Source organism: Sinohyriopsis cumingii, chromosome 16 (genome assembly GCF_028554795.1).
Source record: "Sinohyriopsis cumingii isolate HCF-2022 chromosome 16, ASM2855479v2, whole genome shotgun sequence".
Classification (NCBI taxonomy): Eukaryota; Metazoa; Mollusca; class Bivalvia; order Unionida; family Unionidae; genus Sinohyriopsis; species Sinohyriopsis cumingii.
In genome coordinates, this window is record NC_142976.1 from 63228758 (window position 1) to 63300846 (window position 72089).

The 72089-nt window shown below is 35.1% G+C and overlaps 1 protein-coding gene across 1 annotated transcript; it reads left to right on the top strand.

Annotated features, from left to right (window-relative positions):
- The first annotated feature begins 4822 nt into the window (after positions 1-4822).
- Positions 4823-45528, top strand: LOC149780575 (centromere protein N-like). Its single transcript, XM_089937689.1, has 9 exons — positions 4823-5091; positions 9231-9279; positions 14864-14923; positions 16974-17047; positions 20977-21153; positions 27077-27178; positions 30482-30557; positions 32524-32660; positions 41735-45528. The coding sequence occupies exons 1-9, from the start codon at positions 4918-4920 to the stop codon at positions 41969-41971; spliced, it is 1086 nt and encodes a 361-aa protein (XP_089793815.1). The 5' UTR covers positions 4823-4917; the 3' UTR covers positions 41972-45528.
- The last annotated feature ends 26561 nt before the right edge of the window (positions 45529-72089 follow it).

Consider the following 72089-nt stretch of genomic DNA (forward strand, 5'->3'; position numbering starts at 1 on the left):
TACAAATGTTCATCTGCACGATGCATTGTTTTTTTCTCATTAAATGTTTTGCTAGTGTTGGTTATTTAATCAGTCTAATCTGTATTGTTTTATTGTATATACGTACTGTATGTGTAAGTGTTGACTTTTATACATGAATGTATGTTGAATGGTAGTATTAGTGCGATGTACAACAACGTTATTTATTGACAAACAGTATAAACAGCAGCTTTCAAATCGTCTACCCTTCGGCTAATCTTTGAAAACAGGATACAGCGAAATATCTCCTCAGATAAATCAAGGCTGTATGGATAAGGTGACAAAGTTTATATGTTGTTCTCCTTCACGAAATGTTTCACGACAGCGTATTTTTATGCCCCAGTGCGCTGCCATGGAATAGATGGATAGCTCGGGTATCAGTGCGCAGAAGGCGATTTCGGTAATGTTCCACAACATATGGCAACACTTGGAAGGCATACAAATGTCCAGTGACACTATCAGAGTCAGGTTCCAGTACCTGGACAACAGGAGCATTTGCATCAAAAACAGTATACGTATAAAACGCTATTGACAGACCGACTACGTGTGGTCCCTGCTCGTTTTCTCAGATCCAGACTTCATTATTTTCTCTTGAATCATGTTCAAAAGCATAAACCAATGCTTTATCACCTATAACGATCATATTCAAATGCCTCTAGTCACTCTTTTTGCATTTGGCGAGTATCTGACTGGCGATTTCAACCCGCATATGTTCTTTGATCATTTGTTGATAAATGCGGGGCCCATCTTGCACAAATCGTGTTGAACTTCAAATGATTCTTTGTATATTAAAAATAGCTGAAGAAATAATGTTCGTGAAAATTGGTATCTGTATCATGCGTCTTTTTTAATTATCCCCTATACATCAGCCATTGCTTCATGACCAGTCTAATATAACGTCTTTACATCTTCGCTTGCCTAGGTTCCGATAAGTTAATCATATCGACACCTTGGCGGATGTATCAGCTATTTCAGTGTTTCGTTCTAGCGATATCTATTGGATTTCTTGAGTTGCCTCTCTTAGTATGTAATGCCACCTAGCCAAGAAAGTGTACAGCGGTGAATTGTACATAGGCCGAAAAAGGTGGAGACAATTTACTTCAAAGGGATACTTTGTAAATTTAACATTGAAAGTATGACTACATACCAGAAAGAACCCATTACACATACCGACAGTGGAAAATTGCTTATTTATGTGTCAGTTCCAGTTGTGTGTTCCCCTTATTTAGATCATGTATGACCAATATTCAAATTTGAAGAGCTTGATTTTGATTGGATGCGGTGAATTGCCGCTGCATTAAATGAAATTCACAGACCCGAAGCACGGAACTATCTGATCGATCCGCCAAAATTTAGATATAGTTAACATATCGGAACCATGGCTAGCGAAGATGCGGTTTTCCAAAATATGGATCATATTCCAATGGTTCGCGACCATATTTAGAACGATGAAATCGCCTCAATATTGTAGGAGATGACCAAAAGTGCAAGTAGATTTAACTCTTACCAGTACGGTATCGATCTACGACCCCGTTTTTCTGGTACAACCGTACCCGCAAACATTGTTTTACTAATACAGCGTACCTGAGCATGCTTTCAATTGATGTCTTACCGGTATAGCGTACCTGATCGTACCGGCAATAGATGTCTTACTGGTTCAACGTTCCTGACCGTTCCGGCTTATTTCTACCACTGACACAAAATCGCATCCACCAATTATTTTTAAAGTCAGCTTTGAAATCAAGCGAAGAGTACACTAAGAGGATCTGGATTTAACCGCATGCTCTTTGCACAGAAGGAAAAATGTTCTCACTCTCTCACATTTTAACGTCACTACCATTTGCCCATATTACGTCTCACGCATATACCCGCGAGTGTCCGTTGTGCTGAACGTACATCAACAGATCATTTTATAGAACATTAAACACCTATCGATCGGCATTCCGCAAAATAAAATTCTCGCAAAGTATTCAGAACTTTTGAAATACCCCTTGTACATACGTGTATACATACATACATACATACATACATACATACATACATACGTAAATATTATGTATATATGCAACTGAATGAGTCTATGCGTTCATGTGTTCGAACATACATCCATACATCCATCAACTCATCCATACATATAGATAAACGGCCAAAAGTAATTTTGCAAATATGCAAAGACAACATACCGGTTTGAAGAGATAAACCAATCTGTACAAAGATACTAATTTACGTAAGCATCAGTCTATGTATGCACGCGACAGTATTGATAGAACAAAATTGATAATGGTATAAAGTAGTGGTTCCCAAACTTTTCCTGGCCACCGCCCCCTTGGTTATCCTCAGCGCCCCCTACCTTACCCCGTAAAAAGCATTATTTAGCATTAGCACCTCCCCCCTCGGTAATCCCACCGCCCCCAGGGGTCGGTACCGCCAACTTATGAAACCACTGGTATAAAGGAACCGAGACTTCAAGTTCAAGCATAAAAATAGTTTAGATATACGGAATCGAAAAAAAAAATTTAGCCTTTCCACCATCAGTGACATCGGACGTTTGCGCTGGACCAAACGGCGCGCACACTTAGGAAAAAATACCACAAACTCTGTGAAATGCCTCCCCCGGATTAAGGACGCAGACGGTCTCCCTTATTGCCCTTATCTTGCAAAAATGAAGCATATGTATGGTCTCCTGAAAGTACAGGTCTGTTTATTATTTCGAATCTATGGTCTTAAAATAAGTAACAGAACGAAGCAAAACCATCAAGTTTAGTAAAATCAACAAATAATTGAATTCTCTAAGTTAAACAATTAAAGTTTATGAGGAACTGACAATATTGTGAATTAAATCCCAAATAATCGTACAAGTTCTATCACAAGCCCAAAAATATAGAATATTCCGAATAGATTTAAAGTTTTGGATGTGGTGATGTACCAATAGCATTTAATGAACTGATGTGACAACAGTATTAATGTATCACAATGATATAATCCAGAATGTCCTTGAATGAATTTACAATAATCCCAAAATAATGTTTTTAAGCCAAAATGTCAATGAGCACCTTTGAAACTCCAATTAATAATTTAAATAACTAATTCCTCTCAAATTATAACTAAACATAACTGATAACTCTGACCATGGACAAAAGTTAGCTATCTAAACATTTGTTTACAAATGAGCATTAACGTAACTACAACCTATAATCCTGGATAAAAGTTAATCACACAATATAGATATACATGAAAATAACATAACCTCTAAAAGTAAAGCTAATGCATGGTCTACTCTAAGATGAAGCAGATGCATGGTCAAAATGAAGAACTGTGCTGCACATCTGCTGGTCACATTTGAAAATGAACAAAATGCTGAAATCCCAATCTTGTAGGCTCTCGCAACTCGTTTAGTGTACAAACGTTTGAGGAGATCTTATCCCTTATCACATAATGTTTACAAATACAAGTAAAGATTTGTTGTGCAGACTCTATTAACCTCATTTGAGACATTTACAAATGAATAGTATAATTTCAGTGGATCTGCTTTCAAAAAATGTTATATCAGTTACAAACCTTGTTCTGTTCATGACTTGATCCTAGATATGTTAAACATTGATACCAACTTTTCAAGAGTCGCTACTCACCTTTCTAAACGCTGTATAAGATTTTCCTTCCTGGGTAGTCTCGTTTCTTTACTCGATACTCGCATTTTAAACTCGATACTCGATTTGTGAGCTCGATACTTACTCGTTTGTTTTATGTAAAAAATGCTCGATGCTTTCTTTATAGATTCGATACTCGCCTTTCCAAACTTAACACTAGCTTTACTTTATTAGATACTAGCTTCTCTTTACCTCATATTCGCTTTATTCAGCTCAATATTTGCTTGTAATAACGCAAGGCAAGCTTTTCTGTAATAGACACTCGCTTTTCTTTACTCGACATTCACTGTAACTTTTTCTTGATGAAATTAGTGTTTGTGATAACAACATATCCTTTTGGAACAAATTAACAAAAGAGCCCTTGTTTTTTATAACTTTAATCTCCCAGCTGAAATTGCCACGTAAAAATACACCGTTCAACACTTTCTTTTTTTTGGTGTGTCTTAGTGTAACAATTTAATTACTTAACTTCAACTGGAATACAATTATTACAATGAAAGGGACAGCAGATAAAATTTAAACATGAAATTATAAAATAATATCACCATTTTATTCATACCGGAAATTGTTTTTATTATCATTCTTCTATCGATGATTATTTCGTAATGATAAAAAAAAAAAAAAAAAAAAAAAAACTCACAACGAAGGAATAATTATTCTACTTCAAATAATAAATTATTACTTTACAATCTTTTGTTTTTAATATCAGAGATAATTCATTTTAAGAGTTTAACTTGCATTTATAACAACAAGCCACTTGGCCTTCGGTGCTTACAGTGTTGTCTAAGTATGTTGCCGACATTATTTTCCCTCTTTTATTGATTTATATTTTGATCTGAAAATCAGTGGTAGTTTGGGCACTTTATTAAATCTATAGACATGCACAGTAAATGTGCTATATCTATCCCTGTTAAACGCACGTTATGTTTTACAGTGTTATTTTTTAATAAGACTCGGTTCTTTTCTTATGAGATGCAAAGAAATTAGTGACTAAATAATTTGAGAATTCGTGCAAGATAAGATTTCGTTCTTGCCTTAATTCGTAGAAAATCTGTCCAACTGTTTTCATGATCACTGATCGTACTTTCTCCGGGATATAATTCATATTGGATAATTACCTTTAACGCCGTTTACATCATCATTTATGCGTACACAGGAAAGGCGCCGAATTTGTATTAAACTTGTCAAGAACATAATTATTAATGTGAACTATTACGTCCATTTAACATTTTCTTCACCCCCTTTCATAAAAATGGAAGTGGACATTCTAAAGCGCTGCGTTGGCAAATGCAAAACTTCAGATATTTTCCCCGTTTTGAAAAAATGGAGTTTTTTGTCCTCGTCTGACATTTCTCATCTCGAATCATCAGAAACAACCAAAGGACCCAAACGAAATTTTGTACTATTCATAGCAGAGATTTGTTCGGTACTTACACCAGCTTAGTCTAAGGTTCTGTTTATATTGCAGTGATGGATAACATTTATTGAATATAAGTCATTTAATATTCGCTAGGAGCAGGGCGCAGTGTAATCCTACAATGTAAGACATGGCACATGTTTTGTTTAAGGGCTATGTCTTACTATCCAAATAACGGGCTTGTATAGCGTGTTCCGATGTCGTTGACGTTGGAACGAGTAGTCAAAGTTTCAGGGATATCTCGCACATTTGGCAGCATATATTGACACTCTTCCACTAATTTATGTGTAATTAATATACAGTGCTCTTTATCCTGGCGGAATGAAAATATGACACTAGCAGATGGACGCATTTACATGTTACGTTGACATACATTTGAAATTTGTTACAATGGGACGGTGGTCGAAGTATGTGGAAGTAGGTTCATGTGGTGGATATGTTTCTTGAATGTAACAAAACGTTGCTTTACAGTCCCAATAGGCATAATATAATTTTATTCATTTTATTAAAGAATAATATTTCAACTTAACCTGATTTCGGTATTCCTGGCTTTCGTCGCTTTCCAGCCAACGAAACTTGAAAACAGGTCCATTTCTTTTGTGAGAATTTTAATTTATTAGAGAAAAGACATCTGGGTAAGTAAAGTCTGACAAAAACATTATAACTCTACTTTGTAGGAAAGTGTCGTCATTGGTTGCCAGTTGTGTGTGATATTTCTGAAAATTGGACTTTCAGTATACTGTTAGTTGAAATCAAAACACGCTATACAGTGCCATTAGTTAGGCAGTAAGACCTATCACCCCCAAGGAAAAAAAATATTGGGTGATGTGTCTTACATTGTTGGACTATGGCGCAGTGATTTTATCTAAAGTACAAGTCACATGGGTCATGTAGGCATTCAGCACCGACTACTTCAGTACTAGTGGCATGTTTTAGAATTTGATTCTTCGTACATTTAAGTGGAAAGCATTCACTTCGTTTGGATTCGCATACATCCATATTTCCTAGAAGGTCATTATTGAGACACTCCAAGAGGTGCATACAGCAAAATCAATGTTAAAGTATGTACATGTTTTTGGATGAAATGAACCTAACTGTGTGATCCAGTACAATCCGGATTGAATGTTGCATGCTATGATGCCACAATGAAAGCTACACATATTGTTAAACACATTCGTACTTCACTAGATTGTGATGATTCCACCCGATGTACTTTTACTTTGACCCAAGTTTAGTACATAGCCACCATTGTAAAAGTCCATAGCGATAGATAATTTCGTCTGGAACTTTCTTGGTGACAGTTAAGGGGCAGAGCATTCATTAATCTGAATTGAATTGACTTCGGTTAAAGAAAATTAGTGTTAAATTTTAAAAGAACAATTTATATTTAGTTTAAAATGAGTAAATGTGCATACATGACCTATGTGACTTGTACTATGAAGTTAGTCATGTCTTTGAAAGTCAGAGAAGTTTTCACTTTACAAATTTTAGCCCCTTTCCCAATGGTCAGTCTCTTATTGATGCAGTATTCTAAAGATTTGTTCTACGACTGTTCTGGTAGCCTGGTGGTTACAGCATCCACCTCGGATGCAGGAGGTTGTGGGTTCGAACCCCGACTGAGTCGTACCAAAGACTTATAAAAATGGTACTAACAGCTGCCTCGCTAGGCTCTCAGCATTAAGAGGTTAGTGTTAGGACTGGTCGGCCTGGTGTCAGGATAATGTGACTGGGTGGGACATCATGCTACATGTCTGCGGCATGATGCCCCAGTGCTAGACATCACTATAAACTTCCACACTGCAGACATTGTAGCGATATGACTGCAAAATCGTTAAAGCTACGTTAAAAATCCAAAACACACACACACACACAGATTTGTTTTATCCACTTAGGCAGAAGAATTAGTGCTTAATTTTCAAGAATATCTCAAAAGTTTGCAACCCATATATGGACAGAATTGCATAGTTTAGAGGTCAGAAGTTGCAGTCCCTCTCCGTGCCCAGAAGCATATTGTACATAACTGAAGTGGCTAAATGTCCATTATAATAAGGAGACCTTGGCAGTTTTATTTATTTGGAATTCTTTGTAATTTTTTAAATACTTATGAAAATTTTCACGCAGAATTTTCTATAAGTTTCAACATGTCTTAATTTCAGTTTCACATGAACTACTTATTTGGCTACACTCCGAAATGAACACAAAAACGAAAGCTAACATTGTTCATTGATGACATGTTCATCTCTGGGTCTTTCTGCCTCTGGATTCAGTCATTGTAAATATCAGCACATTTTCCCTAGCACTCGGCAGCTAGTGAGTCATTGAACTTGCCACCCAGCTATTGTGTAATGTTCTTCTGATGTACTCTTATAATGACAGTATCAGAAAAACATTGCACAATAGCTGGGTGGCAAGTTCAGAGACTGACAAGCTGCTGAGTGCTAGTGAAAACGTGCTGAATTCTGTCATTGTAAATATCAGCACAGCTTGAATGATCAATTGATCAACACATTTTCCAACTCAGCAGGTGGGTGAAGCAAGAGCAGCAGGTCTTTGAATTTGCTGCCTAGCTATTATGTCTGTATGGAAGACTCATGTGCAAGTGTTTTTCTGCATCCCAGATAAATAAATTGCATCTAAATACACATAATTAAGCATTTCCAAGACCCCTGTTACAGTGTTATTGTTTTAGATGCGTACTTTGATGCCTTTCATTGTGACCAATTTTAAATCTGACACAGTCAAGCAGTTTTATGTTGTTAAAATTCATTGGCAGACATTTCATTTAGTTGAAGACCTAGATCAACAAGTTGTTTTCTGCCTTATTTTTTTAATTCTGATAAGACTGGTGGTGGAGACAACTGTATGGAACATCAGCTTTGTTATTGAGGCATATTATCAAGCTACTGCTACTAATTAATTTTTCGAGTCCAAGGCTCGTCTAGCATGGGTACTTGGGAAAGCCTGCCAGTAGCTTCTCGTGGGTCGGTGGTTCTTCCCTGGGTCCCTGGGTTTTATAGGGTTCTTCCTCCACCAGTTAAACTGGCCGCCATGTATAGCCTATCTTGTGCTGAAAGATGGCGTTAAACCCTAGAACAACAACTAATTAATTTTGTTTTGATTGACCACTGTATGCAGACACTGAGATTGGTTCTTTTTCTTTTGATTCATGGCGTTAAAAGCACATTCATACTCACTACACTCCAGCTGCACGTTATTACATTATATCTTCGGCATTTTGCTGTGTATATTTAATTTTCATTGTTTGTTATTTTTTTAAAATTTCATTATGTGCTATGGATGATTGTATTTAGGAAAATCTAGTTAATTTTCTTCCTGTCCTGAATCATTGAATTTGGTTTTGTAAATAACATGTTTATCTCAATCTGAAATTCCCCATTACATGCACGGTCTGCCTGTTGTTTACCACATTTTATATTATAATTTTAGTAACAGAAATTGTAATTATGACAGTTACTTAGAGTTTATCTTGTAAACATTTGGAACTTTCCAGAATTAAAGTTTCCATTTGGTAATAGTTATTTTTAGAAAATGCTAATTGTGACCTGAGGTCAAGTAGAAGACTATATAATCTTGATTATTTAGAAATTATTCATGATGTAAGATCTGAGCAAAATCAGTTGTATTATTGTTGTGCCCATTAATTAATTTTGGCTGGAATTTATTTATTCAAATTATTTAATTCATGTTATTCTTCTTTGGAAATACAAAGTGCTCAAAAATAACATTCATGGAAATAAACTTGGATTTATAGTGAAATTCAAATAAGGATATATTCTTGGATTGTATTATTGTGATTCAACAGAAGACTTGGCACATCACTATGACACAGGCCATCACAGGCACATCAACACTTACAGTGTTGGATTTATTTTGGAATACCACTAAAGTTTATCAGAATTTTAATCATCAGGACTTGTGTTGGAAATTCTAGGATTATCTGGGATTTAATTCCCAATATCTTATGTTCCTTTTACATTTTTCACTTTGTATTTTAGGGAAATAAATTATTTGTTGGAATTGACAGAACTTGTTGGTTGTGACTCTATTACATGTACTTAGTTAAAGACCACAGAGTCATAATACATTTATTATTGTTACTTCAAATTAATGTTTATTTATAATTTCAGAAGAGAGACAGTTTCAACATTGAGGTGGTTGGAGAGCTGGATTTGCTGTGTAAGACTTTAGTACTATTATTGTATTCACTTTCATAGAAAAGTACCCATGAAATTGAGCCTGTCCTGTCTATCACACTTTTGTTAACCACAACTATTCCCATTATTATTATTGAATATCAGCCATAAGTGATATGCAAAAATGTTGTTGTTGTTGGGTTTAACGCCATTTTTCAGCACACTATAGGCTATGCATGGCGGCCAGTATTAATGGTGGAGGAAGAACCCGGGAAGAAACACTGACCCACGAGACGCTACTGGCAAGCTTTCTCACTTACCCACATTGGCCAAATCCTAGACTCAAACCCACGCAGACAGAGGTGAGATGGCAGTGATCCGTAACGGAGAGCGCTTTAGACCACTCGGCCACTCGGGGCCCCGGATATGCAAGGTAGATATTGATGAGACTTTGGATGACTTTCATTGTCCATATTTTCTATGTCATCATTTAGCAGTTATAGCCCTTTATTGTTGGACCCCCCTCCCACTTAAGTTTCAGTATCGTAACTCCCTTAATGTATCACCACATGTCACTGAAACCCAAATAAATGCTGATGCCTATTGTCTTGAGTGAATTTTCTATTGGATTCGGATTAAAAGACAAATGTGGCTGCTGTTTTCCCTCTTTATTTTCAAACTCTCTATGGCCAAAATATTTTTTCATTGTCAAAGACAAACTATCCTTTCTTTTCGTGTAATATCATCAAACATGTGCACCACCGTGTCTGCCATTTTGATTCCCTGATAACAATGTTTTCCCCAGAAAATTATGAAGGCATGTCTCTTTTTGTGTGTAAGGATATCCTAATGCATCACATTCTCTTAGGCATGTCAGCTGCACAGGAACAAATTAATGAATTTTTCCCTCTTTTTTTCTTAAAAAAACAACATTGAAATCTTCTATTTTTTTATTCATTCATAAACAGTTTCATCAATAAACAGATGCTTAAACAAATGGATACATAAACAAGTGGAAACATGGAATGATTTTTAGTTTTCATAGGCTGAAATCAATCATTTGGTTATCTTTCAGTTTAAAAAGCCAATTGTTATATAATTTCAGATTTCTAAAAGTATTTCACGAATACTTGATTTAGATATTTGATGCCTAATTGTGTTCCGTTAGACACATATTTTATTTAAATGAAACATCTTTGAGCAACTCTTGCTTCCATCATCATCTTCATCACAAATATAATGCTTGGCCATACAAATTAAAATGGATTTATCAGCTGTCTTTGGCACAAGCATTTGCTTTCATGAAACGTATTTGTACATAAAAATCTGGCATAATACACAAGCTTTGAAGTTTTAATTCCATAAGTGATACTGTTTCCTAAAGCTTATTGTCTGGAAATACTCTTTTAAGATAGCACCCTTGGGGACACCATAAAAAAAAAATATTTGACAAAAAGTATAATCACAATGTTGTCTGTTTGTCAGATATAACTGCATTTCTCTTTGACAGTAATATGCATGATTGTTGTTAAGCTTCACTTTTCTATTTTCCTACATAAGCCAGGTTACTTCCAGCTTTATTTTGTCTCTTGTGCTATAGGGACACTTAATTTCAAGTATAATCTGTGTATCATTTTGATGAAGTAAATGTCCTTATCGACAATTAAATACAATTTTTATTTGAGTGTAAGTGATGTTGACAAAGGTTTGTTAGGAAACCAAAATGGTGGCGCAGGTTACTCACACACTGCTTGGTGGGTATTTGGATACACAATTGTGACAGCCATGAAAACCGCTCCAGTGGCCTAGTGGTTAGAGTGTCCGCCTCGGATGCGGGAGGTCATGGGTTTGATCCCCGTCCAAGTCATACCAAAGACTTACAAAAATGTTACTAACAGCTGCCTCACTTGGCACTCAGCATTAAGAGGTTAGTGTTAGGACTGGTCGGCCTGTTACAAGATAATGTGACTGGATGGGACATCATGCTACATGTCTGTGGCATGATGCCCCATTGTTAGACATCACTATAAACTGTCACACTGCAGACATCATAGCAATATGACTAAAAAAAAATTAAAGCTGCGTTAAAAATCCAAATCACACACACACACAGCCATGAAAACAATGGATAGGTTTAAATAAGGGGCAGTAACTCATGAGTACTTGTTCAGTTAAATGTAGACCTGTCAACTCATACGATTTTGCCATAAGTCTTATGAAAATTACCTTGAAAATATAAACTTGCGGCATACTAGCAAAAACTACTTAAAAATGATGGTTGCCAAAAAATCAGGATAATTGGTTCATCCATGTTTTATTTGGATCCGGGTTTCATCAAAGAATTAGTGAAATATAGTCAGGGAACCAGACTATCTTTACAGCAGCACCCCAGACGCTTTAAACTGCAGCTATTTGTTCATGAGAAGCATCTGCATGATCAAACTCTTGATTATAGAATTTTTTAAAATGGCATCCTGAAGTGATACATGTTTAAGACAAAAGGGAAAATAAGCTTCTAGAAAAGTGTTAATAATCAACACAGAAGAATAAAAATGAGTATTCAGATTCTTGTGAATAAAAGCTAGAAAGAACACAATTATGTTTATTGGACATCATGTGCCAATTTGAGTACGTCTCGTGGCAGCAGATATGATTGCTGTTGTCGTGTAAAATGGAAAAGAATTTCCAAGAATTGTGTCAGGTTGAGAGATAGCAACAAGCCATTGAGTTACATAGGGTTTGGAACTAGAGTTTGTGCAACTATACTAGTGGTAAATAAAGTCTGTGCGTACTTTACAAACTTTTCAGTTGAACATAGTGTTTAGCGTCAATGCATCAAACTTTTAATTGCGTTTTCCAGCTTTACAATAGCAGTTGTTGATATTTTGTTATACCTTGCTGAAAACTACTCAGTCTTATGGAATAAAATCAGCTGCCTTACTGAGACGGACTCCTTAGGGTTGGCAGGTCTGTAAAAGCAGGGACTATCGAAAACTAAATTCTTTGGAAGACATTTTTTCACAATCCAAATCACACAAGTTAACTTTTGATACAACTTGACATTTGTTGTGTATGGTTGATGGCTCAATTATTTCTTATATTTGTTAAAATTATAATTTAGACTGAATTGCATGATTGTAGTTATTTAATATAGGATTGTTGAAACTGCCTTTTAAATTACTTTGATGAAATCATTTGTTGACTTGATATGATCCCTGTTCAATCTTGTATTTTTGTCATGCATTGAATTCAATTCCACTCGGTTGTATTGGTTGATACTAATTGATTCTTTTCAAAGGTAAACAACAACCACTTATCAGAATTGAAAGTAATCAATATACAGCATGACATACTGGAAGTATATGCCCACAGAATCTTGATTAAATTAGAAACTAAGTGTAAAAGTGACCATTAAATGATCGATAAAGATTAAGTACTTATTATCTTAGATGGTGAAAAAGCTATAAGTAGCTACTTTACAATGATGTTTGTTGCCAGTATGAGTGGCTGAATACAGTGACGTTATAATAAAATTAGCATGGAATGAGCAAGGTGTCAGATTTTGAACCACACAAGTTAATCACTTTGTTTTGAATGGTAGAAGTGGGGAAGGTGTTATCAAAAGCTTTTCCTTTTTAAAGACAGAGGAAGTGCCTGTGATCAGCACAGTCAACTATTGAAATGATTTAGGTGTCGGCACTCATTGGGTAAACAAATGAATATTCAAATGCCAATTTGCTATTCAAATACTTGCAAAAATATATTCTGATTCAAATGTTATTTGTTTTTGGCTCTATGGCCTTCCAGTATTATCCAGTGCAAATGTGTTAGCATTGTGTTATTTACTTGGACTCTGGCAGTATTTTGGGCATTCAGAACTAATGTCTATCACTGGTCCAACTGCCACTGCGTATGATATATTCAAATCATCATAACTTTGGAGATTATTTTAACAATTTTTGTGAAAATTTTAGAATGCACTAAAAATTAACACTTATTCACACAGGGTAAATGTCAGCATATGATACTTTGATTTTATACATTGTGTTTTGGTGAGTAAGGGCTTAAGATATCTCTGCTCTGGATGAAGGTCATTTAGTTTTAGATTTGTACCAGATTTGAAATGCAGCTTGATAGTGATGAGATTGCTTCATCGTTTAACAGTATTTTAGCCGCAGATTGTCAGACACATCCGCTTTTGTTTCTGGATCTATAAATACTCAACAAAAGCATGGAATGTACATATATCTTAAATGGATGGAAGGTTTGAGAAGAAAAAATAGCAATCTGATGCAGTCATATGCTTAAAGACCTCATGTTTCCATCAGTTAGGTCCAGACTATCCTATTGCTAAAATATATGAAGAGCCATCATAAATTGTATGATGTAAGAGGATTGTAAACCAAGAATTATTCTTTGAGTGCAAAGAAAATTAGCGAACACATCATATAATCTGTGAATTTAACATGTCCAAAGTGAGATTGTCACTCATTTATGTTTGTCTAGTTGCATTCATTTGTTGCCAAACAACACCCATGAGGCTAAATATTATGTAGTCATTATTTTTTTTCTGTGCACTATGACTGGAAGTTCATCGTCAGGATTGTTTACATAAGTGTTGATTTTGCAGTGATTAAAATATAGTAGCATGATCTAGAAAGCATTTCCCACTGTGGTATACCATGATAATATATGGGAGAGTAAATGTAGTATAGCTCAGAAGGTATTTTCCAGTGGTATGCAGGTTCTGGAGAATAAATGTATTATGGTCCAGAAAGAGTGTCCCCACTGTGGGATAGTAAATGTAGTAGCATATCACAGAAGGCATTTCCCACTGTGATATGCCATGAAAGTATGTGGAAGAGTAAATGTAGTGGAATAACACAGAAGGCATTTCCCACTGTGGTATGCCATGGTAACATGTGCGAGAGTAAATGTAGCACAGCACAGAAGGTATCTTCTACTGTGCTCACATTTTTATATAAGAATATTTGTGCAGAAATAGAATATTTTAAGATACTCTTGTAATAAAGTGTATTGTAAATCTAGTTAATGAACGAGATTCTGTTACAAGGTATAAACCACGTGATTGAAAATGATACAAGGATCTCTGTTTCAAATTCTTCTTGCTTAAAAATGTTCTTAGTGGAAAACCATTGTCAATGCAGTGTTGTAGTGCATTGAACAATTTTCATGCACACTTAATAATACTTTTCATAGTGACCGCTCTTGGTGGCCTAGTGGTTAGAGTCTGCCTCAGATGCGGGAGGTCATGGGTTTGATCACCGGCCACGTCATACCAAAGACTTAGAAAAATGGTACTAACAGCTGCCTTGCTTGGCACTCAACATTAAGAGGTTAGTGTTAGGACTGGTCGGCTTGGTGTCAGGATAATGTGACTGGGTGGGATGTCGTGCTAAATGTCTACGGCATGATGCCCCAGTGCTAGACATCACTATAAACTGCCACATTGCAGACATCGTAGCAATATGACTGAATATTTTTTTAAAGCTACATTAAAAATCCAAATCACACACACACACACACTTTTCATAGTGTTGAAACCAATGCATTTTATTTTATACCATGTTTACCTGCATTCACGTTTCTGCTTTTTTGTTCAACAGGTCTTCAAATCAACCCAAGAAAAAGCATATGGTCATGCTACCAGCTGGAAGAAAGCAATGGTAATTGTTTATTTTCCTTTTACCTGTGTGGCAGCATGTTGTTCCAATCTAGAGGGGATATTTCCTTCTTATAAAGAAATTTGGAAATTGCTGTTTTCAAGTTGGTGGGGATGTAAGGAATATTTTGGAATCAGTGAGGTGGTTTTTAATGTCTGTGTTCACTTTATTTTTCCTATATCCGCGTTGCTTTAGGGTGAATTATTTTATACAACAATGCGCCTTCGTTATTGGATCCTGGGTTTCCTTAAAACTTAGTTTCTGTGTCTAACAAACCTTTATTTGAATGTTTGACCACTCAGGTGGCCTATTGGTTGGAGGGTCTGCTTCAGATGCAGAAGGTTGTGGGTTCAAAACACGACTGAGTCACACCAAAGACTTATGAAAATATGATGCTAGCAGCTGCCTTACATGGCACTCAGCATGTAGATGTTAGTGTTAAGACTAGTCAGCCTGGGTTCAGGATAATTGACTGTGGGACATGTTGCTATATGTCTGTGGCATGATGCCCCAGTGCTTGACATCACTGTAAACTGTCACACTGCAGATATCATAGCGATATGACTGAAAAATTGCTACAGCTACATTCAAAATCCAAAACACACAAACACTTACTCCAGTGTACCCTCTAGGCATGCTTTTTAATTGGAAAAAATAACAAATTTCATGGATAAAATTCATCAGAAATACACCATTTGGTCAGTATAAAATAGTAATTTAGATAAAAATAGTTATTGCCATAAGAAACTCAGGTAAATAAAGAGTTAACACTTAAGTTGTGCTGCCTCAGTTTGTACATGGAAAAGGTTCCTAGCTCCCATTGCCTCGGCATGATATAGTGAATAATGTGTTAAGAGTGCTGTTAAACCCAACAAAAGAAAAACCAAACATAAATTTTAATGAGAGCAAGATTCAGAACTGAAAAGAATTAGTTTGTGTTTTTTATTTATTACTTGCACATTTGATAAAATATTTATTACAATAACGTAAATGCCAATGGAAAATATGAATAGAGAGTGCCAATTGCAAAGTTAAGGTGACAGTCTCCAAGTGAATAAAATCATCTCATTGTTATTTTAGTGCATTAAGTGTTATCTTGTATTTTTCTCAGTCCCTTTGAATGTTTTTTTTTTGTCCTCCAAATCTTGTATATATGTCAACAATGTCCCCTGCACTTTGGATTCTAGGTGAACGCTGATTATATAATTCATACCTTATATCTGTGTATCTGATTTCCACTCAGTCGTACAATGTCCTCATTATTAATAACTAAATAAGAGAAATTGTACTTCAAAACTGCAAATTTTACATGTATTTGTATTCATTTATGGATGCCTAGATCAGGTCTTTATGCATACTTGAGTTTTGATGAAATATGGCCTTTTTTATTTCACACTTGGCTGATGTTTGTTTGGGCTTATGATATAGTCATACATACTTCAATCATCCTTATTTTTATTTTTTTCAACTTCTCTGAAACAGCTGAGCCAATTTTCATCAAACCTGGTGGGAATGTTTCTTACGACATGCTCCATAAAAATTGTTTACAGGGTGTTCTTCATAGCAACCATTTGCATTTATTTTCTTTGCCAGAACAGATGAGCCTATTTTGACTGAACCTATTTGGAATTCTTATGAGGATAAGCTTTAATGAAAATGTGCCAGGAATGGCTTCCTAATGATCAGGGTGGTTGTCATAGCATCCAGGTGTGATATCTTATTGACATCTTACTCTGAGCTAATTTTGAATAAAACAAGGATAGGAATGTTCCTGAAGTTATTTATATTTTTAAAATGTGTGTGGCTTACCTAGCAGCAGTGTGACCTCTATAGCAACCATGTAAAAAACTACTTAATACTATTCTCCATGAATATAATTTTACAGTCAGCTTTTAGATATACATTCCTTAATTTCATTCTAGTTGTTCAGAATTAATCTGATTTTACAGCTTTTAAGTTATCTCTTTGTATTCGGATAAAGCAACATATATTTTGTTCCTGTGAGCTAACCATAAAGGAGATTATTTTCATTTCTCATTCTCTTATTTTTAAGATGAAGATGAAGCATTTGATCCAGTCCAGTTGAAGCAAAAGCTGGGAAAGCATCTAAGGCTTTATTTTGATCCAGTAAGTGTCAGGTCATTTACATCAAATCATAATTAACATTAAATTAAATTATTGTTTCATCCGGAAAGAATGGTGAGATGTAGTCACTTGTCAAGTGATGTAAAAACGTTTTCGCGGTTTTTGAAAGACATATCTTTCGCCTCAGTTGCTGCATTCAAGTGAAACTCGTTAATAACATTACTGTAGGTTTAATGTTATTGATGTGCTGGGAATTCTTATCTCACCTGCTCAAGCATCATGATGAACAGTTAAAAAGTTTTGCATCGTTTTTAAAAGTCACAATTCTTCTACATCATTTGCCGCATCCAAGTGAAACTTTAGGATATTACTGGGGTCCAAAGTTTGCACACTGTTGTGCTATAGGGTTGGTCTAGTCAACTAAATAAAATATATTTATGGAAACTGTAGAAATGCTCTCTGAGCCAAATCCAAGCGATTCTTGCTTAGCACTTTGCAAACAGTAACTATAAAAACAAATATGATGACAACAGTGTCAATTTAAAAATGTGGAAATTGGACTGCATTAGCTGGTAGTCTGCACAATTCTGGCTAGGGTACTGGGAACATTACTTGAGGAGAGATTGTTATACTATTTATATGAGGTTCATACCTAGATGCTGTGATAGGATATTATTGTTCTTACCTACTGAACATTAATCCTCTCCTCAAAAGCTCTTGATTTCCTCACAAAGTACATGACTTTTATCCAGTCATTAGGAACTTGAACCTTTCTTTATTTAGCACATACTTACATGTTCAGGGTACACCGATTTTTGGTGAAAGATCATTTTGGCTCCATGATCCTCAGAATATGGTGTACCATGTCCTGTCAATGTTCCGTGGTGATTGTACTGTATGTAGATTAATCTCATTTTTTTGTCATTGTCGTTCAAAATATTTTATACATTGTAGTCTTTGGAGGAATTTTCTAATACAGAGATGGGACCCAAATACTGGTAATAATCTTTATCATACTTGGAAATTGGCAAGGTTTAACAAATTAAAACCAATAATGTCTTACTGTTAAATGGAAATGAACTAATTTAAACATTAAAATGTCTATTGCAAACAAATCCAGATACCCATTTATGATGTCTTGACATTAAATAGTCTAGCTTTGTAAACATTGGCACTATTGACACTGTGTGTGTGTGTGTTTGTTAGGATTTAATCTCAAATCAGCACAATCCCGGTTGTATAGTCCCACAAGATAGAAGTTTAAAGGTAAATACATTAAAATTCTGTCAAATAAAAGATAATTGCATTGCACCAAAGTGTTAGAGGGTTTCAGCAGTCACATTGCATCAATATACAACATTACACTGGTCAACAGTGAAATCATTACTGACTTGAAAAGGCCCTAATCTGTAGTATTTTGGTGTGCCGAACACGAATATAACCGTGAAAAATTTGTATTGGCTCTCGTTTTGAAGATATTCATATACCTCATTTTCTATGTTTCACTGTGTAAATTTCTCCAGTAGGACTGCAGCAACATCCGGAATAATGATGTAACATTGCATAATACCATCATGCTCACATCATCCACAGTTGATTGCATCATTTTCTGATGCAATGCAATACTAATGCCATGCGGCTGCTGAAGTAAGTTGACGTCAGCAGTGTACTATACATGTGTAGGCCTATTATACTAATGCCAGGCGGCTGCTGAAGCTGACGTAAGCAGTGTACTATATAAAGCCCAATCAGATAGGTTCAGCATTTAAAATATTTTAGACGTTGTGCGAGACAGTTCAAGCTACTGTTACATAAAACTTATTATTTTATCCATTTACGTACAATAAAGAACAGTAATGCCTCGAAAGTGTGTTAATACCGCGGACAATTTTTGCTATATTTGTGGGGAAGTGACATTTGCCAACCAGAAGAAAAGTATCAATTCTCAAGTGAAGAAGGCATATCATCTTTACTTCGGATGCAAGGTTGGTGACCAAGACAAGCCTTGGGCTCCGCATATATGCTGTGCTACATGTACAACACAGCTTTCACAGTGGTTGAATTGCAAAAGGTCATCAATGCCGTTTGCAGTCCCAATGGTGTGGAGAGAGCCAAGCAACCACCTAAATGACTGTTACTTCTGCTTGGTTCCTCCTCTTTCCGGCGGAATAACGAAGCGAAAGAAGTCGAGAATAGTCTACCCAAACATTCCGTCTGCATTGAGACCAGTTCCACATGGTGAGGGACTTCCTATTCCAGAACCTCCAGCAGAATATTCTCTTGATTCATCTGACGAAGACAAAGGTGAGTCGACCTGTTCTTCCCCTGGTCCATCAGCATGCAGTGATCCAGATTTTCACTGTGGTGCATCATCAACCCCACACAGAATAACACAGGAAGAACTAAATGACCTGATTCGTGATTTGGACTTATCAAAGAACAAGGCAGAATTGCTAGGATCAAGACTCCAACAATGGAATCTTCTAGAAGAAGATGTCACAATTAATGCATATCGAAAGCGCCACCAGCAATTGGAGCCTTTCTTCAGAAAGGAAAGTAATCTGATATTCTGTTCCGATATTGAGGGCCTCATGAATGCTTTAAAAATCACTCATGACCCACAAGAATGGAGACTATTTGTGGACTCTTCGAAACTGAGTCTCAAGGCTGTGCTTTTGCACAATGGAAACATTCTTCCATCTATTCCAGTAGCGTATGCTGTCCACATGAAAGAGACATACGATAACTTAAGGCAGCTACTGAATTCCATTGAGTATAACAAGTACAGCTGGCACCTCTGTGGTGATTTGAAGGTAGTTGCCCTTTTAATGGGACTGCAGCAAGGATATACAAAATACATGTGTTTCTTATGCGAGTGGGATAGCCGAGCAAGGGAAATGCACTACATGAGGAAGGAATGGACTCACAGGCAGAATGTAGCCATTGGAGAGAAGAATATCCAACACCCAGTTCTGGTTGAGGCTCAGAAAATCTTGCTACCACCCCTTCACATCAAACTAGGTTTGATGAAGAACTTCGTGAAAGCCATTGACCGGACTTTGCCAGCATTCCGATACCTGCATGAAAAATTCCCTCGACTCAGCGAAGCAAAGATTAAAGAGGGAGTTTTTGTGGGTCCTCAGATTCGAGAGCTTTTCAAAGATGACCGGTTCAACAACTTGCTGGAAGGTGACGCGAAACAAGCATGGAATGCTTTTCGCCTAGTTTCTACAAACTTCCTCGGAAATGTTAGGGCAGAAAACTATAAGGAACTAGTAGAAGACATGTTGATGAAGTATAAGAAACTTGGCTGCAATATGTCTCTAAAGATTCACTTCCTTCATTCCCATTTGGATTTCTTTCCTAGCAACTGTGGTATTGTTAGTGATGAACACGGCGAACGTTTTCATCAAGATATCGCAACAATGGAACAAAGATACCAGGGAAAATGGTCCACTACAATGCTGGCTGACTACTGCTGGACACTCCTCAGAGATGCTCCCGAACAGCTGTACAAGAGACAGGCGAAGAAATCTAAGATGTAGTCAATGACTTGATTTTTTATAGGTAGGCTATTACAGTTGACCTTTTACTATTGGAATGCATTTCGTTAGGTAAACATTAATTTCTTGCAGATTACAAAAAAAACTAGAGCCAATTTTGCAATTTGACTGTCATATTCGTGTTCAGCACATAAAAATTGATAAGAATTGACTAATTTTATTTCAGTAACATGACTTTTGTAAAAATTTGTTGTCCAGTGATATCCTACACACACACACACAGAAACACAAACTAACAAAAATGCATATACAAAATTTGTAATGCATTAATATTATGAAAACTGATTTTGCATAGTCTGTAGTGTTATTGCTTCTGCCTGAAGGACATTAGTATACAGATACGTACAGATATATATTGATATATACGCATCTAATGTTTTGATAGATTTGTGGAAATTAACCTTTCAGAAGTCAAGTGTGTCAACTATATTGCACAATGGAGCAGTATGGATGAAGTTGTTCATTCCCCAGCAAAGGAACCAGAAATACCAGGCACCGAGAAGTGTGTATCTCATCCATTATCCGCACACACCCCTTATTCTCATGACAGGTCTCAAAGCCTCCATCAAAGAGTTCCTGTTTCAGGTATAAAATCACCCAGCTGGAGTATTAAGCATATAAAAACTAGTTTTTCAAAGGTAAATAATGTATTTTGAATAAAATTGTATGAGCATTATGATTAAATCAACCTGATGTGTAATGTCATGTAATGTGTATTACAAAGGATTCACATCAACATCGGCTTTTTTCTTGACGTGCCACATTCAGTATGAAAATCATAATAATTTAAGAAAAGACTTGAGAAAAATCCTACTAAAAAGTATTTTAAGTAGTTCTGTTTGCAGACAATAAACCATACTAAGCTGCTTACACATGTAAACAATTCAGCCACCGCACCTTTTCCCTGTCCAGTCCAATAAAAAGTACCATATTTTTTGTGCCTAGTCCAATAAAAAGTACCATATTTTTCATGTCTATCCCAATAAAATGCCATATTTAGCCTGTACAATCCAGTGCAAATAAGAATGTCATGTTTCCTGTCCAGTCCAATTTTCTTGTCTCATACAGTGAAGAGTATTTATAGGTTACTGCATTTGTATGGGAAAATATGAATAAAAAGTTTTTTCTGATGTAAATACTGCACGACTTTGGAGTGCAGCATATTCATCCGACAAAACGAGTTCATATTTTCCCATACAAATACAGTATCCTTTTTATTATATGGTAATTTTTTAAAATTCCACCTAATGCTTAATTATAATAACAAAATACACAACAAGAAACAAAATAACTGAATGGATGCCGTATTCCAAACTACACACAAGCGCAGATTCATCATTACACAATAACAACATTATTAATGTGCACATAACTCCGCCCAGATAAATTTGAACTTAGTCACGTGCTCGACATAGCTTTGAAAAGAAAATGGCGTGTCTAGTTAAAATTGAAATTTGGAGTTATATTGTTAATGAATGCGCATTGCAACAACTTTTCCATTTGATCTGGAATTAATAGATTTTGGTATTTTTTTCGATTCTATGAAATTTTGTGATTATGAACTGGATTTATATGTGACAATTCCACATGAAATACATCAGATTGAAGAAGCAAGTGAGAAACGTGTTGACATCTGCAAATGTGTTTCTGTTTCTGTCATTGGATGTTTGAAATCATAATGTGGGAAAAATATGAAGTCTTTCATTTGCAATTATCAAAATGACACTATGGAATTTAATGCTTATTTCATTTTGAGTGCAGTAAGGAGGATGTAATTGCACGTATATTCGAAATTAGAGTACAATTTCGAAATGTGTAATCAAGATTGAGAATCTATGACATGGCTAATTTAATTCAGATTTGCAGAACTGAGAAAGCACATTTTGAGGAAATTCAGGATGTAAAACTGTGTAGTTTTTGCATTCTTATCACCAGCTAAAGAAGACAGTTATGTCTTGACACTTGTATGTTATTTGTAAGGACCCTTTCTTGTGTCTATTGTATAGCTAGCCTAAATCCGAAACATTGTATCAAAAAGTAAATGCGGAATGTGCCAAAGTAACTGGTATGTGGCAGTCCACAAAACAATTGCTTTACTTCATTCAGAAACAAATTTCAACAACCACAGTGTAAAATGCCTACTATGCGAGTGTACATGATCTGTTTACAAATCAAAAGTGCTGACATCTGAGTCCATTGTTTGTTTACAATAGAAAGTAGTTCCTTTATACACGTGAATGGAATATGAAGGTGTGCAATATCATAAAACACTGAACGATTCTGACAATGTAAAGTTAACGGAGAAAAAAATGAGCATATAATAATAGAATTTTTGTGTCCAGTCCAGTAAAGAGCACTTTAATTTTTGCGTCAAATCCATTACAGAATACCATATCTGTCATGTGATAAGTGTGTGCAGTGTGGTTGTTGAGACCTGATAATTTAAAGTAGAATATACTGACTTAAAAATGTGTTAGTTGAGGAATATTTTTAAAAATGAATGGTAATTTTAATGAAACTTTTATAATTATTATTTAAAAGCAATGAAGTGGTTTTTGAGTTAGAGTATGCAGACATGATTTTTCTGAGTTTAAAGCGGAATTCAGCTTTTCTCCTGACTTGAATCAGATTTCTTGATATAGTCTGTTTTTTATATTATCTCCAATACGGTTTTAAAAAAATGGTCTGTCCAGTCCCATTCTGCAAAGACCCTTGTAAATTGTTTGTTCCATATATTAGTTAGCAGACAACTCTCATAAAGAGTATTCTGATTGGTCAAAGGTTTAAATTCATCCAATGAATCTTCATGTAATGGAAACTGAATGGCTATGGAAGGAAGATGCATTCTTGTAAAACATGGTGTCCTGAGTTTGTTGAGAGAGAGCATGACACGAAATGTTTAAATAAAGGTTTTAAAACGTATGACAATGGGAATGGCTGAAGCAAAAAGTTAATGGAAATTTAGTTGGTCAGTTTATAAGAAAATCGAATGCTAGAGGACTGGCATTTTGTGAGCTGTGCAAGTAAGATCTGAATTAAGTAATTGCGGTTGGAGGAGTTTGGAACAGCACCTACAAAAGAAGCTGCATACAGAAAAATTGAAGCTCAGACGGCTTCTGGAAAAAGTGCAGTTAATTACTATAAGAAGAAAGATTTCTTGCATGAAACAACAGATGTAGCCCTCTGTCAGAATATGTGCACTGCATGTTGCCAATACAAGCACCAGCTTGAAAGGAAAAAGGCTGTCATTGAGAAGGCAAAGAAACGATTGCACATTGAGCCAAAATAAGTCAGTGGTGACAAAAAGGAAGGTTAAAGAAATCTTTGCCAAAGCTGTAAAAACAGCTCGACTGGCATATCAACAAGTTGTGTCCATTGGAGAAAAAGACAAGTGAATGTATGGGATTATTTGTATATAGTTGATGTACTTGGGTATTTATTTTACCGATTTGTTATGAAAAGAGAGAAGTATAATATATTTAATGCAAAAATTGACAAATTATTGTGACTTAATTACGATGTGAACACTTACATGCACATGAAATAACTTAAGCATCAATAGTATTGGAGAACAAATCCATGTGACTATAAATATTTTGAAATTATTGAAGTAAAGTGTAACATTTTTGGTAAGTTTATTAGTTTTTCAAATGATTTTTGGGGGTTTATTTTATGATCATAAGTTGCACCAGAAGCATTTTTGTGTAAAATGCATTTTTGGTAACCTTGAAAACGATTTGTGTTTAAATTTCTTAATTCAACAAGAAACACATAAGGGTATTTGCAACCCATTTTTTTTTTCTAAATGATTTTACTTTTTGATCTGGTAGGACCCATGTGGCATGGAGTAAGGCAAGAAAATAGCTTGTTATGCAGTGGATCGATGAAATGCACTTGATTTATAATTGATGCATTCAGTTTTAATATAGTTTTTCATGTTTTTTACCTTGACTAATAGTAACTGTGTCATAGGTCATTTACAGTGATATACCCAGATTTCATGATGTGCACTTCTACTTTACCATTCGGGCTTGCACTTGGGTTTTCATATAGTATAATTATAGGATGCATATGCTATGTGCAGACATAGTGATCTTGAGATCTCATCAAGTAGTGTCTAACTTACAGACAGTTTACAGAAGCCATGGGACTGGCTGTTTAGGCAGCATAGCTGGCAGTATGGCAGCATAGCTAACAAAAAAGCAACAAATGTAAGTATAGCCTTATAGTTGGCAACAGGGCAGCATTGTTGGAAATGAAGCAGCGTAGTTGGCAACAGAGCAACATGGTTAGCAATTGAGCAACATATTCAGCAGCAAAGCAAACTAGTTGGCAATAGAACAACACAGTGGCATCACTGGAAAGGGACAGATGGTCAAAAAGTTTATTCAAAGGATGTGAGTTTTTAACTATAATTAGATCTTGAAGTGTGAATGCTGTCAGTGCATATGGTTACAGGAATCACGAGTATCTTTACTAATAACATGTTGACAGTCTGGTGAATATAAAATTCATTAGTTATTCATGGTGACTTTGATATATCATTTGATGAATTCTGTTTTTTTGTTGTATTCATTAGAGAGTCTAGTTTCATCTTTTGAGTTGAGGTGTCATTGTAAGGCAATGCAATTATTAGAGTATATGTTTATTGTATATTTTTTTAATTATATCTTTCTAATTTCATTATTGCATTGATATCTATGGTGAAAGTTTTGAGACTGTCCTATTTCATTATCATAAACCTTTTTTCCTTGTGCATACATTTTTTTCAATGTTTTCACATCCATATCCATTTGGTTTCTGTCCAGTTGAAGGCCCCACTTTTTCTGTTGCTGGAATGAACACTGAGTATGTGTTCAATTTCAAGAATTAAAAAAATATATATAATAATGTATCCTAGTTGGTTTGAAACGAGCAGATTTTATTGCCATTATTGCCTTAATTACAGCACATGGGGTCAGGCTACAAGTTCTCGCAACTTGGCAACAGCCCTCCCCCAGATGCACAGGTAGGTACATGAAAAGTGGCAAGGACTAACAGCATGTGTATGTACTTATACATAGATCAGAAATGCAGTGCATTAATACAGGTTAGATAATGCTGAAAATGGAGATTGAGCTTATATTGAAATTTTGTAAACATGGGTTTGTCCCAGCATTCATGAATCATCTGAGCTTTGGTGCACACTCAAACTGATATTTTTCTTCGTTGTTAAAATACATCAGCTTTGTGAAATGTTTGTATCATAAACTGCCAAAATTTAGCAACATTGCCAGTGTAAATATACAAAACGACCAATGACTTAGTTTTTTTTATTGTTACAGCTCTGCGTTAATGTCATGAGTTAAAGCATTGTCAGATACATTTGGGGTACATTGTAGCAACTTTATTGGCAGAACACTGTGCCATGGATTATCTATATATTAGATTTTGTGGATTATTGTGTTTTGGATTTGTTGCAGATATCTTTTTTGCCTTGCATGTGGTGCCGCTCTTGTGGCCTAGTGGTTAGAGCATCTGCCTCGGATGTGGGAGGTCATGGGTTCGATCCCCAGCCGAGTGATTGCAAAGACTTTTTAAAAAAATGGTACTAACAGCTGCCTTAAGAGGTTAGTGTTAGGACCGGTCGGCCTTGTCTCGGGATAATATGACTGGATGGGATATCATGCTACATGTCTGTGGCATGATGCTCCAGTGGTAGACATCACTATAGACTGCCACACTGCAGACATTGTAGTGATATGACTGAAAAATTGTTAAAGCTACATTAAAATTCCAAATCACACACACACACACACACCATTTTTCACAGGGTTCATATTTTGCTATAACCTTTAATTTTAAAAAACCCATGTAAATGTTTTCCCTAAATGCCATTTTTGTATTCCACCCCCCTCATAAGTAATATAGAGGGATATTACATGTAGCTAACACCATGTTGACCTTAAAATATCTCTCTGCACACTTTTTTGCTTCTGTTGCTTAATTCAAATCATTTGAGGTATTTCAACCAAACTTGGCAGACATATAAGGCAAGTAACATAGAGGTACATTTTGATATTTAGAACTTTGCACCTTTAATATTTTATTTTCCCTGTGTAGCACTGCACTCCATTAAACAAAACTTTCACTTTCTGTCATCTTCTTTATCATTAATTCCCCACGCATTAGATTTCTGCCATTACTCTATAAGGTTATCAAATTATTAGTACTTGGCAACGTAAAATTCCAGATGGTCACTAAAATTTATTTTTAGGTCACCTGGTTACTGAAGTTTGATAGTTACATGGAGCACTGAAGACATGCATCAAATTAGGTGGCATACTTTTGAGGGAAAGGTTGGCGTTTTTATGGGGTAGGTTCGTTTTCAAGAATGGCTTACTTTCAGAGTTTTAAAGTATGCTTTTAATTAGGTAAATATTGTCAGGCAAGCACATTTTTAATTTTTTGCCTACCTAGCATTTTTTCAAAGCTTATTTGCTTTACATGACATGCATATATGTTGTAGGCCCTGCTGAATTGCTTCAACTGTAAGAAACTGTCAGAAATGAAGTTGACAGGACGTCATGTGGATTCCTTGATTGAGCTGGCTCTAAACAGATGGTGTCAAGTAGGTATTCTCATTTGGATTGAACAGTATCTTTTGTGAATTAATTAATTTCGTACATCGCATCATAGGTTCTTGAATTCTGACTGACTAACTGCTGGGATTTATTTTTACACAAAAAGTATTTGCATTGTCTCTGTGATATATACATGGCAATTGTTATGACACCTGCATAGCTGCCAACCCTCACGAATTTGGTGTGAATTTCACGACTTTTTCAGCGATTCACGGATTCACGCCGTAAGCCAAAAATTCACGAATTTTCCAGTCAATTATTTTAAATCTTTAACAAAATAACCGATTTCCCGTTAAGCGCTAGTCGTGCTATTCGCAGTTGCCGAAACCGTCCGGCACTGCTGGTCACAATATTAGTAGATCTACAGCCGATTAGTATAGTTGGCCCGGTAGCAAGCATTTTAGCCTATCTTAATCTATATGTATAAAAGTAGTTTTACAAATGCTTTTGAGAGAAACTGGGGCCTAACCGGAAATTTGCTCCTTGCATGCGTCAAAACACTGATTTGAGTTACCGTTCAGCATCGAATGTAAGATCTTGAAAATATCTTCACCATTAAGGAAAAAGAAATGTATTACTCAAAAAGTGAAGTTTAATTTGGAATACATCAAAAATTGGCCATGCATTCTGCCATTAAACATTAATATTCATTCATGCTTTTTGTACTCAGTGTGCCATCGCAGAGACGATGTGAGGAAGAATGTCGGCTGCAAAAAACACATAGAAGTTGGGAAAAATAAGAATTTGCAGATTTCAGCTCTGGAATATTTTAAACCGTTGGCGGAAGACCTGCAGGCTACCAACGCTGAAGCATTATTTGTGAGTTTTCTTGTCGAACACAATCTACCTTTATCAGCTGGAGACCATGCTAACCATTTGTTATGACAAATGTTCCTGGACTCGAAAATCGCTTCCAAATTTTCCTGTTGAAGAACCAAAAATGCTGCAGCTCCTGTGCATTCCTCGCAGCAACAGTGACAGCGAAAAAGTATTTTCTTTAGTGAGGAAACATAAGACAGACTTTAGGGCCTCCTTAGCTGCTGAAAATTTGTCAGCAATTTTAGTCTTCAAGATCAACCAGCAGGCAAGAAGTCGGAACTGTTTAGAAAACAAATTTACGATCAAGCAGTTGAGGAAGTTCAAGTCTGCCACAGTGTCATGTCTTGATAAATAAATATTTCTGCATATATATAGTGTTTTATTTTTATTTTGCGAATTTGATATAGTGTAGTATTGACGGTCGGAGTGGTCAGAGTGGATGGAGTTATTGTCATGGTATTTTTCACGAATTCATGTCCAAATTCACGACTTTTTATCCACATTTTCACTAATTGTGAGCCTGGAAGGTTGGCAGCTATGCACCTGTTCCAGCACCTTATTATATGCACCGTTGCCATGCCGAACCACCTGTAATGTACCATATAATTTATATACTTCCTTATAAGTTAAGTCCAACTGCAAACAACATAGACACTGATATTATGTTGTATAGTATGCTGTCAGATCAGAGTCTATGATGTTTGTTCCACTGAATATTCCAAACAAACTGCATAGACCAAGATCTGCTGGCACATTATGCGATGGCAGATTTGGGTACATGCATTGTGCATTTGGACTTGACTTAGAAGTGGGTATATACATTACTTAGTCTGTTTTTGCCTTTTCCCTTGAGAATAAATCTCCTATTGTGCTTTCTGTTGAAATGTCCATGCCATTGCTGAGAAACAGTCCCCTCAGGGAAAGCAATAATACGATGTTAGAACTATTAGCAAGGTTCAAAAGTAGCAATTAAGCATGTAATTAGCTACCTAAATTTTCAGATTGTTGCCTGTGCTTTAAGTCAAGAACAAAAGTTTCCGACAAAGAAATGGTGTAGTTTGTTTCATCATCCAGGGTTCACACATATTGTTGAAAAGCTTGAAAGTACTGGAATTTCACAATGGTATTGTTAAGGCCTTGAAAGTCTTTGAAAATGAAACCTTTTGCCTAATGTTTGTGAGAGCCCTTCAGTTTTTACAACAGACAGTTATTGTCATGATGGAAATAATGTGACTGTCCATTTTGGTGGAGTTTTTCTGAAAAATACTGGCTGCTGTTTAGGACAAGAGCTAAAAATATTTATCTCTTAACCTTGTTACTTCTTGAGGTTTTGATAAATAAATATTGCTTATCCAGTCTTAAATATTTCATGTTTACAGCACAACAAATATATGAAGATGAATCCAATACATGTTATGAATATTCAGATAATAAAATCATGTATACATTTCAGCATTAGTAAGAAATAACTTCCGGGTAACATTTTTAAACATTCTTTTTTAAATTAGTTTATAACATCAGTGCATATTGAATTTTAAAAAAGTTCCTAACAAATTTTAATTTCTGACTTTGTCATTAGTTTTTATAATGTAAATAAAAGGTAAAATGATGTGTGACTCACTAAATATCGTGTCTTAACTTGGCAGAGAGACATTTGATCAAAAGTACTAATTTCTTTCAGTACAAAGCAAAAACTATTGGTAACACCCTCTCCACTTCTCCCAGTCAACATGTGTTAATTGGGAGAAGTGGTATGGATGTTATCAGTGGTTCTTCCCATTTTAATGACAGAAATGAGTGCCAGTGATTTTCATTTTGAGTTAGGCATTATAAAATAGCTTTCAGAAAGAGTGGAATTTGCCTACTGTTGCAAGAAATAGATGGACCTGTGAGTAATTGGTTTGACAATTTTAACCAGCCGTGTCAAAGGTAGGTTATATGATTTTAGTTAATAGAAAAGTAGACAGGAGGTTGGATTCTTTCTGCTATCATTGTGATTCTATTATACATTTATACGTTTGCCACTTGTTTTGTTTCTGTGTATGCACAGTTAAACCTGTCAAGAAAGGACACCCATAGGAACACAAAACTGTCCACTATGACAAGTGAGCTATATAGAGGTCAATATGTTCATAAATATTAGAGATGGGACCTATCATTGTTGTCCCTTAAAAGCAGGTGTACTTTTTATGCAAACATCCATTATGTCAGTTTAATTACTATTACCTCCTTGATAGAAGTTCATTTCAAAACCTTGACTAGGACTTAATTTTTCTAAGCTGTCCCTCTGTGCCATAAATTAAAGAAACTATGCTTAATAACTGGCATAATATATATCCTGCTTGCAAGTGGTAAATATTTTAATATGTAGATGTAAATTTACCTAAGAGTACTAAGTTACATACTTATGTAATGTATTATTCATCATAAAAGAAGATAAGCAATTGAGATTTACTGTTTTTCAACTGTAGGGTGACTTCAGCAAATTCAGGTATGAACAAGTACAGAGGAGACCTTTATCGGAGATCCTACCAAGGAAAAGGAAAGGTAATGAATATAAGCTCGTACGGATCTCAAAAATCAAAATAGATTTGACAGATATTTGGCTTCATTTATTTCAATGGGGCCCCGAGTGGTCTAAAGCGCTCACTGTTCCGGATCACTGCCATCTCACCTCTGTCTGCGTGGGTTCGAGTCCAAGGCTCGGCTAGTGTGGGTACATGGGAAAGCCTGCCAGTAGCTTCTCGTGGGTCAGTGGTTCTTCCCTGGGTTTTCCAGGGCTCTTCCTCCATCAGGTGTACTGGCCGCCATGTATAGCCTATCTTGTGCTGAAAAATGGCGTTAAACCCTAGAACAATAACAAAAATCAATTATTTCAAGGATCTTATATATACTCACTTTTAAGTCGAGTCAAATGCAAACTGCACAGACCCAGATCTGCTGTTGTATGATGTGCTGGCAGATCTGGGTATATGCAGTTTGTCAGGAGTAATCACTAGAAGAAACAGCCTTGACCCTGGTCTGCCAGTGCATGATGCGACTGCCAATCAGGGTCTTTGTTATTTGCAGTTGGACCCGACTTCCACATGACATTTATGAAACCAGTTGAATAGTTCTAGCTAATGTGTCTAAAGTTTCCTGTCAAATGAGATGGAATTCAAGATGTTTTTATCAAATTATTGCACACACACGAAGCTCTATTACCATTTCAAAGTGTTGTATAACTTTTTAACTGGATTTATATGGCATGATAGAGGCATTTGAAGTGTGCAAACAGTATTGATTCATTTTAATTTCATTATATGGGCAAATGTTATTGGAGTGATTTGCAGATATCTAGCAAAATTTATTTATTGGGATGAAGAACATGTAGCAGAGGCAAATCTTTGCTCTAGTAATTGTTTGAGGGATCAGTTTACATTGCGTTTTGATGATAGTATCATTCCAGTGACTCCACAGTGTTAAATAGCTCTAATTAGGTAATTTGATTATAAAGATTATCAAAACCACCTTTGCAAGGTCAACAACATTCCAGCTGTGTTTCTAGTCAGAGAACATGCTCCCATGCAACAATTTGCTTTCAGCAGCTTAAGAATACAAACTGATCACAGTGAATATTAAGAAACAATTTTACTGTAAATCGATATATTTTAGCATCGCTTAATTTTAACAATACAGTTAATGTATCAATTAATCAGGTAAAAATGTTTGTGAAAATTAATCTGTTTAAAATTTTATTATGACATTTTGGCAAAAAATATTTCAGAAAATATTATTCCTTGCAAATATTTTTATATAAAATTTGGATAGTTAAACTAGGCTAATTTATTCCTTCCATCCTTACTGTTGAAGTTTTGATTAACCTCGGTGTTAAGGGTTTTTTCTGAGCTATATAAAATGCTGGCTGAAGATTAAGGGGATACATGGTCTTCCTACTACGAAGTACTTTCATCAGTGAAATCCACTACCATCGATATCTTTGCCAGTGAACTTTTTGAAACTTGTTTGCCTTTTTTCTGACCCTGCGTAAGTAGATACATACATTTGCAGAAACATTGCAAATTGAAAAGAATCATAGTTTATGTTAGTAAATAGGCTTAAAAAAAGTACAGAAATTGTCATTAAAATTCTAAAATTATGAAGATAATAATAAATATAAAAAATAAATAAAAACGTTTATAAAGGTTGTACTACTATACAGTGTGCACTTTTATGGAGAAATTTCTTTTAAAAATTAGCCCTGCGATTTATAAATTATAAAAAAATATTCCTAATTTTTACTACTATATCAGAATTCATATCTCAGACAGAGGTATTTTGATCAAATAATACTACGTTTTCAGTATACTTGTTTGTAACAGAAGAAAAATGGGAATAGACTAAAGTTTTTGGTGATTTTATGCAACCAGGTCTTGAATCAGAAATAGAAAAAAACAACTGAAATTTTCTGATATATGGTGCTAAGATTTCTTGACCATGTGTTCATTAACTATCATTGTAACATGTGTTACAGCACTTGATGAAAGTGAAGAAGAATTGGATCCAAACATCACATGTGAGAATGAGGGAATGAAAAAACGGAGGAAGGAGATGCTAGATAAAGCATTTGGGATCAATACACAACCAGTACTTGAGAAAGTAGATTTTAAAGTAAGTATACATACATATATATACACACACACACACACATATACCTATGTACATACATACATGCACACACACACATATGAGGTTAGTGTTAGGACTGGTTGGCCTGGTCTGTGGCACGATGCCCCAGTGCTAGACATCACTATAAACTGCCACACTGCAGACATTGTAGCGAAATGACTGAAAAATTGTTAAAGCTACGTTAAAAATCGCATCCATATAAACATATATACGTACGTACATACCTACCTACTCTAAAACTTTAAATAATTGCTTTTCAATCTTTGAGCCATGTCTGATAATTAAATTAAATTTGCAAGGTATTGGTAAGTTGTCCAAGATGCACTCACCCTACAATTGACTAGCTCATCCACATGCATTTTTTTCTTGCCCCACATTCAACAACACATTCCTGTTGACTTCTATTTTGCCATTTTGGCTTATTCTGCCAACTGTTGTGAAAATGTGTATGGAGCAATATGGGAATGTATTTGGGAGCAGTTGGAACAAAGATTGGTAAAAGTTCAACATATAGTGAAATGTCTTTGATTAACTCTAAGATGCATAGACGTACCTGTTTGAATTTTCAAAACTATATGTTGCACAAGATGTACCGTAAAGCATGAAATTAATGATAAATATCCATGTTTAAACACTTATTTTTAACTACGGAACACAAAAGTACCAGAAGATGTCTGACTCTCGATAAGTTAACATACCTCATACATTTACCATATGTACTTGCTTATATATAGAGTCCAACTGCCAACTACACAGACCAATTTCAGCTGTCACATTTTGCACTTGCATATACTTGTCTGTGCAATTTATTTGGAATAATCAATAGAATAATCAGCATAGAACCTGATTACCAGTGCATTATGCAACAGATCAGGTTCAGTGTTGTTCGCAGTTGGAGTCAACCAGTAAGTTAGTATATATATGGTAACTATTCAATTTATCATCAGCCATGGCTATAAACATTATCATCATAGAATTTCTTTAAAACTCTACAGAATCCTGTAGTTTTACCACAGTTTTAGACTGTTGCGTACTTATGTTTTATTTTCAAACAAAATGCGTGTAGAACATTTCTTTGCTGTTTGTGTGACAGTATGGCTCACATGGATTGATTTAAAAATATGTCATAAAATGGTTTTGTTCTCCTCTAACTTTGACTCTGTAATATGATTCATCTCCAATTGTCATGTTTCATGCAGTGAATAACATTAATTCCTGGGTACCAGTCTTTGTAGTTTTTGAAGGTAAGCTAGACTACAAATTTGAAGCCCCCACCCCCAACCCTTATTCAGTGATAAACAATAGTTTGTGTACTTGTTTTAATACCAGTGTTATTAATATTACTAACAAACATATATCATGATACATTTATGAAACCTGCTGAACAATGGAAATTTATTATGATTTATTCATCTACAGAATTTCAGAACTTGAAAGCTCTATGCTAAAGCAATGTCTCTGCGAAATCTAATGGTAATACATTACTCTATTACTTCCTAAAGAACATAATTGATACTGACTGAAACCTTTATGCAATCCAATAAAATTGGCAAACATCTAGAAAACCTAACTGTTAAAGTTCAAGAAAATTTAATGTCTGTGTTGGTACCTTTTTTAAACACACTTGTTCTTGACTTTCATTAATCTTTATTGATCTATGAATATATCCAACATAATAAATAGATCATAAAACACAGTATTATGCAGAGTTTCACTTTATTTCTCAGAATGAATGTTAATCTGTACACCCATGGTCATTGATTTTGCCAACATAACACTAAAACCCAGACAATCACTAATTCCGTGGAGCAGTGAAAATTTCTGCTGAGCTCAGCATTTAACAAGAGGTCTAGCGTTAGATGTATCAGATAAAATGTGAGATGCCATTCCCTTTCATGGTTACTTGATCTCTTTAATGTTTTAATTAAATACCTACCAACAGCCTGCACTTGACAAGGTAAAATAAATCCATTGATGGAAATGGAAAGCTTTTATTCCTTATATCAAGAAAAGTAAGGTGTCAAAACAGTCCTCATGTACATGAAACTAGCCTAGTGTACTGGCCCTGAGCAATTATTTCAATACACATGATAAAAAATGATGTAGGATATCAAGTTAGTGGTAAAGGTTGCACTTGCCGACTGAACAATTAATCCAGTATTATGCTGAATAGCATGTTTTAATATTTTCGTTGTTGCTGATAACCATTCATTGTACTGCACAACATGGTTAAATTTATGTTTCCAGACTTTGAGGTTGCAAAGATTTTTTTTGTGCCATCATACAAACAACACATTGTCACTCAGTTCCTAGACCCTCATTGAGAGATTTATAGTAATTAATTATGATAACATTTGTGATCAGAATCTAGTTCACGTTCCAAACACAATCTTTTATTTTAATACGAAGAGAATGTAAATTATGGCAAAGATGCACTTTTTTGTTTTCAGTCCTGTACAAGAAATGAAAATATTTTTAAAAATCTTCCAGAATTAGAACCAATCTACTTATCAGAATTTTGAAATATATTGATTGATGACCTGGTTCTGAAACATCTATACAAATGAACCTAAAATCACAGACAGTAATATAGATCTTTAAAACCATGTTGGAGATCAACATATACATTTAATATGAACATGTCTTGAAAGCCAATTATCGGCCAGTTGCACTTAATTAGGATATCATTTCATGACACATCTAGTACCTAGGGATAGATAAGCCTTAGCTGGCCCCTGACAGTAATTAGAAGATTTTTGTTTCTTTAGTTGTCAGGATATAATAGTGTACAGAATTTTCATAGGGTTTGGCAAAAAAATCTCATATCTGACATAAACATTGCAGAAAGTCCCATAGCTTACATAAACATTGCAGAAAGTCCCATATCTGACATAAACATTGCAGAACAGTCCCATATCTAACATAAACATTGCAGAAAACTCCCATATCTGACATAAACATTGCAGAAGTCCCATATCTAACATAAACATTGCAGAAAGTCCCATATTTGACATAAACATCGCAGAAAGTCCTGTATCTGACAAACATTGCATAAACATTGCAGAAAGTCCCATATCTGACACAAGCATTGCAGAAAAATCCCATATCTGACATAAACATTGCAGAAGGTCCCATATATGACATAAACATTGCAGAAAGTCCCATATCTGACATAAACGTTGCAGAAAGTCCCATATTTGACATAAACATTGCAGAAAGTCCTATATCAGACAAACATTGCATAAACATTGCAGAAAGTCCCATATCTTAAACATTGCATAAATGGAAGCTTTGATGACACTTTCCACTCTTGAGAAAATCTCAGTAAGATAAAAATGAAATTCTAATGGAGTAAGATGTAAGTGCCTAGGTGCTCTTTTTGCATTAGTAATTAAATGATGGGCAGGTCTGTCCTATTTATGAAAAGAAGTGACATTTTTATCCGTACGGTGAATAATATAACAAAGATCCTTTCTATGTTAAATGTCACCAAAATATGTCCCTTGTGAGTTACTCACTTCTGCAGTGCTTAATTGTTGCCAGTGTTGCTACTAGAGTTGATTATACCCAGATAAAGTCAGTACAATACATTGCAATATAGATAATTGTATAGCAGTATGCATCAATATGTATTGCTACCAATGATACAATTTGAAAACCATTTACTAATGCCCATCATCACATAGGTTTGTAGTTATTTTTATATTAAATAATATGTTCTACCAACTGTGTTTCTCCTTGTTTTGAAAAAAACAAATGAGAAGGCTCTTCTGTATGGTCAGGCAAAAAAGAGATTACAGATTGAAGACAAGAAATGGAAATTCACTTGAAATTAACAAATGAAACTAGACTTGGATTAATGGGTTTCCAAAGAATGATAGGCTTAACATACTGTTAGCTTATGTATTAAACACTGGATTTGACTTAAAAACTGATTTTTTGAAAGTCGTTCAATCAGAGCAGAAGAACTGGACATTGCAGTCCAACTCGGGACAATATTCACAGATGGATGATGGTGATGCTTGTGAGTTATGAGATTAATAATCTCTCCAGAATACCATACACTTGCAAAGCACTTACTACATACTGCCCGTGATTAATCAATTTTACCTTCCTGGTTGCATTTAAAACCACAGCGATTCCCAAGATCACTTTCTGTACACTTACTGGGCACAAGATCCAGATTCACTGATGACTGACTAAGACCATCATTTGACTGGTTACAACAAAACTTCTTGCTTCAGTATTAGGTTTTGAATACATAAAACTAGTTCCATTACTAGTCTAACTAATGTACAGTTAGTAGTAAAATACCAATATGGGAGATTTGTACCAACATGAACTGCAAAATAGTAGCATAGAGATATATTGATATATCATCACAACCCTAATTGTTATTAAATGTTGCTGTCCTTTTAAATACATGTTTATCATGTTGGAGATGTGTGTAAAGATTTTTTTACATTTTGTGTGATAGTTTTGTTTTTTCTTTCATTCTGTTTGTGTCCAATTTGTTAATAGGGGAAAGAAAAAAATTGAGAAAGATAAAATGAAGAAAATCAAGAAGTAGGCAAATTACACAGATTTTGAAATAAATCCTTAGTTTTATTCATACTTAAGAACTAAAATCCATTTATGAAGGAAATTGATCAGTGATGCATAAAAAAGTAAGTCGTCTATCATTTTCATGATATTGTTATAGTTTGCATTCCTCCATCATGAAATTTTTTCAATACTTTAGACATTTTGAAAAGAAAATAAGACAGTAAATGGGAGGATTATAAAATTTAACATGAAAAAATTCAGCGCTGTTGCATTATCTTTATGTATACCCAAAAATGTGATGAAGATCCACATGCAGAAAAATTCTTTCAGGTGTTTAGCACGAAGGAAGGACATGAACTTAAAGTCCCATGGAAGGTTGCTAGAAAACCCACTTGGTGTTGATCTTTACCTCTCTTTTTTGTTTTCTGTATCTGATAAAATAAATCAGAGTTTACAAATCTTATTCTCTTATGCAATTCCATAACATTTTTCTCACTAATATTATGTATATTATGTAAATTGGTCTTTGCACAGGACTGGATTTCAGAGATAAGCCTGTACCTGAGACAGAAATTATTGATGAACAAATAGCAGTGTCCCAATATATATTATCAGGGTTAACACACTACCGAGAAATCAGGAAAAAGTCTGGAGAAATTATAAATTTTTCCTGACCGTGAAAAGTCCTGAAGTTTTGCAAATATTGATGAAAATCTGGAAAAAACCTGGAAATTTTCCACCACCACTTGACGCCCGATACAATCACATAATTGAGTCGTAACTAAACTGATCATGAGTTAAAGTTATCGAGTTCTAACCAGAATATTTGGAGGGTGCAGTATGTATCATCTGGATGCTTGCAGTAAACATATATGCTGAATCAATCCAAACACTCAGTGGATTAGATTCGTCTGGTAGACTTATTTTCAAAGTCAGCTCAATATCCTTATCTTTCCTTATGTGGAAGCTGTGAAAAGCATCACAAGAGGCAAACATTGTGGTGGCAAAGCATAGCTGCTTACTGGATGGCCTAGCAAACTTTAAAACATTAGATAGTTTGATACATGCATGAAATGGATATGAAAATTATTTATTTCTCAGAAACTGTGAATATTAAAATCAGAGTTGATGAAATGTGACCTGGTACTCAAGATTTGCATTGCTAGTTTCATGAGTACACAAATCTAACAACCCACATTTTCAAAAACTAAAAAAATATTAAATGAAAGTCATATACTGGTTGTAATAAAAATACAAAATGAAAGAACACAAAGTTTTTGATATTTATATATTCTGAGAACAACTTCTGAAGTTTTGTTGTATCACATGACTGCCACGTTGACATGTGCACTTTGCTTGATAAGTCAGACTGGCCAGATTTTTACAAAAAGTATCTGACTTTTATTTAATATAATTGAATTTTTCTACAACAACATTAAAATGTAGTTCGTTGCTGATATCACGTGACTAATGGACTTTCGATATCATTGTTTGAGATTTGTGAAGTGACTAGTAATGCAAATGGTGAGTACCAGGTTAAGTTTCATCAATGCCGTAGTTTCATCTAGTCTGTCAGCAGAATAAAGACATAATGATTATAATATTTGCCATTTCTGAGAAAATAAATCATTTTCCTATCAATTTCATGCAGGTTTAAGTCAATATAACATAAGTTCAAATTTTCTTGGCCCGCTGGTAAGCGACTACCATATGTCACTACTGCATGGTGGCGGCGAAATTCCAAATTTTTTATATACAATTGCAGTGACCCCAACCTAAATGTGCAAACATGTAAAATGGGGTGGGAATAATCTGAGGAAACCCAGGTTAGAAAACGGACTGCTGTTCGTTTTAAACCAAATTTGTAGTCCAAATTGTTGAATCTCAGAGCTGAAATGAGAAATTGTCGTCCCTTGTATTATATATTAAAAAACATTTAGAGCCCCTGTATCAATATAGGTTTTGGGACTGGTTTAACAAATTAAAAGAAGACAAGTTGATTTTACAGAAAATTCAGACCTTGTTTGTACAACAGTATATACTTTTGAAGGTCTTTTGTCAAAATTTAAATCAGCCCTTTTGAAAAACCTTGTTTGGGATTTTATTGACACAAATAGATTAAGGTTTAAACACTCTTTGTGACAAAACAAGATTCTAATTATTTGCTATAGAATTCTTTTGAATTAACGGTTTGAAAGGAAACAAAACTAATTTATGTTTAGGACCAGAGTGAATGCAGAACTTCCTTTGCTTGTGTGTTGAATGCAAGCATCATCATGATCTGTTTGTATTGCTAACCACTTCAGTTGACATTGTCCTCTGAGCATTAAAATCAGTTACAAACTTTTTGCCGACATTTGCATCATGCCTGGGTTGAGACCAATAGTAAACACAGTGGCCCATTAGGAGGCCAGAGAAGGATGCACTGTTTCCTGCTCAAACAACATTTAATTAGTTAAATTGTAATTTTAACGACACACAAGACACATGTCCAATTAAAGGTTGATTGTACATGTACAAACATCAGGAAGAGAAACTTGGGGGAACGTTTGTAGGGTAGTAAAGAATGTGAGCCACAAGGGATTCATGCAAAGTATAAAGGGACACAGATGACTGTGATGTCTGCAGTGTGGCAGTTTATAGTGATGTCTAGCACTGCGGCATCATGCTTCAGATGTAGTGTCATGTTCCACCCAGTCACATTATCCTGACACCAGGCCAACCAGTCCTAACACTAACTTCTTAATGCTGAGCGCCAAGCAAGGCAGCTGCAACTTCCATTATTTATAAGTCTTTGGTATGACAAGACCAAGGTTCAAACTCACGACCTCCCACACCCAAGACAGATGCTCTAACCACTTAAACAACTGGAACCATCAAAGTAGTATAATAGCTGACTACATTTAGTTACTGACAAATTTAGGGGGCAAAAGTGAAGTTGTGAATGCATGAAACTTGGCAGTGGCCAAAATGAAGACAAGGGACCATTCTGACTATGGAAGAATGTGACTGTATTGAAGGCCCCGATTTTAATCCATATGTCACATAACACATCATTTGTAATAGTAAGAAGATGATGCATGTTGCAACTTTATGACTCCTTTCTATATATTCTGTCATCAAAGTACAAGAATGAAGGTACATATGTAGCATACCAGCAAGATAATGTTTTATGGGCCGATATGTCAGTTACAGCATTGTGCACAATGAACAACAGAGTAAATGAAGGTGTTCATTCACTATCAGAGGTAAATTGAATCCTGAAATCCAGTTTCCTATAATTAGTAAGAGAGTCCTGAAGATCTGGAAATGTGTTGAATAAGAAAATCTGGTGCTGTAGACAACAAAGAGTTGTCTTAAACTTTCAGGTTGTTTAGGTGTCAAGTAGTCTCTCAAGGAGCCAGAATGCTCTGCTGCTGTGGGTGCAAGTTGCTTGAATCAAGTAATCTGTACATGATATTTACTGCTCCATGGTTATTTCTTGAATAGAGTATTTGTGGGTGTAACTCAGAATCCATTCACTCTGTATAGATATATAGCGGTTAGAAAGCAGTTATGCAAATATCACAAATAAAGTTGACTGAACAAAACAAAAATATTTAAAAGAAAGGTCCTATTGTGCTAATAGTAAATAGATTGAACTATGTGAAGCAAATCAGAGTAATGATATAAAACATAATGTAAAACTTGGATAGACACCACTAGTGCATAATAGACCACAAATTGTAAATGAATCCAATGATCATCGCTTTATAGGAAGAACTGAAAACTTCTAAATAATACTGAAATAATGATCACTACAGAGAAGGGAACATATCCAAAAATGATGAACAGTAAAAGACAGTGGAATGCTCACATTCAGTAGGAAAACACTTGCATGCACTGGTTGAATGATAATGTCTGAAGAATTGGTGGAATCTGCACATGGCCTGATGCTTTCCCTGCTGTCTCCTCTAAAAGTTATACTGGCCATCATGTGTAGCCTATTGTGTAATGAAAAATGGCATTAATCCCCACAACAACAATGTAAGCATTCAAATAAGCAACAACCAATAAGACTGATTTCTTTTAGACCCAAAGTAAAATCTTCTGCTAGGTAAGCATGTCTGAATATTTTATTCTGTGTAAGAAACGACTGAAAAAAGAAAAGGAAAAGCACCGATTAAAAGGAAAAATCTTGCGGCACACTTCCAACTTATAAACCAATCTTTAAATGGACAGCTAATTTATTAATGATTTTAACAACATTTAATGACATTCAAGTTTGTTGGCAATTAGCAATTTGGATGGCAATTAGCAATTTGGATGGCAATTAGCAATTTGGATGGCAATTAGCAATTTGGATGGCATATCAGGACTATGTAGTGACATTTGACAATATAACAAAGCCATTTTTAAACCCTACCATTTAAGATGAAATGTCATGATTGTTTTAGAAGAGAGTCTGCAAAAAAAGTTAAGCATGTGTACTCTGAAGGAATTGACACTATTTAATATTTCATATTTTGCAGGTGCGAGTCAGGTTTAAAGATGCAAAGAATCTTGGTATTGCAGACCCTGATGTTCCAATCACCTGTCAGGTGAAATTTGAGGGACCATCTGTATTAGAGGGAATTCGTAATCTTGGCAGATGTGGCATGGCCAAATTGCCTCTCCCTCAACACTTAACTAGGATCACGTCCCTAGCCAAGAATCATTTTGTCCTTGCTGATAAGGGAGAACTTGATTCCAAACATAAAAACAAATGAACTTTGGAATTCACTTACTGTTTGCTGTTATTTCCTGACTTCTGCCAGCCTGGATATTGATATTTTTGATGCAAAGGCAAGCATGTGAAAAATATTTTATTTTTTTGGACTGTGGTGATTAATAATACTCAAAGATGACTGATCGAAAACAATGTTTTACTGAATTTTAAATAATTAAATTTATCTTTGTTGGAAAAATTTGTTGTTAGACATTTAATTTTAATTCTGTGAATTCAGGGACACAAAGCAATATTTTTTAGGTATGTGAAAAAGACAGTTTCCATTAAAAATAGAGAACATTTCAACAATCAAGACAAATCAATCCTTAAATGGCAACCACATGCCAGCACCAGTTAACTGTTTTAGCAGGGTTATGCTTAGTACATACCATAATAAATCTGCTTTGATTAAGCAGGGATTTTTTGTAATCAAATTTGACAGGATTTCCTGGAATCAGACTTGTACAATGAAAGTATGTTCTCAAGGACCTGAAATCCCATGCCAAATAAGTAAAATTATCAGAGAATTTATACTACTTCTTATATGCGTGTCCCCATGAAATGTATTAAATTCCTCACGACACAGCCACTTTTGATAATTGTATTTGCAAATTTAATGTAGTACTTTTCTAGAATAAACAAAACATGCAGCCACCTTACCAAAATGAGCTGGCTGATGTCTTGTTTGCTGATGTGACTGTTGTATTGGAAGTATGGTGCAGTTATAATTTGTGAGACCCTGTGAGATCAAATGCAGAATGGAGCATCATTTTATAACAAATAATATTGAATGCACATGTTAAAAGAATTATGAAAGAATTTGCTTTTTTGCCTATCAATACCAACTGGGGCCCCGAGTGGCCGAGTGGTCTAAAGCGCTCTTCGTTACGGATCACTGCCATCTCACCTCTGTCTGCGGCGGTTCGAGTCTAAGATTCAGCCAATGTGGGTATGTGAGAAAGCTTGTCAGTAGCTTCTCGTGGGTCGGTGGTTCTTTCCAGGGTTTTCCGGGTTCTTCCTCCACCATTAATACTGGCCGCCATGTATAGCCTATCGTGCTGAAAAATGGCGTTAAACCCCACAACAACAACAACATCAATACCAACTACTTTAAAGGCACAATTTACTACTTTCTTACGTATTAAATGTGCAGGGGGTCGAGTCAGTGTTTAAAATTACTGATCTCGTGCATCCACATCCAGTTACATAGATGTGTTAACTTATAATTAAAATATTTTATTGTTGTTAGATTTTATTTATTGCATGAATCCATTAGGAGACACTTTTTCATGGTGTTGCACTGTCATGATATCACTGATTATTTTTGTGGGCTCTTGCAGTTGAAGTGGCATTTTGCACTAATATCAGATAATACATGAATTATAAGCCTTTGTTTAGAAGACCCTGTGTCACTTATATTCACCTAAACATAGGTACCATGTAAATAATTGTATACTGTCTCATGATTCATGCGAAAGATGCTTTCTCGATGGCTGAAATAATGTCATGTGATTTACAACAAAGGAAATACATACCAAAGTAACACTGATCATTTCAGCTTAATCCTCTTTTGAAATTTCATCATCCTAATTGTACTGTATATCTGTCTTAGTAAGGGAAATGAATCATTTGTTTAGTTTTCTATATAGGAATGGGGGAAAATTCAAATTAGGATTTTAACACTTGCAAGAGATCTATTTAAAACGGTGACTTTTTGTGTCTATTTAAAACCTTTTTGTACATGCATGTAACTATTAAATATAATATTGTATTTTAAATGTTTTAAATATCAAGTGTGTATGTGTGAGTTAGAGAGAGGAGAGAGAGATTCATTCATCTTGGATACCTACTGGTATCACTACCCACTAATGTGTCTTTCTATTGTAAATTGATATAAAATCTAAAAATAAAATTTTAAAACAAATTTATAAGAATGAATTAGTAACCCTGTGAATTCTGGAGATTGCAGAAGGGACTGTTTGAAAATGGCAGTAGACTCCCAAGTTCTAGGTGTCAAGAGTCATATGCTCCTAATTAAAAAATTAAGTTGAGGATTCTGCCAAGAGTTGGTGCTTGATTATGGGGGGGGGGGGGGCTGAAAGCATATTGTTGATATAGCTGACCCCCATTTAACTTCAGTCAAACTGTTTCTCCTTTTGTGCTTGAACTACTGAATCATATTTGATATTATGTTTGGTATTGGTCCTTTGGTGAAACAAATTAATTGATATAGGTTTTTGTTAAATCTGCCGTGATGACAGTTTGTCACGACAATCACTTTTTGTCTCCATTTGTCCATATGTCTGTCCTCATCCTAGAGTAATCTTAAGGTTAAAGTTTTTTTTACCTTGCTTTTATATGTACCTTTTTTAACTAAATAAAAGCCCGGCCTGACATAAGGGGGGGGGGGGGCTCTTGTTCTACTTACATGTTAACGATTAAGTTTTGGTTTCTGCATTGAAAATTTTCCAATTATTTCTAAACCAAATGTCCAACTTATTTTTCACAGGGAAATGTTTATTATAATTTGATACAGCTGGGAAAAGAAAAGAACAATGGGAAGGTTCTGAGAGCTGTTCTAGCAAAACATACCACTGGAGGGAGGCACTTTCAAATTCGGACAACCCACAACAGAAGCAGTTCATCCACTCTCAGATGTATTTTACATGAAAAACATTTCCTCCTGCAGAAATAAGCATATTATTTTACATAATTTCTGGCTAGGGGTTAGTGGGCAGTAGAAGTGATTTTAATTGTTGTTGTTGTACAGTTTAATGCCATTTCTCAGCACAAGATTGGCAATAATGGCGGCCAGAATAAATAATAGAGTAAAAAAACCCAGGAAAACTCCAGAAAGAACCACTGACCCACAAGAAGCTACTGCCAGGCTTTCTCACATACCCACATTGACCGAGCCTGAGACTTGAACCCACGCAGATGGAGGTGAGGTGGCAGTGATCCATAATGGTGAGCACTTTAGACCACTCAGCCAATCAAGCCCTCAGTGATTTTAATATTGGGTTGGGGACAGAAGCAATTTAAATGACAGCTAGTTGAAGGTAAACTTTACTGAATCCTTATAGATCATACAGTCAACTGCATTTTTGTATTTGTATTCATTCTTTATATTCAATCATCTTTTGTTCTTTCTTTTTTTGTTTGTTTGTCTGTCAGCCATGTATGTTTCTGATATTGTGAAATCAGAAATTTTCTTGGTGGCTTATTTGTAGTTGTTGTAGTTCAATTCCTTTATAACTACTAATTTAATGTCCATGAATATAGATTTTATTATAGGGATTTCTATTATAATATAAATCACAAATTTGTATCCTTATAAATTGTCATCCCTTATGACTATGTATGCCCTTATTAAAATGATTGCTGTTTTGCTAAATTTTCTTTATTTGCAGGCATGTTGCTTTTGATTTGAATGGTAGTTAAATTGTATTATTTTTAATGTATGGTCAGATGCTGTGATTCCTTATTTTTTTTTTAATAAATGTTTTGGTAAATAGATATTACATGATTTGCCCGAAAAAATAAATATTAATGCCTGTGGAGGTGATGTCACATTATTTCTGCCTACTCTTACGCTACATAATTTCTTATAAGAAAAATATATTTTCAATGCGTGATGTCTTATTTTTATGCCTTGTTGCATGACTAATATAAAATGTAAACTTAAAAAAGAAATTAGCATGCCAAATATTGTTTCATTATAAATTAGAGTAAAAAATGGATAAAAATCTAGGAAACAATTTATTCTCCAGTGTACTCTTTAGATCAACGACATTGCAGTTAACTATCTATTGTCAAAAGCAGAATCCTCATTACTATTGGCCTAACAGTAACATTCTGGACTTTGAATCCAGGAATTGCAGATTCCATCTCTCACTTCTAGTCTTTTGTATGAGACTTACATACATGCCATCCATTATGCTTTTGATGTAATCTGTACACTTTTTTCACTAAATTACACTTTACACATAAAAGTATTCGGATTACGTGTTTTCGTTATGACCCCCTCCTAAAAAAAAATTTAATTTGTTTTCTTATTTTTCTTAATATTAATATTATCTAGAAAAGACAGCTTCTACATAACTACGACATAAGAATATGCTTGGCCATCCTTGCATGCACTTTCCTAACAGTATTATGTTCTATTTATAGCAGCTGCCCTATTTCCAAGAAACATGTTGGTTTCACTGTCAAACTTTTGACCTTGGTTTCTATTTATAGCAGCTGTATGGCTTAGGAGAGAACAGACTTGTTTTCTATTTTTTAATCTTTGCTTTCTGATTTTTTTTTGTTCTAATTCATATCTGATACAGAACCAGTCTGTAGGTATTAGACACTAAAAGTCAAGTCAGATTTATTCTAGTCGATGCATGTGTTAGAGCAAAAATGTTTTTCAAATAATTTCCCAGATGGATTAGAAAAAGACGAAAAATGAATCCAAAGATAAATACATGAATTACACAATACAGTATTCCATTCTAGGGCAGCTTCACACCCACTATGTGGAAAGGATTTTAATATTGGTCAAGATGGTAAAAAAAGAAACCTTGAATTAGCTCATTTTACAAACTCCAATACTAAGGTAACTTGTAACTTATTTTTTAAAGCAGAACTAACAAATGCAGAGGCATTATTTGCCGAGTTCTTAATAGAACACGGATTACCCCTAGCAATAGAAGACTACATTGGTCATGTGTTCAAAAGGATGTTTTCTGATTCCAAAATTGCAGAAAACATGCATCTCCAGGAACAAAATCATCTAATATTGTTAGGTGTTTAGCAGAAGATAATTCACTTAAAATTGCAGAAGCCATGAAAATTTGGCCGTTTAGTATTGCAGTAGACAGGAGCATTTATTATGAAGACAAAAAGTTGTACCCAGTCTGTATAAGAGACTTTGACAATGAAAAAGGCAAAGTCACAGTGCTCTTCTTTCATTACCAGAATTAACAGTAGATTCCACTGGAAAAAACATTTTTTATTTGCTTGATAATGCTTTGAATAAACAAGTTGGCAGGACTGTATGGGGTTTTCAGCTGAAAATGCATCAGTGATGACTGGAATTCATAAAGGAGTTGCATTCTATAATTAGAATAATGTCTCCAACAGTGTACATATCAGGTCGTCCCTGTCATATGATGGACCTTGTTGCAGGAAAAGCTGCTGATAAATTAGGAGAACCCCTGAAGAATGCGGACAGAGTTGATGTGCATTGGCACCTTATTTGCCAGCTAAAAGATCCAATAACTGGAAGATATATATTTCCTCTTTTTTCTCAGGTTATGAAAGGAATATTGGTTCTTTACCATTCTAATGCTGACTGTGAGAAGTTGTTCAGTATTGTTAACAAAAATAAAACTGAATTTAGATCCAGGCTTTGTAATCCAGCACTTGGTTCTCTACTGGTGTGCAAAACATTCATAATCTCAGCTGGTACAAAGTGTTTTGAAATGCAGTATGAGAGACTGTTGCTTTTTAAAGCTCAGAGTGCTATATATGAAAATTTGAAGCAGTAATTGATGTTAAAAGAACAGAAGTGTAAAAAAATCATTATGTACATATGCTCATTGAATTTTATTATGTTATATGTGGATTACTCTTTTTCTGCTTGGATTACTCTTTTTGTCCACTTGGATTACACTTTTTCCTTGCCAGGGGTTGGCATGTATGGACTTATACCCAAGGTCTGAGGGACTTCCATGGCAGATTAGTGTAAGATACTTGTAATGTAATTACTTGCCTCTCATCACACATGTTCATATCCCACTATGATGTAATAATGTTACCAGTTACTAGTGGAAGGTAAGTGATTCTACCAAGGTGATCATTGGTGCCTGAAAAGTGCTTGGTTTTTCTTCAACAGTAAAACTGGCTGCCATTTATTGATTCTTTTGAGCTGAAATTGATGCAAGACCTATAATGATATACCAGCAACCTGAAGTCATGTCTCTAAAACACTAAATCATCTGGGACCTCATACGCCAGAGTGGTCTCAGGTTATTGATCACTTGCACATCTCACCTGCCAGTGTGAATTTGAGTCTTCCACCTCCACCAAATATTTTGGCTATAATGTATAGCGTCTTGTGCTGAAAAATGGCATTAAATCCTTCCCTTGCCCCGAAAATCCCAAACCAAACCAAATCAACCAACTAATCAACAGCAATACTAGCAGCAGAATTACTGGTTCCTAATTTTTGCCAAGCTGTATGAATTTATCAATTTTCACCGAAGCATTTGTCTTTAAACCTATGAATATCATCAGTTATTTTTTTCTGACATTTTTTTCCAAAAGCCATCATCATTTTGTACAAATGGATTTATACATTAGTAACTTGTATGAGTTTTGGCGGTGATCATATGAAACGGAGAAGCCTTGAGTAAACCTGCATCATATGCTGCGAAAAAGTTTACATTATTAGCTCTGACAGTTTTAAATTTTCTCTAACAATGTCTATTGTTCTCATAAGACAATGTGGATGTGCATAGTTAGATAAATATTTTTCACAAACAGAATCTCTAATAAGACTCTTGTCAAGATTGTCGACAATGGCTCCTGTCCAACGCATATTTTCACATTTCAATCCATATGAAGTCGTGCAGATATCTTCACTTTGCCTATTCGGGCACTGTATATCAATTCTTCCTTTTGACCTCAACCTAAGCTGTTGTGCCTTTACAAAAACATTAAACCGTAATCCACAGGTTCAGGAGGACCTCTTCCACATTGACGGTGGCATACCTGGATGACATTTGTCAAAACATTAAGTTTGATTATGGTCCAATATATGAACAACCTTTTTACCTTCATGCGTCGATGGATAATAAACATGGAAAAGTTGGATCTTATTCCATCTTAACAATTTATCCATCTTGGTTTGGAATTCCCTACACACACTTCTATGTCATAGTCTCCCTCTTGAACACATTGAATATTGAATTTATTGTTCATGCATCAGATAGGATTTCAAACAAAACATTTATATAAGTGAGGGAGTTTACAATACTTGGCCTGTTCAGTGCAGCAGAAGATTTGTTACACTTTTGCTGCTTTTACATGCACACATTTCTAACGGCCCTTCTCTTCCAATGGTGAACATTAACAGGCTGTCTAGATCAGAATATTGGAATATTGACCCACACAAAAAAACTTATTCTCCAGTGGCAAGACTGTCTGGTTGGGGAGCAAACTTTCTACTGGACTTTGTAGTCAGTGGACATGCCAAGAGATGGCTCTTCACATCGTCATTCTCAAGCCATACACAATTCATCTAAGAACCGGGCAGAATGCTTGTGCAGACAATGAGTCCTAATTCAGCTGTTAGATAATTTGATAGTGGTCACGATCTTGAACAGGGAGGGACGAAATCACTATACCTTAATTTCATTTTGGCTAAAAAGAATGAAGATTAAATCTTGCTACCTCACAGGTTTTTGACAACTTATAAGAAGAATCCCTTTTAATAACTTGACTGGTCCTTGGCCTCGGACAGAAGGTATAAAAAAAAAGTGGTTCAAATGGAGAAAACTTCATGATCCTTGAACTGATTCTCTGACAGCAAATGAAAACACCCAGTCTTTTCCTGTATAAAAGAAATTTGACCAAATCATATTCCTTAAACTTTTAATAAAATCTTTCCAGAGCCCCTGGACAGATGTATTGAAGAGTTAAACCATTGGATGCCTAATTCATGCATAGCTTGTTATAAAGTTCTAGACATCAAATTTAAGTGTTGATCAGACTGGACGGGTTTGAGGAGGAAAAAGGTGTAAAAACCTTATCAAAGCTTTTACTATAATTTTAGTGTTAATGTTTTTGAAAATAATTGCCTGTGAAAATCTTGCGGATGCACTAATTATGGTCAACAAATATTAGTTGCCTGGCTTAGTCTTGGCTAAGGGACTGACACAGTCTACCAATATTCTGCTAAATGGTTCTTCAAATGCAGGAATAGGTTGCAGATGAGCCTTGGGTATCTTCTGATTGGGTTTTCCTAACATTTGGCAAGTGTAACAAGATCTTTGTTATTTAGAAACATCACTTTTAATTTTTGGCAAATAACAAAGATTCAAGGTCTTATGATCTGTCTTATTGACTTGTGGATGACCAGCCAAGTGAGTTTCATAGACTAGACTAAGAATTTCCTGTTGATATGACTTTGTAGGAAATTTTTTATAAATCACTGACCACTCGCCACCATCAGGTACCTTGGGTGGTTCACATTTTTTCATAAGGACCCCATTTGTGGTTTTAAGTTTGCTAATAGTCCTCTGAAAGAAGCAGATCTCAGGATCTTCCTGTTTGACAATGAGCAATTGTCTTTTTTTACCCTGATTAGAATTAAGAGAAAGAGTAGTAAAAAGATAAAGCCAAAGTATCTGGCAACAAAAGAAGAAGCTCCTGTATCCCTTAGAAGCATCAGGGTCTTATTTCTCAATAATAGAATGAGACTGGGGCTTGTTTGACCCAACCGACATAATGCTTTCAATTTTCGACCATGACCTTCACTTCTTTGAAATAAAAGCATTTGAAATAGCTTTCTCTCTATTCTGTTGCTTATTTTTCAATATTTAGTAACCAGAAATACCGGTAATGTGTAGTTTCTTCTTACAAGAAATGCAATTGGGAAGATAGAAGGATTTCCTTTCAGTAATATCAGATATTTGATTTCTAAATGTTGTGCCAGATTGAAAATTGGAAGTACTTGTACTGAGATGAATTTTTCCTCCCAAAAACTGCTGAGAGGATGATTTATTGACAAATGAAACTTTCTGAGTCAAAGAATAATCAGTGCGAGAAGCATCTTCCATAATTTCTACCTTTTTTGCATCAAGATTGGTCCTGACATCACTGTGGATGGAATTCTTCAACCCGTCAACTAATATGAGCTATCTTAGATTATCATAATTATTATTAACATCCTTAGCTGAACACCACCTTTCAAATAAATGTTCTTTTTCCCATACAAATTCAAAATAGGTTTGTCCAGCTTGTCTGCAATTCCTAAACCTTTGTTTATATGCCTCAGGTACTGAGTCGTAAAATTTCAAGATATATTGAAAAACCACATCATAATCATCACTGTTGTACTGACAGTGAAATGTAAATATCATGAGCACTGCCAACAAGTACACTGTATAATAACAAAGACAATGCTGTCGAGGCCATTTCGTGTTTTCAGCAGTTTTCTCAAAGTGAGTAAAATATTTATCAACTTTTTCCTGAAAGGGAGGTACTAATTTAATATATCTGATAACATCAAATTGAACCTGTGTTTGGTGGGGATGGTGTGCTCTGACTACTAGTTCTAATTCTTTTAATCTACATCACCCCTCTCTCTCTCTCTCTCTCTCTCTCTCTCAGCATTAGCCTGTCTTCTTTTCTCTTTCTGCATTTGATTTTCCATTTTCTGTCTGAATTTCTATTTCCATTATTTCATTATGAAGGTGAATCTTTATTATTTCCAATTCTATGTATTTGTAACTGTAAATCCTCTAATTTCCTATCGAAACCAAAGACTGACATACTAACCAAACTCAGAACACTATCATCCAAAACTGCATTTCCCAACAAATACTAAAGCAAACTATTCTTTATCTCTTGTTTTGTTAAAGACGATTTCATTTCAGAAAATATCATAATGTATGGTATGCTCAAGCAACTCGTCCCTTTTTCAAACACTCTAACGCTTCCTGGCCAGGTTTTTAAACGAATGTCTCCAATTTATGTGGTATTGTTGATTTCACTAAAGAGTTCTCACATATGTGAAATTAAAATCTTTAGCAAAGACAACAAAAATTCCGAAACGATGTAAATTTAAATATTTTGAAGAAATTTTTTAATATTTCAGATACGTTTTAAAAAAAAAATCAGATCCATGCTGAGCCCCCAATTTCTGTTACGACTCTATGGTGTTAAACTAAGTAACATAATGAAGCGAAACCATAAATCTAGTAAAATCGACAATTACATTTATATCTCTAAGTTAGAAAATAAAAAATAAGATGTCCTTAAAGTATCGTGAAGTAAATCCCAAAAACTGCTAAATGTTCTGTCTCAAGTCCAAAAGTGAAGTGTTCCGAATGAATCCCAATCTTGAATATGATGTACCATACTCTTGAATATGTTAATGTACCAACAGTCTTGTTGTCTCACAATGATATGATCCAGAATGTCTTTGAATTCACAATAATCCCAAAATAGTGATTTAGTCATAAAGTAATAGAGCACTTTGTAATTCCAATGAATAATTTAAATTGTTCCTCTCAAATTATATCTGAACACAATAGTAAATGATTATTCAGACGGAAATTAAAACGGGAATGCATAAGTTTGTTTACCACAACCTTACATAAAAACATAAGACACAAGACGATTGACCAGGATGTGGGTCACAAATTAGCTTCCATAACATTTCTAAGTTTGTAAATGAAGCTAGATCTTGAACTCAAATATCAGTAAATAACTATTTATAAATTACAAATATGACAAAAACGTGAGAATAGTTGGGTAGGCCAAACATCGACCATCAATTTCGGACAAAGGCCAAGTATAGAATGCAAATTATATATATATATATATATATATATATATATATATATATATATATATATATATATATATATATATATATATATATATATATATATATATATATATATATATGTGTGTGTGTGTGTGTGTGTGTGTGTGTGTGCCACTATTTGTGATGTGATTTACTGGACTTGAAATAACTGCCAAAATTTGTATGACCTTTTTATTGACTATTTAAATTATTTTAGTCGCTGAAATTAAACTTGCACAATCATATGCATACATTTACATTTTAGAAAAAAAGCGATCAAGTGTATCGTGGAATGGAAGGAATCCATCATGGTATGCCTATGCCACTTTTCGTAGATTTTAATAATGCCGGTTTTATTTTAAACATTTTGTTACTTTATTAGGATCGTACTCAAGAATCGATTGGAGCCCTATAGTAACTTTGCTGTCTGTCCATCGGTCCCTCGACATTTTGGTTTCTGCAACAAAACTTTACTGGAAATCATTGTATTTAAAAAATTTTTGCTTTTATCTTTATTTTTAATGAGATCTCAGAAGAATTTGATCTTCAGCACTTTATTATCATTTAGTGGGGTCACGGCCCCTGACTGCTTGACCTCTAACTTTAACTTGTACAGCTTAACTTTACCAACGACTTTTGGATTTCACCAAAATTTGAGACGCAGTTTTATATTGGTGAGCCCTTGAATTAATTGAATTTCCAGCATTCTGTGACATCAGTTAAGGGAGTTTTTCCCTCTGTTTAGCCATCCTGACTTTGGTTTCTGCAGTTTAAATTTTTTGCCATAGTTTCTTAACTGTAACAAAATTATGAATACTACTTTATATCGACGTGTCCTTGAATGACTTAGATTTTAAGTGTTTGATGACATCTTTTACAAAAGTTATGCCCCAGGATTATCCAGCTTCATGGCTTTGAATTTTACAGTATTTATCAGGAATTGTTGGATTTCAACCAAGTTTAACATACAGCTGTAAAGTGATTATTCCTTGAATGTTTTTTACTTCAGCATTTCTTAGTATCATTCAAAGAAGTTGTACCTCTTTTCTGTCGTCCTGAGTTTGGTTTCAGCCAGCGTTACTTTTACAGGGATTCTTTGATTTTATCCAAATTCGGCATGGCACTTAATTTTGATGAGACCTTGGACGAGTTTGATTTCTAGAATTTCATGGCATTTACACGAGTTTTACCAACCGATTTTTATCCATCCTCACGACTTTGGTTTCTGCTGCAATTCTTTACCAAGTTCATTGGATTTTTACCAAAATTTGGTAGACACTTTTATATTCATAAGACCTTGTGTGAGCTTAATTTCAGGCATTTCACACTATTTTAATGAATTACTGCAGATGACTGCCTGTTCTTTTAACTTGAGTTTCTACAGTATAATTCTCCCAGGAATGCTAGAATGTAACCAAATTGTATCATATACCGTTATAGTGTTAAGAGCTTGAGTTAATTGGATTCACAACATTCCGTGTCATGAGTTAATTGGATTTACAACATTCCGTGTCATGAGTTAATTGGATTTACAACATTCCGTGTCATGAGTTAGAAGGTTTATGGTCCCTGAATGAACATTTTCCTTACTTTCCTTTCCGGGGCCCCAAGTGGCCGAGTGGTATAAAGAGCTCACTGCTCCGGATCACTGCCATCTCACCTCTTTCTGCGTGGGTTCGAGTCCAAGGCTCGGCTAGCGTGGATACGTGGGAAAGCCTGCCAGTAGCTTCTCGTGGGTCGGTGGTTCTTCCCTGGGTTTTCTAGGATTCTTCCTCCACCAGTTATACTGGCCGCCATGTATAGCCTATCTTGTGCTGAAAAATGGCGTTAAACCCTAGAACAACAACTTTCCTTTCCCAAAACACATTCTACTGTTGAAATCTCTCAAATAAATTACAATGAGAAAGAGTTTTTAATTTGTTTTATGATACGTTTTCCTTTGCCACAAAACTTTGCCTTGTATATAATATATTCAATCTCTTGGAAGAAAAGTTTGGAACAATTTTGCTTTTAAATTCCCAACAAAACCATCACCAAGGAAGGAAAAAGTAGGCCAGGCCATTTTATTTCTTCACTTGAAACATGACCCTGCCTATGGTGTGTGATTGACAGGGATACAATCAATCACTTTATGCATTACCCTGCCCATGTTGTATTAGGGACTGGACTACAATAAAGCACTTTATAAGTGACCCTGCTCATGTTGTATGGTTGACAGGGCTACAATCAGTCACTTTCTACATTACCCTGTCCGTGTTGTATTAGGAACTGGACTTCAATAAAGCACTTTATATGCTACCCTGCCTTGTATGATTGACAGGGATACAATCAATCACTTTATGTATTACCCTGCCCATGTTGTATCAGGGACTAGACTACAGTAAAGCACTTTATACGCGACCCTGCCTTATATGATTGACAGGGCTACAATCAATCGCTTTATGTATTACCCTGCCCATGTTGTATTAGGGATTGGACTACAATAAAGCACTTTATTAGTGACCCTGCTCATGTTGTATGGTTGACAGGGCTACATTCAGTCACTTTCTACATTACCCTGTCCGTGTTGTATGAGGGGCACGACAACATGTTGTATGAGGGACAGGGCTAGAATCAGTCACTTTCTACATTACCATGTTTGTATCGTATGAGAGGCAGGGCCGACAAGGCGGGGGTGGGGGGGAGGGGGGCAACCGATGATATATCCCCGGGGCCTGTGCCGAACAACACTTTTTAATTTTATAAAAGAAATTTTTTGTTTGAACAAGAACTAGGAGAGGCCCGGGTGTTTCTTACCCCAGGGCCCGTGATCGTTATCTACGGCCCTAATGAGGGGCATGGTTACTAGTAATATGAGGGACAGGGCTACAATCAGACACCTTATAGTGCAGCACCACTGTATTAATATCGTTTGACTTGTACACGAAAAAATAGTATTTTAAATCTCTCGTGAAGGGTACACATATTCTGACTGAAAAGACTGTGTACAATCTAATCCACCCTGATCAGTTTGATTGGGTGCCTGAGTGTGTAATTGGGAAAGTTACTTACCTTCCCTTTCCGGGGGGCATAATGAATCTAATTATGTGGTTAAAGCGCTGTTGAAACCCAACTAATTATCCCACAGCCTTATCATTATCAGTCTACCACTGACTATATTTTACGGGGGTGGGAGGACGCCAGAGGTCTTGGGGCAACAATACCCCTTTGAGTCATCATCGTCGCCCCGGGCGCCATTTATCCTTAGTACGCCACTGATTTTGATGGTCTATTACAGCTGATTTTGTATACTGTTGCACTGACATGGCCTTTTATTTTAAATTTTGAGCTGGTCGTTTCAAAAGCTAACGAGAGAGCTGAATCAATCATCATTCCGGCCAAATAAACCCGTGGATTATCTATTTGTTTGATTACAATCCAAATCCCAAACTCAAGGCAAAAAAGATATAAGCAAAGAAGCAAATGAAAAGCATTGGAAAAAAATATAAGCATGTTGCAGGATTTGAATGTGGTATTATTGTCGGGGATGTGGCCATGTTTAGCATTTGATCAAGCAAGTGATAAAATGGCGTGTCCTGATTTTTATTATCATAATGTTTTTATGTCTATCATGAGAAGTGAATTTTTCGTATTTCACTCTAGTGAATTATAAAAATTATTTCTGTTATGAAATATATTAATTAACTGGCTACCATGAGATAGTACGTTCTAATATATCTAAAATATTTTTATTGTGTTTATAAATTTAAGTTCATGTTGTGTTCTGTATATGTTGTACCATTTGGTAATAGTCTTCGCTGTCTGGGTGGTGTAGCAATTTTAATGATTTCTTTCCCCCAGATTGTTCATAGATAGCGCTGGTCTAGTGATTTTCAACCTTTAACTTTCATGTATCCATCAGGAGAATATTTAACTATTATATTTTTTAAAAATGACTGGTCTAAGTCTACATACATACATACATACATACATACATACATACATACATACATACGTCCCTGTTGTCGCTCTGAAACTTTGCTTTTCGTTCCTTGCCATACCAATGTCCCAAAGAAGTGTAGCTTTGGAGCAAATCGCAGAAACATGAGAATTACGTATATTCGTCAACATTTTCCTCTTTAACAATACCCTTCCTACCCACTTTAAGGCAAGTATGAAGTTTTATCAGGATCATATACGTTTCCTTGTATGCAAAAGTTTGCCACATAACGAGGGAAAGAGTGAATCAAAGTATTTCCTCAATGTTTCAGCAACTGTTTGAATGTTAGTCTTGCATACGCATGCCAGGAGTACCTGAATTATATATCAGATATCTACAACAAAGATTTTGTTATTATACAAACACGGTACTCGAGCAAAACGCGCGTTGTCGATGTTTGAGTATAAATTCGATTGCTGTCACAAGGTCTCACACGTCAAACCATCTGAACGACATAACGATGTAAGTTGTTGTTGTTTTGGGTTTAGCGCCATTTCATTGGCGGCCAGTATAACTCGTTGAGGAAGAACTCAGGGTAAACTCCGTTAAAAACCACCGAACCACGGGAAGTTACGGTCAGCTTTATTACATACCCACATTGGCTGAGCCCGAGACTCGAACCCAAGCAGACAGAGGTAAGATGTCGGTGATAGGAAAAGGCGAGCGCTTCGGACCACTCGGCCACCCGGGGCCCCAAATTACGTAAGAATACTTGCTATGGACAAGACTGTCTAACCCAGGGGTCTCAAACACGCGGCCCGCCAAGCGTATCATGTGGCCCGCAAAATGATTGGCATCACAAGGTGTAATGAGAAATAACAAAGGTGGTGTGGCCCTTGGGCCATCGAAAATGCCCTCATGCGGCCCTCAGGGTGTTTTGAGTTTGAGACCTCTGGTCTTAACCTCGAAAGCGTCACCACTAGGAACACAGATATGCCAGCCAACCCAAAATACACGCTTATATGGATACTTGAGTAAAATGAAAAGTCATATATATTTTTCTCATATTTTCATTACACATGCACATTGGAACAGAAAGTAGCCATACGCAAGCAAAACCAATGCTGTAACAGGGTAATCAACATCTTCATCTGCCAAATATGAGGACTGAGAAGAGTTTCTTATCTAATATTAACGATTCCCTTGATCTGGCAATATGTTTCTATTATTCAAAGAATTAGTTCGTCCTTATAGTTCTACTAATTGTGAAGGACGACTTCACTTAAAAGTAGATTGTTTGAAGCCTAGTATACGGTTTGTGCACATCTCACTCAAGTGCTACCTTTATTCAAAGCCAAAACTTTGCGCCTTGGATTCAAGTTTGGTAGCTAACAGCTATTCTAGACAAGATCAAGTAAATATTGGGTTCAGTACAAACACATTTCCGGTATTTTCCGGAACGAATTTTATGTGTCTCGGAAAATACTTGATAGTAAGTACCGAGCTAAAGTATGGTTTAGAAATATAAGGGCGATTTATGACTGGATATGTATATTGTTAAAAAGATACACATATTTACAGTCAGATAGTCAAGCACAAAAAGAAACAAACAACTCAAGTCCAAGTACTTGATCATTAAAAAAATGTTTTGGCATTCAACTTCTGTTGACCGTGGTCAGCATGGATTAGATGCAGACCATACCGGAATTATTCCGTAGAATCTTGACGTAATGCTCATTAATTAGCATAATGTGTGTTCCAGTTCCAAAAAGAACTGGTAACAAGTAAGAAGAGAACGATAAGCATGATATTTCAAATTATTAAGTTTATTACAAAGCATTAACTCCATTTTTTTTACTAACGATTGGTGGCGAAAGAAAAAAATAGAAAATTATAAGTATTAAAGCCAATTAATAGATATGGAAATAAATGCTAATAGAATTGTTTTCTTTTATTTTAGTCTTATTTCAGTGACACCAAATCAGGCGTTTCGTCGTCCGATACAACATGTATTAGGTCGTGGTCTTGAAATATTGGGGGAGTCTTTAATTATTGTCCAATCTCACTAATACTTCTCAAGTCTATTTGCACCACCATTAGTTCCAGTGATGATCAGGGAAAGTGGATACAAGACATTATCCTCTGTAATTAAGATATCGACCAGTGCTTCTATCCCTGCTGAGTAAATGCCATTGATTCTCGTCATACAGGATATCACTTGAGCCGTGACAATTAAAAGACAATTTTATTATCCCTAAAAGACATTTCAAAAATGTTGTTACCTTCCAATAAATATAGTAGATAAATTGAAATATTTCACGAGTGATGTGGAAACATTGTATTGTCGCTCAGGGATCTTAGCTTCTCTTTCCATTTCACTCGTGAAATATTTCCTTATATCAACTCAAAAAATGTAGATTTTTTTATTATGTAATTTTTGTGTGGATTTGTTTCTCCGTTCTGAGTTAATGCGATTACGGCTGCATTACTATTTCAATAAAAAGTTCCAAACGTTTGCAATAATTTTAGGACAGCGACGTTTTACAAATTTTGATTGCACATATATTGCTTCAAATTGTTTATTTTGTATTTTAAAAATTAATGCATCTGTCCTGCGTAAATGAAGAGATTTTTTTTAACACGTTTCTCTTGCGGATGGATACAGTGAACATTGCAAACAACATTGCTTGGGTGAGAATACTAAGGAAAATGGCGGAACGTTCTTATATGAATCAGAGTGTAACATCACTAATTCTGATGATTGTTTGTTTACCTGTGAGAATTTTGACTGCTATTTGTCCATTCTGCATTTAGACGTGAAATTTGTGTGCAGTCAGGATTGCAGTCTATTTCAGTACTTGTAGCTGTACCCTAATTTCCATTATCACTTAATTTTGGTTTGCGATCGATACTAATCAATGATATTTCCGATAGTGCAGATAAAAGAGGTATGACCACTGTGGCAATATCATTTTTCTCCTTCTGATATGTGTTTAAATATCTCGTTATGAAACATATAACAAAATTATTTCTCTTCTCAAACTATTCAGTACACAAGAATCATATATGGTGTTAAAAGCCCACATATGGGAAGGAAAGATAGGTCTAGGTGTAGAGAGAGGATCACGAGACTGTTGACCTTTATTGTACCATCATGACAATTAAAATAATACTGATGATAAGATTATTGATGAGTATTTCATAATAAAGTGTGTGTGTGTGTGTGTGTGTGTGTGTGTGTGTGATTTGGATTTTTAACGGAGCTTTAACAATTTTTTAGTCATCGCTACGATGTCTGCAGTGTGGCAGTTCATAGGATGTCTAGCACTGGGGTATCATGCCACATATATGTAGCATGATGTCCCACCCACTTACATTATCTGGACACCAGTCTGACCAGTCCTAACACTAACCTCTTAATGCTGAGCGCCTAGGGAGGCAGCTGTTAGTACCGTTTTTACGTCTTTGGTATGAATCGGTCACGATAAAGTAAATAATAGTGATATTAATATGATGATTATAATAATGAGCATCATCTATTTGTAATAATAATAATAATAATAATAAAGAATCATAATATTTCATCTTATAATAAGTATTATAAAACAGTACAAAATCCAATCGATATAATAATGATCAACGTATGTATCATGATCAAATATTAATAATAAAATATGACAATATAATTATTTTAATATAGTGTCAATCATCATCAACTAAAATATATTATCATTCTTAAATTATAGCAAAGATTATTATTATTATTATTATTATCGCCATTATTATTACTCGTTATGATACTGCTGGATATTTCTTCAGTTAACTGTAAAATATAAGGATTTGTACAATTCGACAAGATCTTAGTTTTTTAATAGACCAGTGACTGTGAAATTGGTACAGATACAACAGTTGTTCTTGTCAATGCTGGCATGTGTTATGATTCTATATACTGTGCTAGTATTGATTTTGTGTAATAAAGAGTGGCTTAAATTCAGATTCTGAAATGAAACCCTTCATGTAATAACAACTGGGATTTTTGGTCACCAACCCACCATTGACACGCATTGCAGGGGCTGCGGGGACGGCTGTTACTCCCCTGGAGACATACAATAAAGAATTTAGCTTCCTGGAAATTGCATCTTTGGGTAAAATCAAGTTAAGTTAATCTCTACCGAAGGTAGTAACAATTATTGAAATAGTCTATATGAATGGAAGAATGTAATCAGCACCATCTCTTGCCATAATGACAACAGATGGCGTAGTTACATATCACAATGCAAACGATAACTACCCCCCCCCCCGGTCCAATTTATTTCACACATCCACGGATCCTAATTCACCAAAGAACCAGGGTTTCCTCGCCATGCCTCAACTCAGAATAACATTACTTTATTTATTGCTCTAGTGATTTTAATCTAATTATATTGACAAAATGACTGGCTCTGGATAAATTTATGTATTTATTTATTTATTTATTTATTTATTTATTTATTTATTCAACCTTAATAGGTTTTAAGGGATGGAACTAGTCTTTGACAACCTCACGAACATAGAATAATCATATCACTAGGGGGTGGAGCTTGGTGCAGTGGGTTGAAAGTTGGCAAAAACAAAGTTTTCTTTATTGTCAATTTCCCTGATAAATAATTTGTTCATAGAACATCAATTAAAATGTAGAACGGAAATAAACCAGTGTAGTAAGGCTTGACATAATTTCACTTGTATGTCTTCATTCAAAAAATGTTTTGACAGTCCGAAAAATATAAGCATTGTTATTTATCTCGTTGGAAGGTAAATTATCTTCTTGTTTTTATATGATGTTACTTTGTTGGCGAAGGAAAGCAGACCTACCGTGTTCATTGTTGAACTACTTCATAATTAGAATCTGCAATACAACGGACACAAAGTCCTTGTTTTCAGTTTGTGTCGCGGCAAAACCATTAGTCATGATACATCACGTTATTACTACGTGCCTTAGGTTCAGAGCTTGCCTGCAACTCTCGTTGTACCACATGCAACCTCCAGGAAGTTATGGACATGCGACCTTCAGGAAGTTGTACGACATGCGACCTTCAGGAAGTTGTACGACATGCAACCTCCAGGAATTATTATATTTTATCGGTAGGATACTTAGCAGTATTTCATCTAATAAAATTTCAGGGGCCGAGGGGAAATTTGGAGGTGAAACTTTCGACAAATTTAGAATCTTAACGTATTTTGTTTAAAAGTCTCGCACATTTCCAATTTAGAAAGAGACCCTGAATGCAGCTTAGAATATTCATACACCACGAATAGAAAATAAAAATATAGAATAATGCTAATTACCATATAGAACTTATATTAGAGAAGATATGCGTAGAATTACGTAGGTGATTCCTCTCCATTGTTATATAGGTCGCTTTGCGACAATCTATCGCGAACAGGCAATGTCACGGGTTCTTAGAAGCTATTTTAGTAGAAAAACTTTAAAATGTACCACATGTACTAGGGGAACGATATTTGTTTTATCTTGACGTAACTTTTGAGTACAAATTTCAGTTTATGTTTCTTTTTATGGCACAGCGCTTCTGTCATGTGCCGACCTTCCTGCCTAGATCGATCCCAGTGCGTGTGCTACAACTTCTGCAGACGATCCATTGGTCGATAGAGAAAATCGAACATTATTGGAGATACAATTGGTATGATGGCGTGCGGTTGTCGGCAAAAGAGACTGTCTTTGTGTTAAAATTGCGTGCATCATAAGTTTCTCTTATCATTGATGTGACTGAGAAACAAGCTGTAAAGGTAAGTAGAAAATGTATTAATGGTCGCATATTTTTCTAAATTCTTACATGTTTGCAGGGATATGAATATGCTATAGGAATAGTTTGTGGTGTTCAATTCTTCATTTCCCAAGAAAATACTGAAGGAGGTGTTGTTTTGTGCAATTATCGGCTACGCCTGTGCTTTTCGTGTTGTTTTATTGGAAACAGAAATCAATGAATGATAGTACAATCTGATTTCCATACACTCTCGATCGGTCGTTTGGTCTAGCTATCGTTTTATCAATGCATCTCTCTCTCTCTCTCTCTCTCTCTCTCTCTCTCTCTCTCTCTGTCTCTCTCTCTCTGTCTCTGTCTCTCTCTCTCTCTGTCTCTGTCTCTCTGTTTCTCTGTCTGTCTGTCTATCTGTCTGTCTCTCTCTCTCTCTCATGCATTAATTCATCGTCAGGTAGAATCTGAATACATATCCTTTACGCAATGATGTTGCGATTTATGATCTCCAGTTCACCCTCTCATCTTCTCACAACAGCTGGATTAAAACAAAAACAAACATTCAGTCCTTTTAAATGGACGTTAAAATGCACTGGGAGTTGCACGATATTGCATCTCATCAGACACTTCAAAGAACGAGTACTCAAGATGACTTTAACCGTCTTTGCTTGAAAGGGACCACACAGTTAATCATCAAAGCATGTCACATGTTTGGAACTGAAGCAAGGTACGTTGACGCAACAAAGTATTTTCAGAAATAGCAAAGACTATCGGACCAACCATACACCAGCCAACACGCAAAAACACGAAGAGGCAATAAACTTTCAAATGTAAGAGTTAGTTATGTGTATATACGAGTTAGCTGTGTGTAAAGACGAGTTAGTTATGTGTTCATACGACTTATTTGTTTGTAAGGACGAGTTATGTGTAAGCTCCTTTTGACTGGAAAACAACTTCACGGAAAGACTCCTTCTATCCAATAATAAAACAATAAAACAATAATCCCTGATTTCATATGTATGTCCTTTAATGTTACTCTAATTTCTAGATTTTTTATTGGTAAAATGTTGATCAAATATTTATTTTAACCAGATTACTGGATACAGGCCTTGGGAACAAGCTCAGAATTCAGCTTTATAGGTTAAGTTACAGTCCTGATAGGTTTCCAAAGAGTTAAGAATTCATATAAAACGTGAATACAAAAAGGTCACTTGCAACGTGTATAAACTTTGTCATGCTATTGTAATGTAACTTTATTTACTGGATTTGACATTTTCCAGAAATTCAGTTCAGTTCTTTTTGACCTGTTTTTCGTAAACAACTAAAAATAGAAACTTTGTATCTTAATGCTGACCTAGTTCCTGACCTTGATTCAGAATCAGTAAGAGTTGAAGTTAACAAGCTTTTTGTAATATTTTAAAAATTCTTTCTCAGAGTAACATTCATATAGTGAAATCGAGGCGATACTTGGCGTACGTGACAAATTACATGTAGCAGTTACGTTTTTCCAGAGGAATGACCCACATCCGAACGTCTGTTTTGCGTTGTGGCTAGATTTATTATTGATGTTTTGAGAAGAATAGTCATTACTTGCCTTGACACTTGAGAAGCTAAAGTGTTTTATGTTGTGACCAGTTTTTGGGCTAATTATCTTACTATTCTTCTAATTATTTGGATTCCAAGAGATTATTTTTTCTGGAAATACTTGTGCTCTTAATTAAATCTTGGACAAGAACAGTTATGGAAATTTACACAGAATTCAAACACTGGAATATTATTTTCTGTGATTCAACAAAGAACTGTTGACACATCAGTACGAAGCTGACCACAGCATACGTCATCGTCCTCCATTTTGAATTTCATTGCGATTCGAACTCAGTTTCATTAGGACTTTTTATTGCTAGAACTTCTATTTTTTAAATTCTTGGATTATTTTTGAATTTGTTTCGTAAACTGCAAAATCTTTTTTTCATTTTACCTTGTTTTTCTAGGAAAATAAATGATTTGTTAAATTTTACAAAGCTTGTTGTCTTCACTTTTTTCTCGTTACGCTTTGTAAGAGCTTAAAAACGTAATAAAGAAAATTTGGGCTCGTCCGGAATATATGCATTTTGCTGAAATATTTCAGAAAAAATTGTTTTTGAAATATAAATTTCCCCCGTTTATGAAAATTTTCAAATTCCAAATATTATTTTACGTTTCAGAAATCTTTATGAAATCAGCAAGCTTTTATACAATATCTTCAAAGTAGAGAAGTTTTATAATTTTACCCAGGAATGGTTATACATTTTGAAACTGAAAGTACAGCTAAAAAGTTGGAATTAGAGATAAGACAGGTTCATTTTCAGATAGAAATGATACAAATGGAAAGAAAATGTAGGAAAGACAAATGCGGTTTCAGAAAGAGAATGATGAAAGACACATGGAATTTGAGAAAGAAAAAACAAGATATGCTAATGCAAATGCAAATGCAAAGAGAAAATGAAGAGCGGGAATTTCCAGTTAGGTTAAAAAACGTAATTAAGAAAATTTGGAGATAAGGTTGTGGTTAATCCACTTGTAACTGGCAAGCCTTGTCTGGATCAGAAAGTCGATCCTATTGAAAAAGAATTCCATGATTTATACCCAGCTTGTGCAGTTACTATGGCTATGGCAAAGAAAGCTCTTGAGAATACCATCAGACTCTACTGATGTTGGAGTAAAAAATTTTTGGGCTTCAGAAATTATGAATGATCTTGATCAGAAATTTTCAGATTTGCAACAAGCAAGAAATGAATGAACTTAAACAGTTATTATTTGAATATGAGCACTTATTCCCAGATGTTCCTACAAGAACAAACAAGTTTTCCATGACGTTGAAGTTGTAAATGACACGCCTAAGAAACAACATCTATAAAAGATGAACCCTCTCAAACAGAAATACTTGAAAAAGGAAATTCAGTATTTGCTGGAGAATGATTTCATAGAGCCCAGTAAAAGTGACTGGAGTTCACCATGTATATTTGTTCCGAAACCAGATAAAACTTTCCGTATGTGCGCTGGTTATAGGAAGGTGAACAGTGTGACTAAAACAGATTCATCTCCATTACCAAGAATCGATGACTGCATTGATAAAATCGGAAATGGCAAGTATGTCACCAAAGTTTACTTTCTGAAGGGATTTTGGCATATTCTACTGACGGAAAGAGCAAAGAAAATTTCGTCATTCGTAACTCCAGATGGACTTTATCAATATAAAGTGATGCTGTTTGTGATTAATGGTTCGCCAAGTTCTTTTCAACGTCTAATTAATATGATTACCTCTGGTCTAGATAATTGTGATGATTACATTGATGATGTCATCATCTATAACGACTACAGGAAAGAACATTTAGCAACAATTCGGAAATTCTTTTACAGACTCACAGATGCAAGTTTGACAATTAATTTATCCAAACGTACGTTCTACTGTGCTTGTGTAACTTTTCTAGGACATATCGTGGGACATAGACAAGTTAAACCTACAGATGCTAAGATCAACTCTATCTCTGGATTCCCTGTGCCTGTTAGTAAAAAGCAACTGATGCAATTTTTAGGTATGGCTGGATACTATCGGAAATTTTGTTTCAATTTTTTAATAATTGATGAACCCCTGACAAATTTATTGAGGATGAAAAACAAGTTTCTTTGGATTGACAAATGTCCGGAGGCTTTTGATAAGTTGAAAGCCATACTTTAAATCGTGCCAGTTCTTACAGCTCAAAATTTCAGCCAATCATTTAAACTGTATGTTGATGTAAGTGATGTTGGGGTTGGAACAGTATTGATTCAAGAAGACGAAAATGGTGTTGATCATCCAGTGTGTTATTTTTCTACAAAATTAAATAAGCACAAAAGAAATTAAACAAACACCCAAAAATTAATTCAGCAATCGAGAATGAATGTCTGGCCTTAATAATGGCATTACAACATTTTGAAGTTTACATTAGTTCAACTCCTTCTTTGATTATTGTGTTTAGTGATCAAAGACACATGCAATTTGAGAAAGACAAACAAGATATGCTAATGCAAATGCAAATGCAAGGATAAAAGAAGAGCGAGAATTTCCAATTAGGTTAAAAAACGTAATAAAGAAAATTTGGAGATAAGGTTGTGGTTAATCCACTTGTAACTGACAAGCCTTGTTTGGATCAGAAAGTCGATCCTATTGAAAAAGAATTCCCTGATTTATACCCAGCTTGCGCAGTTACTATAGCTATGGCAAAGAAAGCTCTTGAGAATGATGTTGATAAGGAAAATATTTCTTTAGCTGACACATGCATTGGTCAGGCTTATGATGGGGTCACTTTCACTCCTTGTTTGGACCAATCAAAAAGTATTGATCACGATGATCCTCTTTTAACTGCTCATTCTCTTTGTTCTAATCAGAGTGACACACGACAATCACTTGGCATCGAGCAGGAAAAAGATCCTGAGATCTCCTGTTTGTTTCAAAGGGCTATTATTGTAACTAAAGCCACTGAAGTACCTGTCTATTATTTCACTAAATATGAATTCTTATGAGAAAATGGAGACCTTCCGAGGTACATGCTGGTGAAGAGTGTACAGTGAACTATCAAATTGTAGTTCCAAAATCGTACAGACAGGAAATATTTAGTTTGTCCCGTGAAACTCCTTTGCCTGGTCATTTATGGATTAATAAGACTTATCACAAGATTTTGACAGACTTCTATTGGTCAAAAAATAAAAGTGATGTTTGTAGATACTGTAGATCTTGTCATACTTGTCAAATGGCTGGAAAACCCAATCAGAAGATACTTAAGCTGATCTGCAACATATTCCTGCATTTGACGAACCATTTAGCAGAATAATAATAGATTGTGTTGGTCCCTTACCTAAGACAAAGTCAGGTAACCAATACTTGTTGACCATAATGTATGCATCAACAAGGTTTCCAGAGGCAATTCATTTAAATGATATTAAATCTAAAGCAATAGTAAAATCTTTGATAAAGTTTTTTATACTTAATTTGTCCTTCCCAAATCTGTCCAATCTGATCAACGGTCAAATTTTAGGTCTGGAACTTTCCAGCTAATTACGCTTGAATTTGTCATTCAGCAGTTCAAGTCAAAAGTGAAGTTTTGGTTTGACAGAACTACAGTGGAGAGAACTTTTGAGTCTGGTAATAGAGTTCTGTCTCTCTTGCTCATTCTTCAAAATTTTCTTCAGATTAGATATTACGGCCCTTACAAAGTTAAGAAGAAAATGAATGAGTTAAATTATAATAATAGTACCCCTGGGATCTAAATAAATTAATGGAGTACCAGTATATTGAGAGACAGCCAGGTTAAATATGCAATTATTTTAGTTTTACCTGTCCCACTCAGTGAAGATTTAAGTGAAGGAACACAATCGGACTCTACTGATGTTGGAGTAACAAATCTTTGGGCTTCAGAAATTATGAATGATCTTGATCAGAAATTTTCAGATTTGCAACAAGCAAGAAATGAATGAACTTAAACAGTTATTATTTGAATATGAGCACTTATTCCCAGATGTTCCTACAAGAACAAACAAAATTTTCCATGACACACCTAAGAAACAACATCCATATAGGATGACCCCTCTCAAACAGAAATACTTGCAAAAGGAAATTCAGTATTTTCTGGAGAATGATTTCATAGAGCCCAGTAAAAGTGACTGGAGTTCACCATGTATATTTGTTCCGAAACCAGATAAAACTTTCCGTATGTACACTGGTTATAGGAAGGTGAACAGTGTGACTAAAATAGATTCATCTCCGTTACCAAGAATCGATGACTGCATTGATAAAATCGGAAATGGCAAGTATGTCACCATAGTTTACTTTCTGAAGGGATTTTGGCAAATTCTACTGACGGAAAGAGCAAAGAAAATTTCGTCATTCGTAACTCCAGATGGACTTTATCAATATAAAGTGATGCTGTTTGTGATTAATGGTTCGCCAAGTTCTTTTCAACGTCTAATTAATATGATTACCTCTGGTCTAGATAATTGTGATGATTACATTGATGATGTCATCATCTATAATGACTACAGGAAAGAACATTTAGCAACAATTCGGAAATTCTTTTACAGACTCACAGATGCAAGTTTGACAATTAATTTATCCAAACGTGCGTTCTGCTGTGCTTGTGTAACTTTTCTAGGACACATCGTGGGACATAGACAAGTTAAACTTACAGATGCTAAGATCAACTCTATCTCTGAATTCCCTGTGCCTGTTAGTAAAAAGCAACTGATGCAATGTTTAGGTATGGCTAGATACTATCGGAAATTTTGTTCCAATATTTTAATAATTGCTGAACCCCTGACAAATTTATTGAAGATGAAAAACAAGTTTCTTTGGATTGAAAAATGTCAGGAGGCTTTTGATAAGTTGAAAGCCATACTTTAAATCGCGCCAGTTCTTACAGCTCAAAATTTGAGCCAATCATTTAAACTGTATGTTGATGTAAGTGATGTTGGGGTTGGAACAGTATTGATTCAAGATGACGAAAATGGTGTTGATCATCCAGTGTGTTATTTTTCTACAAAATTAAATAAGCACAAAAGAAATTAAACAAACACCCAAAAATTAATTCAACAATCGAGAATGAATGTCTGGCTTTAATAATGGCATTACAACATTTTGAAGTTTACATTAGTTCAACTCCTTCTTTGATTATTGTGTTTAATGATCACAACCCCCTTACTTTCATCGGCAAGATGAAAAATAAAAATCAAAGACTACTAAGATGAAGTTTGTTGTTACAGGAATATAATATTGGCATCGGGCACACCAAGGGAAAATATAATTTAATAGCAGATGCACTCTCCGGTGTATATAAGTGTGTTATTTTATGTATACGTTGTATAATTTATAAGAGTTCTTTTTTTAATAAAAATCTCATAATTAATCTATTGCAAAAAGAAAGCTTTATCAAATAAATCTTTCTTTTTCTTTATGGGGAAGTGTTATGTATATTTGATTTAATTTATATTTGATTTAATATTATTGTTTGTTTGTTAGTTTTAAACTTTTTCCCATTGCATGCTATTGTAATGTAACCTTGTTTACTGGATTTGACATTTTACAGAAATTCTGTTCAGATCTTTTTGACCTGACTGTTTTTTTTAAACAACTACTAATAGAAACTTTGTATCTAAGGCTGACCTAGTTCCTGACCTTGATTCAGAATCACTAAGAGTTGAAGTAAACATCTTTTTTATATTCTTTCTCAGAGTAAGATTCATAAAGTGAAATCGATGCCTCACTTGGAGTTCGTGACAAATAATCAATCAATCAATCAATCCTCTCTGCGCCGTCTGGTGCTTGAGGCGACAGCAAGGGAGCACCATTTTGGTCTGTCGGCTGCTGTTATGGGGGCGATCTGCAGGGTGAGGCCTCTGGTCTTGAGTTCTCGCTCCACGGTTCAGCGCCAGGTCTCTTTGGGTCTGCCACGGTTCCTTTTCCCCTGTGGAGTCCATCTCAGTGCCACCCTTGGTAGTGAGTCGGGGCCATTCTGCAGACGTGGCCGAGGCATCTCCATCGACGATTTGCAATGGTCTCAGCGATGGTGCTTGCGCCCGTTCTGTGCCGGAGTTTCTCGTTCGAGATCATGTTTGGGCAGAAGATCCTCATGATCCATCGTAGGCACTTGGTCTGGAAGACTTCGAGCTTGCGTTCTATGTTAGCAGTGGTCTTCCAACACTCTGACCCGTACAAAAGGACGCTCAGCACGTTGCTCTTGAAGATACGGATCTTCATGTGGGCGCTGAGGTTTGTTGTCCTCCAGATGGGCTTCAGCATTGCGAAGGCCTGGTTGGCCTTGCTGATTCTTGTAGTGACAAATAACATATATCAATTAGGTTTCTCCAGTCAATTGACCCACATCCGGGCATCTGTTTTGCGTTGTGGCTAGGTTTATTATTGATGTTTTGAGAAAGAATAATCATTATTTGCCTAAACACTTGAGAAGCTAAAGTGTTTTATGTTGTGGCTCGTTTTTGGGCTAATTACTTAATTTTTCTTCTAATTATTTGGGTTCCAAGAGATTATTTTTCCCTGTAAATGCTTGTGCTGATAATTAATTCTTGGACAAGGTCAGTTATCGAAATTTACACAGAATTCAAACACTGGGATATTATTTTCCGTGAATCAACAAAGAACTGTTGGCACATCAGTACGACGCTGAACACAGCATACATCATCGCCCTCCATTTTGGATTTCATCGGGATTCGAACTCAGTTTCATTAGGACATTTTATTACTAGGACTTATATTTTTTAATTCTTGGATTATTTTTGAATTTTATTCGTAAAACCGTAAGTTATTTTTCTCATATTTACCTTGTTTTTCTAGGGAAATAAATTATTTGTTAAATTTTACAAAGCTTGTTGTCTTTACTCTTTACTTGTTACGTTTCCTAATAGCTAAAACCGTAACAATCAATATATATATATATATATATATATATATATATATATATATATATATATATATATATATATATATATATATATATATATATATATATATATATATATATATATATATATATATAATGAGTGTGTGCTTTTGTTTGTGTATACACTGTCTGTTTGGAAAGAACTATATTAGAATAAGAGTTTATGAGATTTATTCCAATGATCGATCTGAAATTATAAATGAGATCAAAATGCGGACAAATCTGCCCATTATAAATGTATAGCTACACGGATGTAAAACATACTTTAAGACTGAGATGACTAATTAAACATCTGCCCCTCTCCCCTCTCAGTTCTAATTCGTATTCAGTTAGGTTGGATGATAATTAAATAATGTGAGAGCTAGCTTTCATTCTCTTTCCTCTGCTTTTTTATTTCGAATTATTGCAATTAAATGTCTGCTGTAGTAGCTTTAGAGACACCATAAAATGCCACACCCATCTCATATCTCATACCATGCGCGTAACCGACAGGATTTCTATTAATATCATTTTGTTGTTGTTGTAGTTTTGTTCTGTTGTGTGTGTGTGTGTGTGTGTATGTGTGTGTTTTTCTTCATATTTATCTAAATAGTTATTGCATATGCAATTTTAAAGTTAGTATTTTAACACAAAATAAACCTGGTTTTAGTTCTGTAATAGAATATCTCTGTATAAATGATTGTTTTGGTGTATTTATCCTTTCTACTAATGTCAAGTTTAATAACGGACCTGAGCTAGTATTTTCAGAAAATAAATTATATAAATGATATCCTGTATGTGTAGTACAAGTCCAAGGTAATAAGCTTCCAGCAGGCTTTCATACCGTTAAAATTTCCTTTTATTTATATATATATATATATATATATATATATATATATATATATATATATATATATATATATATATATATATATATATATATATATATATATATATATATATATATATATATATATATTATTATTATTATTATTCATACATACATACCTATAAGAAGATCTTCGATTTGGAGTCAGAATGCCTAGAGAAAAATTCGCGTTCGCAATATATCCGACACGATTAAATATCAATAATGCTTTTCGATCCCGACAGCAGCCCTCCAATTTTGCTTTCGTGCAAGCCGCAGGCAGGATGAATGAAGGCAATAAAAATTAATTATAGATTTTCATAAATTTTGCATTTATACTCTGAGACTTGGATTAAAGTGGGAGGATTTCTACCTGTAGGCTTAAAAAATATGGTCGACTAAAGGATCTGGGCTAAGAATTTCCTTATGTAAGATTCCGTGTTCCATATGTACAGGTATGTGGCCACCAATTTCTCATGTAAAGCGAGTTTGCCACGAGCTATTCTTGTGAATATCTTACTGACACAAACATGAATATTGTACTGTCATG

Bases quoted from the DNA above. Each gene is read 5' to 3' on its own strand.
- LOC149780575 (XM_089937689.1), top strand. From the start codon at position 4,918: ATGGAAGTGGACATTCTAAAGCGCTGCGTTGGCAAATGCAAAACTTCA. The intron at 21,154-27,076 runs GTATAAAATCAC...TATATGTTGTAG, and splicing joins TCAAAGAGTTCCTGTTTCAG to GCCCTGCTGAATTGCTTCAA. The intron at 30,558-32,523 runs GTAATGAATATA...CATGTGTTACAG, and splicing joins CCTACCAAGGAAAAGGAAAG to CACTTGATGAAAGTGAAGAA.